Here is a 72,089-nt window from a genome sequence, read left to right as displayed (position 1 = left end):
TTGGGGTTTTCAAAAGCTTCGACACCACAATGTCCACACCTAATTCCTCAGACTCGTAGTTTGAAGACAGGCCCGTCTCAAGCTCGCTAGACCTAACTTCAAAGTCCCCCCTCCTCAACGACGGCCATCTCCAAATGGTATTTAATCAAAGAGCTTCAGATCAAGGGATAGAAGGTAACTAAGACAGGCCTAAAAGCAGCACAACAATGAGGTAAAAACAAGCCTACTTGGGGGCATTTCCCGTCAGTGTTCAAGGAAAACTCCAAGTCTAGCAAAGAAAAAGGAAACATAAGGGGTTTGTTGCCTAAGAGAAACAAAATCAACCATTAATGAAGATTTGGAGTATAGAGAGCTTACCAGGATGGAGTTAAGTGTTTATGAGAGCTTCAAACTTCAGATACAAAGGTTAAAGAAGAAAGAAAAAAGAAGAAACGGATTCTCTAAAAGGAAGAAGCAAGAATCAAGGCGTGGGAAATTCAATAAAATGTCCACACGTGTAGCAAATAGCAAAAGGACACATGGTAATCATCTAACGAGAAAGTCGCATCGCATTATGGTGATTGAACGAGAATCTCAGGAAATGAAGAGGGAGTTAGACTACCAAAACCGTTTTGTATTCCTTTTCTCGTCGAACCCAATAATGACAAAAGGAATAGAGGGGGCAACTGACGAGTAGTGACAAATGGTCGTCCAAACGGGTGACTACATTATGGACGAACATAAAAGTGCATTGATCTTAGAATTAAACCCAGTAATTAATGGTGAATGATGAGCGGATACGAAACCGTTACCGCCATCCTTGTCCATAACGTTGGATGACCGTTACAAACCTTAAATGATAATGATTAAATGGTCATTAATGAGCCATTAAGTCCATCATCTCATGCACAAGGTAAGGTTAAGCCAACAGGCTAAGCATTTAATGGCAAACAGGCTATATAAAGCCAAGAGAAGCAAGTAAGTGCATTACGTTTTACATTACACAAAAATTACTCTACAGATTATTGATCTTAAAAGAGTCTTAAGTAAACTTACGCATAGGAGGGTCCTTGGTAGGCCCCAAAGTCACCATTTACATAGCATTCTCTCTTAAGCAGGAATCCAAACCGTCCATCAGTACAGACAAGGAACATACTGATGAGGCGAAATCTCGTTTTATCCGTTACATTGCCTATTCTTTTGGACCATGGCCCCTATTGAAAACAATTTTTTTAGTACAAATACAAACCCACTTCTACAAATCTAAAATTTCTAACTCTTATACTCAAGAGAGAGGTCATTGCTAGTGATGCAACATTACCCACATTTAATGATGATATCTCAATTTCTGAAAATCTTGAACTAATATTTCATAAAAAAAATTTTGATTAAGAAAGAAGATTTTTCGAGGTAATCTATAATTTTGAACATTAAAATAGAGATTGCAAATAAATTCAATACAAAATCCATAATATATGATTTACTGAGAATTCAAACAACAACGTCAAATTCCATTTTGATAGATAATTTAGTTTAAATTTACTAAGAAACAATTATTTTATGTATTTTTCTTTTATTGATTCTTTTTTTATATTCAATAGATGTAGTTTGGATTCACATGAAAAAAAAAAAAATATATATATATATATATATATATATTCATGTTTGGCACCCCCTAACTTCAAATCCTAGTTCCATCCCTGTTTGGTATCTCTGTAATTATTCTTTCGCAAAATGACTTAATAATACAATTCTCTAAATAGGATATTGCTTTACCTTTATGTGCTTTTTTCCCATTTCATGAACGCTTACATGTGGCTTGAATCCTCTGTTTGTTTATGTTAAACATCCGGTTTCAAATAAGAAAAATGCTAAAGCCACAAACTATTATACAATCTTTTTTACAAACTGTTGATATGATAAGTAATTATTAGTAACTAAAAAAGTAATATTAGTAATTGATCCAGATGAGAATATTAAAAAAGAGATTGCAACTAAATTCAGTACAAAGTCCATAATATATGATTTACTGGGAATTCAAACAACAACGTCAAATTCCATTTTGATAGATAATTTAGTTTAAATTTACTAAGAAAAAAATATTTTATGTATTTTTCTTTTATTGATTCTTTGTTTATATTCAATAGATGTAGTTTGGATTCACATGAAAAAAAATAATAATAATAATAATTTTCATGTTTGGCACCTCCTGACTTCAAATCCTAGTTCCATCCCTGTTTGGTATCTCTGTAATTATTCTTTCGCAAAGTCACTTAATAATACAATTCTCTAAATAGGATATTGCTTTACCTTTATGTGTTTTTTTCCCATTTCATGAACGCTTACATGTGGCTTGAATCCTCTGTTTGTTTATGTTAAACATCCGGTTTCGAATAAGAAAAATGCTAAAGCCACAAACTATTATACAATCTTTTTTACAAACTGTTGATATGATAAGTAATTATTAGTAAGTAAAAAAGTAATATTAGTAATTGATTCAGATGAGAATAAATAAGAATTTATCACATCAATAGTTTGTAAAAATATTATAAAATAGTTTGTGGTCGTAACAGTACTCTTCAAATAATAACACAAAGATACTGTTTGTTTTACAAGATCAATCACGAAGCAAAAACGACAAGTCCTAATAGGTAGTATATATTGCGATTGTGCGAACCAATTCATAGGATGAAAATATTTTTCATATCTTTTGTTATATATATATATATATATATATATATCTAACCATATATGCCACTCTTCCATTATAGGCGTTTCTTCTGGTTTAACTGGGATTATGGTATTAGTCTCCATTGTGACAGTTTCTTGCCTTAGAAGAAAACCATCATCATGTATGGCTATGATAAAGGATAGGAGCATAGAGAACAAACGATCTACCAAAGATTTCACAATGAATCAAGGCTCACTTGCTCCCAAGCAATATAGTTATTCAGAAATAAAGAAAATGACAAATTCATTTAAAGACAAGCTAGGTCAAGGTGGAGATGGAAGTGTATACAAAGGAAAACTATTGAATGGTCATGTAGTAGCAGTGAAAGTCATAAGTGAGCCGAAAAGTAGTGGAGAAGAATTTATTAATGAAGTTTCTAGTATTAGTAGAACTTCTCATGTCAACATAGTCACTCCTTTGGGTTATTGTTATGAGGCAAATAAAAGAGCTCTAGTTTACGAATTCATGCCTAATGGATCTCTAGATAAATTCATATATAATCATGTGTGGGGGCCGGCTAGTCAATAAAGTTATTAAAGTCAAGTTAATTGGGCCTATGATCCATCCGAGGACATAAAGCTGTCCGAGGATGTCCATGTCAGGTTGTAAGGATAACCAAACGAAAGGAAGAGTAGATATCACGTAAGGTGAGTTCAGTATTTGTCCGAGGACAAAATCTTTCTCAGCAATATGAGTCCGAGGATGACCAGAGCGCCACCTTGTTACAAACGTACTTCGGAGCTACGTTACCACTAAAAGCGGGATACGGGACCAAGGGTAAAAAAGAAAAGGCAAAAAAATATCTATAACGACAGTTGCCACCGCATTAATTGCCTCTCAACCAACTCTCTGGCCGCATTAATGTGGAGGTGATGCCTGAACAGTGATGAAGCAGCCTTACAGCTACTAGTTGGAGGTTCTAGAAGGTGTTAGATGAGACAGAAAGAGATCCCTTGAACCCAACTAACACGTGTGTGGTAAAGATGATATGAAGAGGGCAGTATATAACATAAAAGAAAGCATTGAGGAAAGGGATCAGAACAGGAAAAAAAAAAAAAAGAGTACTCAGAAGAAAGCCTTAAGAACAAAAGAACTGAACTTGTTTCAAAAGAAAAACTAATTGTTATATCAGTGCTAATCCATCTATAAACGTGGGATTAAATCATTTTTCTTTTAAAGTTTACCTAGTTCTTGGACACCCATGCTCTACAAATTTTATTATTTGGGCCTTTAACGTATGAACCTAATACCAGTTTGGGATCATCACAAATTGAGTCCTTACATCATGGATTTCCAAAAAAAAATTGTCAATTGGAATGGAAATCTCTTTTCCAAATTGCTATTGGCATTGCACGAGGATTAGAGTACCTGCACCATGGTTGTAGCACAAGGATTTTGCATTTTGACATCAAACCTCAAAATATTCTTTTGGATGAAGATTTTTGTCCTAAAATATCTGATTTTGGTCTGGCAAGACTTTGCCAAAGGAACAATAGCATTTTCTCTTTGTTGGGAACTCGAGGAACTATAGGGTACATTGCACCAGAGGTTTTTAGACTGTTCCAACAGATCGGCCATCTATGACTAAGGTAGTGGATATGTTGGAAGGTAGCCTTCAATTCATAGATATTCCCCCAAAGCCCTTCCTATCATCTCCTACAAGGTCACTTCAAAATGCTTCAACAATATTTTCATCGGAAAAATTGTTAGAAGGCATTTGAATAAATGCAAAGAAGACAAAGAGAAGCCTTGATTTTTTGCTCACTAATAGTTAGAAATAGTTTGTGTTAAAGACTACCTATGCATGTTTAATGGGATAAAATCGTATGTACTTCAGAATCATACTCTGATAGAGCAATCCCAAGTCCTAACGCATGTCTTAAGAAATAATCCTTAAAATCGTATTTTCATTTTTCTTTTCACCTTTTAACTGATAAATACTTACTATTATATAGAATATGTCTATAAAATTCTCTAAATGAATCACAAAGATCATTGTTACATACTTGTTATATCAATTCTCACATGGATGTTTTTGACATAGAATACACTTATATGTGTGAGATAGCAAGCCAAAGAAATTGAGATATTAGCATCCCCTAATATCTTGTCTCATTATGTAGGCTCAACTATGCATGTACTGTAATACCCCACATACTTTTATTTGAGGTTATTATTAAGTTTTCTTTTAAATATAATTGTTGGGCCATAGGTTTTCTTTTTATTAGTAACTGCAGCACGCTACCCTACTAAGTCCACATCTTTAATACAAACTACAGGGTAGAAGAAGAGACAGTCAGGGTTTTCATAGAAAGGGTTTTATCAAAGAGGCTAAGAGGTTTTTCTTTGGAGTTTATAGCACATACAAGTGAAAGGCAATAAGACTGTTCAAGGTATGATTTCTTATCGTTAGAAACAAGAATTAAGGAGTTAGAATTTTTATTATAAAAGAAACTTTATTGTTGTGTAGATTGCTGGTAATTTCTTAGACTATGGTTTTACGTGGTTTCAATTATTCAGAAATCTTGATTGTCACTGTTCGGACCCTTGAGCAAAAGCCGAAATTGTTAAACCCATGTATAAGGCTAGCGTCACTTTTGTAGGGCCATATGAATTTTTGGGCTGCCGTAACTCTAATTCTAACTTGCTGGAAATTTTGCACCTGACCCCACCCTTATGTCACTTGTTATCTCTCATTTTGTCAGGGTCCTATTCTTCTTATTGTAGCTTTAATGGTCTATTGTCTAGGTGTTCAGTAATTCCAATCAAAGTGATACCTTAAGGTCCAACGTCTACTATTCTTTAAAAGGTTAATGACAGGTTTGTTTCTTTTGTCTAAATTGTAATTTCATCCCAAAATATTGTGGTATTAAATCCATTAGGGTCAATGAAATTAAGTCCTTGAGCAAAGTCATAATAGATTTGGCCCACAGTTTTCTTTGGGGTTATATAATTAAATCGTATAGTATTAGCTGCTGCCTATGGGTTTTGATAAATTCAAGGAAACACATTTTTGGGTAGAGATGCTTGGCATTAGTGCTATTATTTAGTTCAGCAAAGTATTTTACTCATGAATCAGTTTGTATAGGTTAGTAAGATTTATATTTTATAGAGGATATTAAGTAATTTCCATGATTTATTTTAGGTCCCATCTAAGAGTATTTTGAGACTATTTGGAGGGTGTTTCAGCTGGACTTTCAGAGTGATTCAAGTGCTGTAAGTAATTATGCATAATATGCACAAGTTTTATTCTTTAGGTTCTTAGAAATTAAAGATTTTCAAAGGATATGCTTTTAAAGCTTACGTTTTCTTAAGTCTATCGAAAGCATTATTTTTACAACGTTTTAAAGAGAAACTTCGAATTTTAAATAATGTTTTGAATGCCCAAATCTCATTTAAAAGATGATTTCTAAACTAAACTATTTTCCAAAAATAATTGAGTTTCGAGGTAAGTTTTCTAAAAAAGTTCTTGTTCTTTAAATTTTGTTAAAACCAAGTGATTTTAGTCATATTCCTATTCTCCAAATGGTATTTAAAATGTTTCTTTTAGCAAATTAAATTTTTAGATTTACTCAAGAATTATAATATATTTATATAAACTCTTCAGTTCTTATTCATTCCCTAAGAGAGTCAAGCATCCTTTGATTTATGTTCTATTCGATATTGTGATATTTGATATGCCTCTGTATTTGAAAAGAAATTGTTAATATCAAGTAAATTATTATATTTTGTATAAACTTTGCCTTGTGATATGTGACTCAAAATAAGTGTTTTTAGAATTGATCAGATATATCAGATATATGTGTAGATCCGCTTACAGGATTGTATGTGAGAATATGTATTGATCCCTCACCAGCAGGGGTTAGATGTTGGTATCCGCTCACATGATTGTATGTGAGAATATGTGATGTGTATATGTGAAACTGTGCTCTGATCAATTTTATGTATGTGATTTCAAATGATTTTAAGATGTGATTACATATGTATTAAATGATTCATTATATGCTTTGTGGAATAATTATTTTTGATATCATTGAATGATTTTGTGAAAAAGTAAAATACTCGTGCTTTGCTTGACTCCATTCCGTTGTGTATTCTGTATAATTACTTACTAGATGTGTGGCTCACTCCATCAATTACTATTTTTCAGATTAAAGTATAGTTGGAAACATAGAACCGTTGGGTCGCTTTGTAAGGTGCAAGGTAGAGCATGGAAGTTGTAGGCGACTTTAGTATGCATTGAAGACTAATAGAATTTTAGTTACCTTATTTTGTAATTCATGTTTTTATGGAGATTACTTCCCACTTGTGGAGTTTAGACTTTTTTTGTAATAGGTTTTTAAGAGTATTATTTCTTTGGAGTATTGATTTATTTTGGATTAATTATGTTTATGGAATTATATAAGTTTAGCAGGTTAGTCATGCATCTAAATTCATGTTCCATGGATTTGGGTCGTGACAGTGTTGGTATCAGAGCTCGAGGTTATGATTCTATAGACAATTAGGACTTCTGATGTTTTTGTATAGGATGTGGAAGAATAGGCTTGAACCATTGGATGATCTATGGGTATTTTGTGGGTTTGATAATTGTTAGAAGCTGTGTGCCTATATGCTTAGGATCATAAGAATAGTAAAAGCTTTCTTTACAAAAGAAAAATGTTCAACAAATGAGAAAAGACTAGCACAATGAGATTCATGTACTCCTATTGAGAATCAATAGTGCTTGGCAGAGACACATTGGCAGAGACACATCGTTAATCACTTCACCATAAGAGATTGGTCTAATCATGATTATAATCAGGACCATCTGCGTGGGTATAGTTTTGAGGTGTTAATGAACCGACAGGCCCAAGAGTCTCATTCGCGGCTTTTGCGCTAGAAAAGAGAAGCCAAAAGAAAATTAAGATTGCCAAGATCATACTGATTAAGACCACTCTTGAGCTTGCCATGTAGCGTTGGTTTGCCGTGACTGGTGAGCAAGTGCCGGGTGCCTGCTGCAGAGGCCAGCGGAGCCGAGCATAGAGGCAATCACAGAGACGAAGCGAGAAAAAGAGTGAAGGAATAGTAAAAGCTTTAGTATCTCTTGTATACTATAATTTTCTTTGAGGTTTATCCAACTCTAAAGTGTTGTTTTTTTGGTTATAGGAAAATGCCACCCCGCAATTCTGCCCCTTCTAGTTCTGAGCCAAAATCTAAGAGCCTTGAGGGTGTTTTAAGCGCTATCAGAAGTCTTGCTGAGGTGGTGAAGCATGTTAGCACTGGGGGAACAGTTAAGCCCAAAGATGCTGAGATTGAAGGATGTATTGTTGAGCAATTCAGGAAATTGGGTCCTTCTTCATTTTTGGGCAACCCCGATCCTATAGAAGCAGAATCTTGGATAATGCAAATGGAGAAATTTTTTGATGTGATTGGTTGTACTGAAGTGCAAAAAGTATCTTTTACTTCCTTTATGCTGAAGGGGGAAGCAGAGCATTGGTGGAGATCCACCAAAAAGACCTTGCCACTTGAGGTAGATGAGATATTGACTTGGAGTATTTTCCTTGAGGCCTTTTACGAAAAGTATTTTCCAGAAAGTGTACGAGATGAGAAAGAAGTGGAGTTTATGGAGCTTATTCAAGGGAATAAAACAGTGTTACAGTATGAGGCTAAATTTACTGAGTTGTCTCAATTTGCCCCTCACATTGTGGCTGATGATGTTAGAAAGGCTAAGAAATTTCAGAGGGGACTACGACCAAGTATCAGGACTAGGATGGCAGCCTTACGATTGAAGTCATATTCAGAGGTTGTGGAGATTGCAAAGGTTGTGGAGATTGCAAAGGTTGTTGAGAAGGAGTGTGAGGACTATCTGAGGATTAGAAGTCAGAATAACAAAAGGCCTAAGACAGAAGGGTTTCATAGAGGGAATGAACACAACAAGCCATTTAAGAAGAAGACTACAACTGAACCAGAGACTAAAATGATGCAGCAGGTAATAGAGGTTTGTCAGAAGTGTGGTAAAAAGCATAAGGGTGTTTGCTATCGTGAAAGTGGGGCTTGTTTTAAGTGTGGTCAAATGGGTCATCGTATCAAAGATTTCCCAGCCATGAAGAGTGAGTTGGTGACTAAGCCAACTAATGTGAAGCAAAGGCCAAAAGTCCAAGGACGTGTGTTTGCTATTACTGAGCAAGATGCTAAGGCATCCAAGTCAGTGGTAACAGGTACCATTCCCATATTTTCTCATACTGCACGAGTTCTTATTGATCCTGGTTCTACTCATTCCTTTGTATCTTGTGCTTATATGAAATATGCTGATTGTGTGCCTGAATTGTTGGACTTTGAACTTTCTGTTTCTACTCCTTTGGGTGAAACTATGGTTGCTGAGTTTATATGTAAGTCTTGTGTGATTAAGATTGGAGGAAATGAGTTGTTGGCTGATTTGATTCTCTTAGAAATTCAAGAATTTGATGTAATATTAGGCATGGATTGGTTAGCAGCTATCATGCTAATGTTGACTGTTACAAGAAGGAAGTGGTGTTTTGTATTCCAGGTCAACCTGAATTTGTATTTCATGGGTCAAAAGAGAGTCTTGTGCCTAATATTATTTCTGCCATTCATGCTAATAAATTACTTAGAAAAGGTTGTGAAGGTTATCTTGCATATGTGGTGAACAACCAGAAGGAAGGGATTAAGATTATTGACATCCCTATTGTGAGGGACTTTGTTGATGTATTTCCTGAGGATCTCCCTGGGTTACCGTCTGATAGGGAGATAGAATTTGCCATTGACTTAGTGCCAGGAACTGCACCTATTTCTATGGCACCATATCGCATGGCACCTGCAGAGTTGAAAGAACTTAAATTGCAATTGCAAGAGCTTCTAGAAAAGGGATTTATTCAACCTAGTGTATCTCCTTGGGGTGCTCCTGTGCTTTTTGTAAAGAAAAATGATGAGTCTATGTGATTATGCATTGACTATAGGCAGTTGAATAAGGTCATTGTGAGGAACAAATATCCTTTACCTAGAATTGATGATTTGTTTGATCAATTACAAGGTGCTAAAGTCTTTTCGAAAATTGACCTTAGATCAGGTTATCATCAACTCAAGGTTAAGTAAGAGGATATACCTAAGACTGCCTTTCGTACTCGTTACGGACACTATGAGTTTTTGGTAATGCCGTTTGGATTGACTAATGCCCCTGCTGCCTTCATGGATTTAATGAACCGTGTGTTCAAGCCTTATTTGGATTGGTTTGTTATTTTTTTATTGATGATATTTTAGTCTATTCTAAACTGAGGAGGAGCATGTAGAGCATTTAAGGATGGTGTTGCAGGTCTTGAGGGAGCAAAAATTATATGCCAAGTTTAAGAAGTGTGAGTTTTGGTTAGATGAAGTAATGTTTTTGGGGCATGTAATATCTAAGGATGGTATTTTTATGGATCCTAAAAAGGTGGAAGCTGTGGTAAATTGGCCTAGACCAACAAATGTATCTAAAGTTCGTAGTTTCGTGGGTCTTGCAGGTTACTATAGGAGGTTTGTTGAAGGTTTTTCACGTATAGCAGGTCCCTTGACTAGGTTGACCCAAAAGAATGCTAAATTCTTGTGGAAAGATGAATGTGAAAAGAGCTTCCAAGAATTGAAAGACCGGTTGGTTTCTGCTCCAGTTTTGACATTGCCAACAGGTTCAGGAGGGTTTGTAATTTACAGTGATGCTTCACATAAAGGTCTTGTTTGTGTGCTTATGCAGCATGGAAAGGTGATAGCATATGCTTCTAGGCAACTAAAAAGGTATGAACAGAATTACCCTACTCATGACTTGGAGTTAGCAGCGGTGGTTTTTGCATTGAAGATATGGAGGCACTACTTATATGGTGAGACGTGTGAGATTTACACTAACCATAAAAGTTTGAAATATTTGTTCTCTCAAAAAGAATTGAACATGCGGCAAAGGAGATGGATTGAGTTGTTGAAAGACTATGATTGTACAATACATTATCACCCAGGCAAAGCAAATGTGGTGGCTAATGCCTTGAGTAGAAAATCCTCTGGTAGGATGGCAAGTATAATTTTAAGGAAAAGACTTTTTTTTGAAGAGTTGAAGGAGATTAATGTGGAGCTCCAATTTAAGGAACCAAGGGTACTTCTTGCTCATTTTCGAGTACAACCTACCTTAGTTGAAAAGGTGAAGATTGCTCAAGGATCTAATCCTAATTTGGTAAAGATTATGGAAGAGGTAAAGGAAGGTAATCGAGCGGAGTTTGGCATTCATGGTGATGGTGTTTTACGATTTAGAAACCGATTATGTGTTCCCAATAATGTTGAATTAAAAAAGGAAATTTTGGAGGAGGCTTATAAATCTGCATACACTGTTCACCCAAGTAGCACCAAAATGTATCGAGATCTCAGAGAAGTATATTGGTGGAATAATATGAAAAGAGAGATTGTAGATTTTGTATCCCGGTGTTTAATTTGTCAGCAAGTTAAAGTTGAACATCAAAAGCCTGCTGGATTACTTCAACCTCTCAGTATTCCGGAATGGAAGTGGGAACATATCTCCATGGACTTTGTGACTGGACTGCCTAAGTCAGTTAAGGGTCATGATGCTATATGGGTAATAGTGGATAGATTGACCAAATCTTCCCATTTTCTACCAATCAAGACTACGTTTTCATTGGATAGATTGGCTCAATTATATGTTATGGAAATAGTGAGATTACATGGAGTTCCTGTCTCTATAGTCTCTGATAGAGACCCTCGTTTCACCTCTAAGTTTTGGAACAGTTTACACAAGGCTATGGGAACCAAGTTAGATTTTAGTACAGCTTTTCATCCTCAAACTGATGGCCAATCAGAAAGAACTATACAGACACTTTAAGACATGCTAAGAGCCTGTGTGTTAGACTTGAAAGGTAGTTGGGAGACTCACTTGCCTTTAATTGAGTTTGCTTATAATAACAGTTACCATTCCAACATAGAGATGGCTCCTTTTGAGGCATTGTATGGCCGGAAGTGTAGGTCACCTATTTGTTGGAATGAAGTGGGTGAAAGGAAGTTGCTTGGTCCAGAACTAGTTCAATTGACTACGGAGAAGATTCAGTTGATTCGTGAAAGACTCCTAGCTGCTCAAAGCAGGCAAAAGAGTTATGCAGATAATAGAAGGCGAGACTTAGAGTTTCAAGTTGGGGATCATGTATTCTTAAAGGTGTCTCCATCTAAGGGTGTGATGAGGTTTGGGAAGAAAGGCAAGTTAAGTTAGAGGTACATTGGCCCTTTTGAGATCTTGGATAGAGTGGGCAATGTATCTTATAGGTTGGCATTGCCACCAGTCTTGTCACATATTCATAATGTATTCCACGTATTAGTGTTACGAAAATACATGCCTGATCCATCACATGTTTTGGAATATAAGCCGATCAATGTTAGAGAGGACTTGTCTTATGAGGAGCAACCAGTGCAAACTATTGATAAGAAGGATCAAGTGCTACGTTCAAGGAATATATCCTTAGTGAAGGTGTTATGGAGTAATCATGCAGTTCAAGAAGCGACATGGGAAAACGAGGAAGACATGAAAGAAAAATATCCCTATCTATTTTCTAATTGAGGTACGTCAAGTTTAGAGGACTAAACTTATTTTAAGAGGGGAAGAGTGTAATACCCCGCATACTTTTATTTGAGGTTATTATTAAGTTTTCTTTTAAATATAATTGTTGGGCCATAGGTTTTCTTTTTATTAGTAACTGTAGCCCGCTACCCCACTAAGCCCACATCTTTAATACAAACTATAGGGTAGAAGAAGAGACAGTCAGGGTTTTCATAGAAAGGGTTTTATCAAAGAGGCTAAGAGGTTTTTCTTTGGAGTTTATAGCACATACAAGTGAAAGGGCAATCAGATTGTTCAAGGTATGATTTCTCATCGTTAGAAACAAGAATTAAGGAGTTATAATTTTTATTATAAAAGAAACTTTAGTGATGTGTAGATTGTTGGTAATTTCTTAGATTATGGTTTTACGTGGTTTCAATTATTCAGAAATCTTGATTGTCACTGTTCGGACCCTTGAGCAAAAGCCGAAATTGCTAAACCCATGTATAAGGCTAGCGTCACTTTTGTAGGGCCATATGAATTTTTGGGCTGCCGTAACTCTAATTCTAACTTGCTGGAAATTTTGCACCTGACCCCACCCTTATGTCACTTGTTATCTCTCATTTTGTCAGGGTCCTATTCTTCTTATTGTAGCTTTAATGGTCTATTGCCTAGGTGTTGACTAATTCCAATCAAAGTGATACCTTAAGGTCCAACGTCTACTATTCTTTTAAAAGGTTAATGACAGGTTTGTTTCTTTTGTCTGAATTGTAATTTCATCCCAAAATATTGTGGTATTAAATCCATTAGGGTCAATGAAATTAAGTCCTTGAGCAAAGTCATAATAGATTTGGCCCATAGTTTTCTTTGGGGTTATATAATTAAATCGTATAGTATTAGCAGCTGCCTATGGGTTTTGATAAATTCAAGGAAACACATTTTTGGGTAGAGACGCTTGGCATTAGTGCTATTATTTAGTTCAGCAAAGTATTTTACTCATGAATCAGTTTGTATAGTTTAGTAAGATTTATATTTTATAGAGGATATTAAGTAATTTCCATGATTTATTTTAGGTCCCATCTAAGAGTATTTTGAGACTATTTGGAGGGTGTTTCAGCTGGACTTTCAGAGTGATTCAAGTGCTGTAAGTAATTATGCATAATATGCACAAATTTTATTCTTTAGGTTCTTAGAAATTAAAGATTTTCAAAGGATATGCTTTTAAAGCTTACGTTTTCTTAAGTCTATCGAAAGCATTATTTTTACAACGTTTTAAAGAGAAACTTCGAATTTTAAATAATGTTTTGAATGCCTAAATCTCATTTAAAAGATGATTTCTAAACTAAACTATTTTCCAAAAATAATTGAGTTTCGAGGTAAGTTTTCTAAAAAAGTTCTTGTTCTTTAAATTTGTTAAAACCAAGTGATTTTAGTCATATTCCTATTCTCCAAATGGTATTTAAAATGTTTCTTTTAGCAAATTAAATTTTTAGATTTACTCAAGAATTGTAATATATTTATATAAACTCTTCAGTTCTTATTCATTCCCTAAGAGAGTCAAGCATCCTTTGATTTATGTTCTATTCGATATTGTGATATTTGATATGCCTCTGTATTTGAAAAGAAATTGTTAATATCAAGTAAATTATTATATTTTGTATAAACTTTGCCTTGTGATATGTGACTCAAAATAAGTGTTTTTAGAATTGATCAGATATATCAGATATATGTGTAGATCCGCTCACAGGATTGTATGTGAGAATATGTGTTGATCCCTCACCAGCAGGGGTTAGATGTTGGTATCCGCTCACAGGATTGTATGTGAGAATATGTGATGTGTATATGTGAAACTGTGCTCTGATCAATTTTATGTATGTGATTTCAAATGATTTTAAGATGTGATTACATATGTATTAAGTGATTCATTATATGCTTTGTGGAATAATTATTTTTGATATCATTGAATGAGTTTGTGAAAAAGTAAAATACTCGTGCTTTGCTTGACTCCATTCCGTTGTGTATTCTGTATAATTACTTACTAGATGTGTGGCTCACCCCATCAATTACTATTTTTCATATTAAAGTATAGTTGGAAACATAGAACCGTTGGGTCACTTTGTAAGGTGCAAGGTAGAGCATGGAAGTTGTAGGCGACTTTAGTATGCATTGAAGACTAATAGAATTTTAGCTACCTTATTTTGTAATTCATGTTTTTATGGAGATTACTTCCCACTTGTGGAGTTTAGACTTTTTTTGTAAGAGGTTTTTAAGAGTATTATTTCTTTGGAGTATTGATTTATTTTGGATTAATTATGTTTATGGAATTATATAAGTTTAGCAGGTTAGTTATGCATCTAAATTCATATTCCATGGATTTGGGTCATGACATGTACTCCCTTCTAGCTTTAGAGATTCAAAATGGAGTCCCCACTACAATTAATATAAAAGCCTACATCCACAATCCTAAAATTGGAGCCTAAGTTATGATATGGGAAGATGTTAGATGTCTCCGCCTAATTCGAGGATTAGACTCCTAGAATCTAATGTCCCAATGATATTTTACCTTGTTACATACAAATTAATACACAAAATCTCCATAAATGAAAAGGAATGTGATGTAGAAGAGACAATACATGCCTTCCTGAAGCAGCAGGGGCCCTGAAAGTCACATTGTAAGATCAAGGGAGGTGCAGTAGAGGCCATTAGGGCAACAGTAACAGAATTGCATGAAATTTTGTAAATTGAAGGGAAACGGCATTCTGATCCAGACTCGAGAAGATTCGAGTGTCGCCTAAATTTAGGCAAATTCCTTCATTAAGGCCCTGAAAACAATGTTTCTGCTATTTATAGTCATATTTGTTTTTCCTTAATAACTTTTAGTTTAAAAGTCAGAATAAGGTCTCGTTTGCTTTGAGATGTCTCTTAGAGACAGTATTTTCAATTTCCGCAATTATCTCAATTTTTTCTATTTTTGGAAAAAATCACTATTTTGCCACCTAATTACGTGATTAGCACAAATTAGGGTTTCTGGGCATTGCCCTAGCTGCCCTATGGCTTCTTTTATTATTTAAATATATTGTAGCCTCCAAGGTAATTTAGTGTTCAGATTTGTAAAAATACAGATTTTGTTTATTTCTTTCTAGTAGATTCCAAGACCTTATCACCTTGTCGATTCAATGTACCCCTCATGGATTCGAGGTTTTTATTTAGAAGATAACGTGTTTAGTTTCTTTTTCCATTCAAAAAGCAATGTGTTTGTTATTTGTAGCTTCCGCAACAATAGAATCAAAACTAGTGTTTGTTATCGTAAAGCAATGTGTTTGTTATCGTAAAAGAGACTAAATTACCAAATAATAATAATAATAATAATAAAATCAAAACTTGAAGTTACAAATATAATCAAAGTTGAATAACCTTACAATAAAAATTCCAATTTTTTTTTTTTTTTCAAGTGATGCATAAACATGATTTTTTATGCACGAAAACTCCCTTTTATTTAGCAGTATTCTTGATGACTTGAATTTCAAGGTTGCACGCTGAAAAGTTAATATTTACATGCAAAACATTTTTTCATGTGTACCCGAACAAGGTTGCCCGTGACCCCTTCAGCACTTCCTTCGATGTCATCCGCAATGACTTCAAGATTGTTCAGCTTCATCGCTACCATTTACAGCTCCCTGCGACTGGCTCTTTTTCATTGTTGCCATTGACAACCTTTTCATTTCATTCATCTCAAAAAACCTTTTCATTTTTTTTTTTTTTTGGGGGTCAATTTAAGCTACAATGTTGGCTATTTTAGAGGAAACTCTAATTTAAATAACTCAGTTTGAATACTCTAATTCCCCACTTTAATTGCTTGGGTGTGTGTGAGATTTCTAATTCCTGGATTTTATTTTATGAGGAAGGATTTGCTGCAAACATGTTTGTAGGAGTTGCTGCAAATAAGATGAGGTGTCAACAGATTCTCAGAAAAAAGAAAAAAAGAAAAGAAAAAGAAGAAGATGAGGTGTCAACTTGTGGAGATAAGATGTGTCCTAGGCCATGTGCATGTCACATGACCATCCCAATTCACTTAACCACAGTTAAAACTTAAACCACCAGCCTCTCCCTCTCTCTATCTCTACCAACCCAACCCAAGTAAAACAAAACCTCTATCATTTCTCTCTTTGCAGGCCTAGCTCCCCTTTCTGTCTCTCAGGCCACCACTGTTCATCACCGCCACTGTTCCTTGGTGGTTGGTCAACTATTCTCAATTAAGCCAAAACACTCATTTCTTCCTCCATTTAGTCTTACTCCTTTACCAAAAAAAAAAAAAAATTTCGGTGTGATTGACCCATGGTTTAATTGGGTGGATATAGCTGTAAATATAAGTATAACATTTGATTTGCTTCAAATTTCTTGTGTAGAATTGTCAAGGTCAAAAGAAAAGAATTATTTTGGGAAGTTTGGCTTCAAATGGGAACTGAGAATATAGAAATCGAATTCAAAAAATTAAAAATCCAAACCCAGATCTACTCATTGAGTAGTTTAACCAAATCTAAAAAGATTCCTCTCTACCAAAAATCCAAAGTTCCTTAAACCCATCATCTTGAGCAACTCAAAGAACGTAAATAGACATGATCTTCCAATAAAATAATGAAAAGAAAAGAAAAGAAAATTTTGTTGTATAATAAGCAAAATTATATTTTATTTTAAAATAATTAAAGAAAAGAAAAAATAACGACGTGGTTTTTTCAATATTTAAATTGCTTAGGCGGCATTAGTGGAATACCAAATAACAAATTTTATTATTATTTTAATGAAGATGTAGGCAGCCTATGTTCCAATTTTGTACTTTGTTTGCCATTAGGACCATTTTTTGTTAGTGAGATAATGGTACAGACCAAAATAGAACGAGTTTTTCATTTTGAAACTAAAAGTGATAAAATAGAAAGGTATAAACCAAAATAGAAATGAAGTCAAAATGTAGCGACCAAAAGTCATTTTAAGATATTGGGAAAAATTTACAAGACTTCATGCTTAAATTGATGTGTTTGCCACTTATAAGCAAAAGTCATTTTAAGATACTGGAAAAAAAATTTATTGCCATTTAGAGAAAACGTTTCTTTTTTATCTTTATTTTAGTCCTTTATTTTATATCTATTAAAGGAGTACAAATTATATGTATTATTTTTTGTGTTCTACTTTATATTCCACCGATCACAACTTGCTATGGTGGGTTCCAGTTAGCTCAATTGGTAAAGTCTTTGATAATTGTATAAGAGATCTGAAATTCAATTCCCACCTATACCAAAAACTGATTGGTGTCTTGGTTTGATGATAAAGAGTGATCATCAAGAGCGAACGCCATAGGTTGAAACTCTCTAAATAAAAAAAATCACAACTTGCTATGTATTTGTTTAACTTTCTTTATAAAATAGCCAAAGTTTAAAATAGAAAAAAATAAGAGTAATGCTAAAGAAACAAACTATTTTACAAAAAAATTTACAAACTGCTAATATGATAGGTGATTATTGGTAAATGAAAAAATGAGGTTAATGGTGGGCCTAAATGAAAATGAGTAAGAAGTTGGTCACAACATTAGTTTATAAAAATGTTGTAAAATAGTTTGCATTTATAGTATTACTCAAAAAATAAACACATAACAAATTGTGATTTATGGAACATAAAGTAGAACACAAAATATGATGCAGAGGATTTGTATTCTTATTAAAGTCCCTATATAAGAAAAAGAACATCCTACACCAACTTTCAATACTTTAAGAGATCTTACATATAAATTTTAGGAAAGTTCTTAATTTATGGTACGTTTGTATAAACTGCTAGAAAACGGTGTTTTAAGTTTAAATTTAAAATCTTTCTAAAAAAAAGGTTTAAATTAAAATAAGTGTTTGTAAAAAAGCTATGGGAAATTGTTGTTGCAAAATAGAGTTTTGTGTTTTCAAAACACTTTTTTAAACTCTCAAAAAGCCTAACCAAATGGACACTTATATTGCACTAATAATTAATGTAAGATTTATATTATAGACTAAAGAAATGTATATAATATAAGATTTACATTAATAGTCCAAAACAAATCTATAAGTGGATTGTAACAAATTTGCAGCCATGTTATCGTAAGTTTCACCCTTCAAGCACCTTCAGCCATGGCAACGACTTTATTTTCCATCCTTTGAGAACGTGTTGGGTTATTTACTTATTTTGTTTTCCTTTTTTGCTTCTTGATATGCCTCAAGCCAATTTTTATGGTAATGACGTGGCTGAATATATTCGCACGGATCCTGTTGGAGAAGACAAGAAAGGCTTTGGATCAGGAACTTCTAATGATTGAAGGCTACCTTCGACTAAAAACTTCCTGTGCAATGTACCTATAGTTTCACTGGCACTCAACATAGATACAATACTCTCCTTTCTCGTGTGTAATCTTGTATGGCCAAATCAGATATTTTCGGACAAAAATCTTCATCCAAAATAATGCTATAACGTTTTATGTCAAAATGTAAAATTCTTGTGCTACAACCATTGTGTAGGTACTCTAATCCTTGAGCAATGTCAACTATAATTTGGAAGAGTGAGTTCCGTTCCAATTGAAGATTTGTTCTCAAAGATCCTTGGTTATATATGAACTTGTCTAAAGATCTATTTGGCATGAATTCATAAACTAGAGCTCTTTTAGTTCTGTCATTACAGTAACCTAAAAAAGTGACTATATTAACATAGGAAATTCCACTAATGGTAACAACTTCATTAATAAATTCTTGTTCCAGACTTCGAGTAGCTTTCAACTCACTCATTACTTTAACTGCTACTAGACAACGATCCAGTAGTATACCTCTGTCTATACTACCATAGCCTCCTTTCAACTCACTTATTACTTTAACTGCTACTAGACGACCATCCAGTAGTAGTAGTACACCTTTGTATATACTACCATAGCCTCCTTGACCTAATTTGTTTCTAAATGAATTGGTGATTTTCTCAATCTCCGAAAAAGTATATTGATTGAGCGCAAGTGAGCCTTGATTTATTAAGAAAGCCTTGACATATTGATTGTCTTGTGTTCTTCTTGATCACTTTTATAATTGGGATTTGTTCTTTTCTAAAGCATGAAACTATATATATATATATATATATATAGTCCCAATGCCAGCCAAAACGCCTATACTAGAAAATTGACATTTAGTCATATCATTAATAACTATTACTTATAAAAAAAAAAAAAACAAACAAAGAGATATTGCTTTCCGTGAGTTCTAGTTAGTTCAACTAGAAAAGTCTTTTATGGTTTGAATAAGAGATCTAGGATTTAATCTCCATCTACACTAAAAATTAATTAGTTTCTTGGTCTAATGATAAAAAATTATTATCAGAAGCGAACGCTATAGATTGAAACTATCTCAAAAAAAAAAAAAATGATATTGCTTTCCATGTACCTGTCAATTCTTCTCAAAATTTGGACAAGAACACAGGAATCATAGAACTCTCACACTTTATGGAAATGAACTTCTATTTATTAAATTTAGTATTCTTTGTTACAAGGATCTTCTCTCAAAATGTTTATGCTCTCTTTCTTTTTGATATATTCTGTATTAGTCTTTTCTCTTTCTTCTTTCTTCTCTTTTCTATGAGCCATCTTCTTCTTTTTCGTTTTTTGTTCTTGTCTACCTGGATAACTTCTGATCTTATCGAGCTCTTCTTTCTTGGTTTTTCATCATGAACGGAGTCTTCTAGGGTTCCTTCTTACTGTTCAAGCGTCCACCTAGACAACTTCTAGTCTTATCGAGCTTTTATTTCTTGGTTTTTCATCATGAATGAAGACTTTTGTGGCTTTTCTTACTATTCAACTTTGTCTTTCAGCATTAAAAGCAGCGGAGGAATAAACCAAATGGAGAGAAAACAGTATTGTGTGTGCATGAACCTCAACTCAATGATTTATGACACTAAGCAAGATATGTGCCTTTTCTTAAGATATGTGCCTTTTGTGGCTTTTCTTACTATTCAAGTTTGTCTTTCAGCATTAAATGCGGTGGAGGAATAAACCAAACGGAGAGAAAACAGTATTGTGTGTGCATGAACCTCAACTCAATGATTTAGGACACTAAGCAAGATATGTGCCACAACCAATTTGTATCATGGGTTAATATTGATCCACAATGGGAAATTTGGACAAGAACACGTGAATCATAGGACTCTCACACTATATGGAAATGAACTTCTATTTATTGAATTTAGTATTCTTTGTTACAAGGATCTTCTCTCAAAATGTTTATGCTACCTTAGAAAAGTGTAACTTCTCTGGGATTTATCTCAGTAGCTCGGATATGCCTCGGATATGGTCTTAACCCTAGGCCTGGAAGGCCATTGGTTCGGACCAATGATCCGGGGACCTTCTTTTATTATCAGAATGGGCTAGCTAATGCTAGGTTTGTTTCCTCCGATTGGGCCAATGCTTAAAATAGGCCCAATGTTTATCCCATTATGATAAGGTCCAATATTCACCCCACTACAAGTATCCTATGTGGAGAACTAAGTAATTAGCTATTAAATTCCACAAAAGAGAATTAAGTCATTAGCTTGGAAACTACATGAAAGAATAGCTAATGAGATACACAATAAAATCTTACAACATTTTTATAATACTTATTTTTAATTGCACAATTTATTATTTTATTTTGACCTATGAGAGAGATTGACACCTTAAATATAGTCTAAAAATTATCCCAAATAACAGTTAAAATAGCCCAAAAAATAATAAAATTATGCCAAATAATAACAAATGAATAACATATTACCACAAAATGCATTCAAAAACAAAAAATAAAAACCCATATTTAGATGATTTTTCAATATTTTTTTTTTCATTTGCTTCAAATAAACTTATATTTATTTTATTAGTAATTGTTTATATTTCAAATATACAAACATTTTATATATATATATATATATATATATATATAAACTTGGTAAACTTACTTTTAATATGCATTTAGTTATACTTATTTGTAAATTGTTTACCATACGTTACAATAACTAGTTCAAGCATAATGTGGAGCACATGTTAGTATATGTAAAGCAAAGCATTCAATATATGTATATGTAGATGTTTGCGTATATTCTAAATGGAGATTAAATTCAAAGCAGTCTTGGTGTAAATGACTATTTTTATACCCTATGACACATCAGATTTTTACACGAAGAAAAATAGAGCATGACACACACTATAAATACTTGGAAATTAAAATCCAACTAAGCTGAAAGGTAAAACCCAATCTCACAATGCAAAGCCGTCGGAGATGGTGCCAACGACATAGCCAAAGTCTGACAAGTGCCACTGGATAGCATCAACGAGCTAAAATGTGTTACAGAGACTCTCTGTGCAATTTTGTTCATAATACCGTATGTTGTAGCCTCAAACACAAAGAAGTCCAAATTTTGAAACAATAAAATGCGTTAGGGTCATATTTTCTATGTTTTGACTTATCCTTTAACAAAACGCACTTCACTTGTAATTGGGTAGATCTAAGTTGGGTTTAATGTATCAAGAAGTGTGTTGCTCAAATATAAAAGTGGTATCATTAAAGACATGAAAGATTGATCCAAGAAACAAGTGAAAAAAAACAATTTCAATAATTCTCGACACTAGGGTCGACACTAACATCTATCAAGAATTAATGGTGAAGCTCGACACAAAGACACAGAGATTCAATTAGAGAACTCAAACACTATGTGAGAAGCTACTGCGTTTATGCACCTTAGGGTTTTGTAATCAAGTGCTTCCAGATCTTCAATGTGCTTTGAAGAACTTTGCAACCAATAACAATCAATCAATTGCTTGGAGTTAGTCACATACTAGGATCTGTGCATGCAAAGAAGTCTTCTACAATAGCAAGTCCAATTGGGGATTGGTGTAAAGGTTCAAATATAGGTTGGTATTTTGGAATAGTCTAAGGTAGTGGTAAGATTCCTTATACTTGTAATCACTTGTTCTCAATTAATGGATTTTTGAAAGTGATGACCTGAAATTCACCTGGTGGGGTTTTTTCCTTGCGAGAGGTTTTTCCCATTCGTTAACAAATCACCGTGTCATTAATTTCCGCTACATATTATTTAAGTTGGTGATTTGTTGGTGCCTCCATGAATTGAAAATAATTTGACATTATTAATCAACTTAGGTAATTGAATTAATCAACTGGGGTCATTCTATAACCCAACAAAATGTTCTATGGTTTGTGTTTGTGATGGCCCTAATGTTATGTTTAGACTGAGGGGGAGGGAGGGAGTGAGAGTCGAGTAGAGCAGAATTAGCCCAAAATTAACCTATTTTCAGTCAACTCTACTCTACTCCCCTCCACTCTCCCCCCTCCCTCCTCAATCCAAATAGGCCCTAAGTTTTGCATCTTCATGTTAACACAAGATCATGGGTTTTGTTAATGATCTTTTCTTTTAGCTCACAGTTTTCATAAAAATATTGATATTGTTTTGTGGGGATTGGATTGTGTTGGTTTTTGTTGAGTAAGGTGAAACTATCGATTTGGGTTTGTTATGTTATGGCTAGTAGGCTACCCATATATTTCGGTTGGTTTTCAGCTTATTTGGATTTTAATTTTTTTTATTATATTACATTAAGTATTTATTAGAATAGAGTTGTGTGTATCATACTCTTTTTTTCTTTTTTTCTTTTTTTTTTTTGCGCAAAAATCGGATGTGTCACATTGTTATTGGAGGGAGTAAAAGTAGACCCTATGATGGGTTTAATTTAATCTCTTGTACATAACCATAAATTCAGCAAATTGAACCACCAGATAGGTTGGAGAACAAAATTGGAAGCCTAAAAGTCTTTGGGTTCATGGTTTGTAAGTCAAGTCTCTTCACATAGTTTTTTGACCACGGTTGCCGTGTTTGTTCAATCCCTTCGGCTGGAAAAAGAACCAGTGAAATAGGACTCTTCACATGGTATATATATATATATATATATATATATATATATATATATATACACACACTATGGGAGCTACACGTTCACATCCAAGTGTTGATGAGTCACGACACCTAATCTGGACCAAATTACGCACAGCGCATTGAATACGCAAAGCTTTTTTAGTCATTATCTGATTAATTAATATAGCCTTTGCCACTTTGTCCGCTATTTTAATTTGATTCACGTTAAAGGTCTGTTTAAAATTCGTTTATTTTATTGAAATTAAAAAATTTTTGTTAAAAGTATTGTAGATGAAGGTAAAAGTTAACTGAAATAGTAAAGTAAAATTCATGAATAGTACTAAAAAGTACAATGAAACCTATAGATAGTAGCAAAAATAAGCAAAATAATAAAATAAGTTAGCAAAATTAATCAATCATGCCAATCGGACACTAAATGAGCACATTTTTGTTGGTCTTCCACTTTCATTTTATATATATATATATATATATATATGTGTGTGTGTGTGTGTGTGTGTCTTAGTTTGAACAATAGTAGAGTTTAGTAGACTGCAACTTGGTAGGGACATGATATTGGATGAGAAGAAAATGTATTTATTTTGTGTAGTGAAAGGCTTTCATGTAAACTCACTTTTATATTAATTAATGGATTTTATTAAAAAATAACTATAAAACCTGAACTATATTATTAGTTAGGTAAGGTTTGAAACATATTTGGTTTCTAACAATTCGAGTTTTCTACACTCGATTTTGCTCAGTGAATTTGCACTTGGAAATCGAGTGTCTGACACTCGATTTCCATACTCACTTAGAAATCAAGTGCCTCACACTCAATTTTCTCATAGCAAAATCGAGTCCTCTAGACTCAATTTGTTAGAAATGAAATTGGTTTCAAACCTTACCTAACTAATAATATAGTTTGGGTTTTATAGTTATTTTTTAATAAAATCCATTAATTAACCATAACTACACATGCAACAAAAATTGGTTGGGGCATGGAGTCTTAAAGAAGTTGTAATTAAGTCAACTAAACGTCCAATGTGATTCCTTCTCTCTCTTTCCACACAAATTTTTTTTGTTTTATTGGTTGGACGTTATGTTCACCTGTTAACACTCACTCAATTATGTTTCGTTTATTTTCCTTAGTACAATAGATTACCCATAATCACTACCTACCTTCTTCTTCTTTTTTTGAGTTTATCTCAGGAAATGAATTCGTGGGTTCTCTCATCGTCTCCTTTTCTTGTTTCTTTATTTTTCATATTCTTCTTTGTCATCAAGATTCCTCTATCTTTATGCGATGAAGATATGTACGAGAGCTGTAGCAATACGTTCAACTGTGGAAAGTTGAAGAAAATTACTTTTCCTTTTTGGGGAGATAACCGACCAAATAGTTGTGGCTATCCTGGACTAAAGCTCAATTGCCAGGGAAGTGTTGCTACCATAAAGATTATGAACGTGACGTACCAAGTGCTAGGTGTCAATCCCGAGACCCAAATACTCAAGATTACGAGAGAGGACTTCTCGGCTGGGATTTGTTCACCAGAGTTAGTGAATTCCACCCTCGATCCTACACTATTGGATTTTGGCATTGGTTTACAGAATCTTACAATAGTCTATGGCTGTGATTTTTCTTGGCTGATACCTTTCCTCGGGCAATTCAATTGCCAAAAAAATGGTTTTTCGCACATCAAATGGGGAGCTTTTGGGCCTGGGGAATGTAAAGTAAGCGTAGTTGTTCCTGTTCCAGTTCAGTCCGGTCTGTTGACAGGAATAGAAATAGAAATAGTTCAGTCAATATTAGAGGAAGCCATTAGAGAAGGATTTGATGTAAAATGGAAGGTGGATACAGCGGCATGTCTTAATTGCACGGCATACAAGGGAGTATGTGGTTATGACCTGAAGCGGAATCAGTCAACGTGCTATTATTATTCCTCACCAGGTACGTATTCCACTTGTGTCAATAATCGATTTGCATCCTCACAATTTATCATCTCAAATGGACAACACAGCACCACTACTTATGTTATTCATCCCATAAGCGATGACCAAATCATTCTATTCATTTTTGTTATCCTCTTAATTAGTCTCAATAGATTGATTTGCAATATAGACAATTTTTTAGGGGAGAACTTTTGGGGTTGGGTCTGATAACTAATACTCTGGAATTTTATAGATTAGAAGTTGTAATAGCATGTCGAAAGTCGAAACACAACATTAAAATCTTAAGCTAGTAGGATAAACCCGGAAATTTTATGTCAGCAGTCACTCTTTTACCTATCATGTTTGAATATTTTGACAAAAACAATAATCCTCTATGCCTCAAAAATATCTTTAATTTGGTCTTCAAATTCCCCCTCCCCCCCCCCCCCCCCCCCCTCCCCTTTTTTTTTGTCTTCGTGGTTAATTGATTATAAGTAAAATGACAGCAGAGGCTAAAATGACAACAAATTAAAAACTATAAAGACTAAAATGAAAGCTATAAAATTTTGAGGACCAAATTAAAAATAAGCTAAAATCCTTGATAATAAACAAGTGAAAGTGGTCAATTGATACAATAGTAAGTAAATTTGAAAAGTTCGTGTGATGTGTTATGCTAATTTCACTATTAGATTGTACTATCTTTGTCTTAGTGTACTATCCATTTATTATTATTACTTCTTTTTTTCATAATATGTAAAACTTTTATTGAACCAGAAAACTATACAACTTAGGAGGAGCCCATATTAGAACCAAAGCAATGCTCCTGTAAGATAACATCAACGAAAGCTTAGGGGCCTGAACCTAAATCAAAGAAACCAAAAGCATATTCTTCAAAGACCACCTAGCCAAACATAAGGAGATTTATTAGCTTCCCTACTAACCCAATTGAAAATACATACACTAAAAGCCTCCGCTAGATTACTAACTATATATCTCCAGCTTATAATCCTCTAGGACAACTCTAACCCAGCCCCTGAAATGCCTCTATGCAAGCTTTGGAATCACTTTCGATAATTATTCTCTCCAACTTCTGGGCTTTGGCTAGCTGCACTGCCCATAGTATTGCTTCCACCCCTACTTAGAGAGGGATAATGGTATCGGCTTCTTTAGATGCAGCCAAAACCATTGTGCCTCTCCAAACTCCAGCGACCACCGCAACAATTGAGAACTCTTAGCCCACTGCACCGTTGCAATTAAATTTCACATGTCCTTTTGGAGGATGAGACCATTTGCTGTGGATTTTTAAGACAGAATTGTTATGTGGGATCTCACCTCTCCAGTCGTGTTCTTTTTTTAGCAAGCATAGATTCCCAACTAGGCTGTCAATCTCAAAAGTCTTCTTTTCAAACAACACCTGGTTCCTATTTTTCCAAATCAATTCTAGTATTACGGCTCCAGACAAAGTAAAAGATTCCTTATGTTCCATATTCAAACCAAATATCATTGATGGATCTAAAATCCATCTATAAGACCTTCCCCAACTTTAAAAGAATATAGCATCAGTTTTAACTTTCCACTCACTTCCAAACCATAATGCCCTTGCGACTTGACAATTCCAAAAAAGATGAATGGGGGATTCAATTTTGTGGTCACATTAAACATAAGAAGTTTCTTCAATGAGACATAGCCTGCTCAATCTATCCCTTGTGGGAGGGGCACCCACTGTAATATGCCAGAGGTGCATTTTTCAACCTGTCATGGAGCTTCGACTTCCAAATTTTCTTTAAGACTGGGTGGTTAGGGGCTACGTTACCATCCATTGTTAATTTTCTATAAACTGATTTGACAGTCAATCTCCTTAACTACTTCTTATCCAGGTCCATCCATCCACTTGGGCACTATTCCATCTAGGTGTGTTCAATATGGCTTTAACAGAGGCTTCATCAAAATAAAATTTCAGCTTTGCCACATCCCAACCTATTTTATCTTGATTCGTTACTTGAGAAACCACTAAGCATTAAGTCTCCCCATGGCCTCTTCGAGGCTTAGGAATGAAATCTGTAACATCTAGGATCCATGGCTCATCCCAAACCCAAATGCTATAACTATTTCCTATTCGTCTGCTTGCACCTTTTGCCATAAGGGGTTTAATAGCTTCCAGGCCTCTCTAAGACCAAGATGCATTTTTTGTTGGACCAGAATTTAGCCAATTATTGTGAACTCTATACTTGGCTCTTAGAATTTTGACACAAAAACTATCTCCATTGGAAAGAACCCACCAACCTAGCTTTGCCATAACGGCCATGTTAAAACTTTCAAAAGACTTAAAGCCCAACTCACTATCATGCAATGTTAACATAACTCATTCCAGGAAATAGGAGTAAAATACCTGACTACTCCAAGCTAATAGACAGACCAGACCATCTACAGTATATTTCCAAGCAGCCCATCAGAGACTCAATCTCAGCTACTTTTGCTGTACAAAATAGCATAACATCATCTGTGCACGTATAGTAATTTGGATATTCTCGGGGTCTTACTGCTAGGGTTGTTCAAGCCACCCGCAAACCAAATCCACCCTCCAAATCCAACCCAACCCGTCACCACCAAATCTGACTGCTCCAGCAGTTGACTGCTAGTCCCAACCTTCAAAAACCAAACAGCGGCGGATCTCCTCCTCCAAAACCCAAGCAACCTTACCCTACTATAAATACATCAAATTTGGCAATTTTAAACCATTTCAATGACCTTTCCGACTAGATGCAACGGAGTTCGACTACCAACATAGCTAGATCCGGTGGAAATCCGTTAGATTTAGTAGGAATTCACTACGAGTTCTTTGCCAAATTTGGTGGAAATCTCTCCAGATTCAACAAGATCTCCACCAGATTTGGCGAGATCTCACAAGATCTTAGACGAGTCTCGCCAGATCTTATGAGATCTTTCCACTCCTCCTACTTTTTCAACGATTTTTGGATTCACCTAAAGCTGACCACCGTCCAAGGATTACCCAATCCATTCGACCCAATACCCTACGGATCAACTACAGGTTTGGAAGTTCTCCACCCGATCTAATTGGGTTAGTTTTGGGTTAGGCACAAACCCAACCTGAACCAACCTGTGGACAACCCTACCTACTACAATCTGAACTCCGCTAATATTACCTCTATCAAATTCTCTATTAATAAGCCTACAAAGAATTTCATGGCATAAGATGAACAAAGAAAGGGAGATGGGGTCTCCTTATCTGATGCCCCTTGATGGAGTAATAACAGGCCCTTTACTTCCATTAAGCAGAAGGATGAATCTAATCATTGCTACACAATGTTGAATTGAGGAAATTAACTTCTGACTGAAACCTAGTTGTGGAGGACAACCTAGATGAATTCTCATTCCAATTTGTCATAAGCTTTATGGAAATCCAATGTAAACCCCATATAAATTGAAACTGTGAACCACTTTTTGAGCTAAGACCACATTCTCTGATATCCACTTGTCAGGCACAAAAACAACTTGGCTAGGATCTATAATCCTAGGTAACAAAGGTCTCAACCTTTTCACTATAATTTTAAAAATTATTTTGTAATAAAAATTACATAAAATAATTGGCCTAAACTAATTGAAATTGCATGCACCTTAGGTCATGGGGATTAAATTAAGGAAGGTATGATTTGATTTCCTTAATATCCAGCCATCCCATTCTATTAGGTCATGGGGGAATGTTAGTTGTTCATAGTGATGGAGGGGTGGATGGGGTTTTGGTAGGTTGGATTTGCTAAAGTATAGAGAGGTTCTTTGGTAAGGACGAAGTCAAGATTTCTATTTGAGGGGTCAAATTAAGAACTATATTATTATTTTTTTATGATGATCCAAATTAGCACCCATTTATTAACAAAATATCAACAAATTAATAAAAAACACAAAATAACTATTTCTTAAAAAATTGCAATGTAATTATCTATCAAAATAAATTTTGATGTTCTTTTAATTCTCGAAAATCGTAAATGATTAATTCCGTAATAGATGTTGCAAAAATTTATATTTCAATGTATAAAATCAAAGAGTGTTTTGATAATATTCATGGTTTGCAAATACTCATTCAATAGTTGTAGTGGAAATTGGAAGATTAAGTATAAGCTCAAATGTATAACCACTCTATTAAAAAATTAGTAGGCTAATTTTGATGTTCTTTTAATTCTCGAAAATCGTAAATGATTAATTCCGTAATAGATGTTGCAAAAATTTATATTTCAATGTATAAAATCAAAGAGTGTTTTGATAATATTCATGGTTTGCAAATACTCATTCAATAGTTGTAGTGGAAATTGGAAGATTAAGTATAAGCTCAAATGTATAACCACTCTATTAAAAAATTAGTAGGCTACTAATTTTATAGTCCTTATTAGCCATTGACAAAATTAAAAAATATTTAACAACTTTTAGAAGCCAAATGTCAAATTACATTATGCTTAAATGGTGAAATCTATTTTCAATAGTAGTTTTGCATGATTTATGAATCTTGTTGCTAAAACTTGTTTAAGCATAAAAAATATCTAATCAAAATAGTGCTCAACTATAAAGTCCACTAGGTGGAACTAGCTAATTGAATAACACCCAAATCTCAAGATTTCAAAAAAATTTAAATAGTCTCAAATAAGCAATCAACCAAAGTGTCGTACCAATATATATATATATATATTTTTTTTTTCCATCAAAGATTTTTTAAGGGATTTTTTTTTATTAGTAAAAAAAATTGAAATTTTTTGAAAGGGACAACAAACCACAAATATGAATTAGATGACCATTTTAATTAATTTTGAGTTTTTTTGGATTAGATGACTATTTTGTTTATTTATTTATTTATTTTGTTTCAATTTTAATGGGCCATATGAATTTTTAACCAAAAAATTCAATAATATTTATAAATATCATATATTAAGTGGGGAAAAAAACATTTAAAAAATCCAAGGGGAGGCCATGGCCCTCGGTGGCCTAAGGGTACCTTTGTGTCTTTGTCCTTGTTCTATGGGTCCATTTTTTTGGTACGTATCAATCATCATAAAACATTTTAGAGCATTTCCAGAGAGCAACAAAATAAACGAAAATTAACATGAGAGCAAGCGCATCAACACACAATCTTTTTCCCTTTTGGGGAGCCTATATAAGCGTTACTAGGCGAAGAACCTTTGCGATCCTATTCTTAATGCGTAAACGTATAGTTGACAAAACTGGTAATTAGTATAGATGGTCATGCGACTTGAGAATTTGTCGGCATGGGATTCCATTCCGCTACATGCGGTACTAATTGTGCTGGATGTGGCCCCGTATTAGGTACATTGATCGGGTTCAATTGAATTTTTTTTTTTTTTTTTTTTTTTAGTCATAAAGCTTTCACCATGTACGTTTCGTTTGGTATACGTCTATCATCTTTTTCCACAATCATTTTTCTTCATCTTCCACTTCATATTCCTAGCGCTTAAAAGTCATCCTTTTATATATGATAATTAGAATTAATGAATGGTCAGTGATTAGATAGGTGGAAAATGCATGGATTAATAGCCATGTTGATAAAGTTAAACTGAAAAGGAAGGGTGGCATTGCTTGTAGTTGTAGTGAAAGGTTTTATGGTTTGCTCACATATATGATAGGGGTAGAGTATCCCAATGACTAATAAATCATATATATTATGATTCAGTTATAATATTGCCTTTGTTTAAGTCCTAAACTCCCCCTATTTGATCAAGTCACTCTTCCATTTCTTATATTTTTCCTCCAACAACCAAATTCACATTAGGTAAAAAGAATCCTTTCTCCTCCACCCTCTTGACTGGAAATGAATTTCGAGCTTCACTCTTCGTTTGCCATTTTATTCTTCTCTATGCCGTGTTGTTGGTTTCGATCAAGATTCATTCAGCATCATTCTACAAGTTGTGGTGTGTATATATATATATATATATATATATATATATATATATATATATATCCGAAGCTAAGAAAATCCAATTAAATTTCTAAATTGGATTTCAAAGCATCTTTAATTTGGTGAAGATATTTACTATTCATTTAGAAAAAAGAAAAAAAAATGTTTGTTCATTTTTATATTAAAGGTAACACCACATTCAAGGATAATTATTATTTTTAAACTATAAAAATTTTACAAAAAGTTCTTAATTTTGGTGAAGTTATTAGCTACTCATTGCAATAAATGAAGAGTTTGTTTATTTTACATTAAAAGTATTCTTAGAGGGTTTTTTTTTTTTTTTTTTTTTTTTTTTTTTTTTTTTTTTTTTTAAGAATCAACAAGATAAAAGATTTAGTGATGATAACTTAGTGAACCAATATTAAGCTGGTGAGATTGTCCCTTTAAGGACACCTAAGTGGTGGGTTCCATAGGTATTAAACTCAGGCTAAACTGGGATTAATAACTTAGTGAACCAATATTAATTCTGTCTAATTATTTAATTGAACCACTTATGCAATTAAACCAATAAAATTCAATGGGTTTTTTTGCAACTCAAACGAGTTGTATTGACCTAGTTGGTGTAATACTAAGCAAAATTGCCTTTATAGATCCTACAGTATTTATTTTTTTATTTTATTTTAATGAAGATAAAAAGCAATACAATTTTCTAAATAATTGAAACAAATGGTTTTATTATGAGGTTGATGCTAGACTTTTCAATGAGATGGTGTGGTGATACAGCCCACAATGGCTTTTGGGCTCATTGGGCCTAGATCCCCAATTAATTTGTATGTTGCTTATAGGGTATAACTTACAATAGGAGATCCCAAGAGAAACCCTTTTTTTTTTAGAAATCCCAAGAGAAACTTGGATAGACAATGGGGGTAATAGACGTTTAAAAATAATTTATGGCTAAAAATCCGACCACTCGAGGAGGATTTCAGGTAGCTAAGGTGCCCCTTAAGTGTCTCGAGTTACGTCACCTTCCCCAGATATCAGCTAGTGTTTTCCTTCCGTTCTCCCATCTTTCTCTCCCAAAAACAACGTTCCAACCCCTTCGTCTAACTCATTCCTTCATTTTTATACCTTTCTATTAGTGAACTCGTAATGATGAGAGAATATCCTGCTGACATATGGGTCCTTCCCCCCGCAGTGCCTGGGTGGTCCATTGAGTCTAGGCTACTGTTCTAATGTTTCTAACCTTATGTTAGGGGTGGGTCCCGTTCTTCTGCTACCGAAATGATTTTCTTGTAACTTGAGCCTAACGACAAATCATATGCTTGGCTAGCGGACTCTCCCAAGGCATTATTTCCCTTCCTTAGGGGGACATAAGAGGATTGTTCAGATACCGTAAAGGATGCAATGGTTTGGGTAATTCTACTCAGTAATTCAGTTTGGGACATGTACGTGCAAGTTAGATTTATGAACTTGTATGAAAAGTGGATAAGCTATCTAACAGTACATTTTGGTGAAAAAGCTCGAAAGTGATAAAAATGAAAGCTTTAACATCATAAAATCAAGAGAAAAAGAAAGCATTGCAAGGAAAGTAAAGAAAACAAAGAATGTAGGTGGAAAACCTTTAAGAAGGGATGAAAACCCACGGGTGAGCAAGGGGGAATTTCCCTTACTCTTTCAAGCTCTCTGTGCAAGATGGAAGTTTTTCTTGTACAATGATGGTGTTCTTCCTAAAAGAGAGGCATTTTCTCTACCTCACTTTCTTACAAACTATCTACTCTTTTCTCTAATATTCTCTCCTGGTTCTTTTGCCCTAATGGTCCTGCAACATGTTCCTCTTATAGTCTGAGGAATGTTGCCAAGTACAAAAGACAGGTGTCAAAACATGATTCCTCCATTTGAATCCTAATACAACTACTGTACTATGTAGTGGCTGAAGGAGAGAGAATGAGCACACCAAAGTCAAGGTAGCGGCATAGAGGGTAACCTTGCCACTACGTGGGGAGCAATCCTTGGACAAGGAAAAGAACATTAGGGGCATTGAGGGTGATGCATGTGTCCTTAACAATGGTCTAGCACAAGCACAGCCAATAAAAAGGGGGAATTTCACAGCCTTTAACCATAGGGGGTCACTATCTCCCTTTTGTGAGTGTTGTGTGTCCATGTCAGGTGCAAACTTCACTCTTCCCCAAGATGATCATGCTGTTAGCACAAACCAAAGATCCTTTACTTTAACCAACATTTCCTCTCCTTTGCTCACAGCCATTCCACATGTAGGGTCTGGATCTAGCCATGTCAATATTCTCACATGCCTTGGCTGGTGTACTATACATTAGCCCCCTGACTATCAATGGCGCTTAGTGGCAAAAGTCTTTAACAATTACATTGTATCAGACTTTAATACTCAAGCAATTATGCCTCGTGACGTTTGAAATTGGACACGTGGCTTCTGCAGGTATTTCTAGCCATTTTGGCATCACTTCGTTTCCCGCGCTTGGCATATAGACATTACTTTTCACAAATGTTGTGTCTTTTCGCTTGACTCCGGTTGGTGATTTAAAAAGGAAAAGATCTTCCTTTATTCTTCATTCCTTTTATATTTTCACACCTTCTTCTTCTTTAGAGAGAAAAATCCCCCATTATCAACGAAATGGCTAGATTTTCTTCTACAAGTTCCAACTCTCCATAGAAAGACTCCACCTCTTTGAGCAGTGACTCGAGTTCTTCAAATATCAACAATGCACTACCACCCAGCCCTAAACCCATTCCCCTTCCTCCTCCCCTCCCTTTTCCAATTTATCCTCTTCCCCCTCAAGTCTTCCTTCCTCAAGAAGTTCAACCTTAGGAAGGGAGTGAAGAAGAAGAAAAGGAGGTCTCAAAAGAGCTTCGGCTGAAAGTCGAAGAAGATGCTAAGGATGAAGCCTACAACGCCTTCATGGGGGCTGCTTCAAGGTGCAGGAGAAGGCGCAGAGCTTTTCAAGCAGACTATGAGTCAAGCACAATAGCCTCCAATGATTCTGATTCTGACTCAGAGGAGTTAGAATCAGAATCATCCTTGCCTCTACCCTTTTTTATTTGAGATTATCAAACAATATAAAATAAAATAAAATAAAAACTGGGTTAAATAGTGTCCATATATATTATATTAACCACTTAATTAGAGTCTCTCCTAAATGTTATCTCCTCAACCAAGGAAGTGGAATAGTCTAGTCAAAAAACTAGGACACTACTTACTTGCGTTTGGGGAGGGGGGGGGGGAGAATATATATGTGTGTGTGTGTGTGTGTGTACATATACATATTAAGTGCCTTGTATTTATTAATCTGTAGGATCACTTTAGTCAGCTATATTTAGATACTATATAATAAATTTTCATACCTATAGGGTTTTAGGGGAGTCCAAATCTTCTATCCCACTCTTCCTACTCCAATATATACTCCACAAATAAATACATGCCACATGTCTATCTAATTTATTAAATGCTAAATTTATGCCTTCTATTATTTCAATTTCCTAAATATGATGGGTTATTTATTTATTTTAAGAAATTGAAATAATAGAAGGCATAAATTTAGTATTTAATAAATTAGATGGATATGTGACATGTTTTTATTTGTGGAGTAGTGGAGGAGGAAGAGTGGGATAAAATATTTGAACTCTTTTTAGGGATAAGAAATTTTTCAACCTACCAATGTCATTTTGATTATTGAATTCTTCTTAAAAGCTACCCAAAATGAGCCATGTATAGTTCTATTAAATATGATATTGTCACTTTTATCACACAAACTTGCAAAGGATCATAAATCAATAATATCAAGTCTATACCTAGTACAACCACGCACCTTTAGTGCGGTGGTCACTCCACAAGAATAAGAGTATATGTGGAGTGTGAGGGGTTAAGTCCGGAGTTCAAGTCTCTAAGAGGAAGTTTCACATAAATATACACTTAGATTAAGTTAGAGTAGAATTTTTACGTTCTATATAAAATAAAATAAAAATAATTAATAATTAAAAAATAATTAAAAAAAAAAAACCTATACCTGGCACAATTTAAGGTATGAAGTATGATGTGCCACAGGCCCACAACTTATAACCTCAAAGTGCTAAGAAAAACACAGCCAGTTGATTTTTGTTTTTCCAAGTTCATTTTCTTTTCCATTAATCAATTTTCCAAGATATTTTATCAATCTACGGAGAATAGACCAATAGTTGTTGGAATTGAATAAACCGATTCTATTCGAATCTTCAATGAAATCAAAATGCAATTGGTCTGTGCTTGTAGTGAAAGCCGGGCTCCTCTTTTGTCACAACATATAGCGTTTCCCTAGGAAGTGACTTAATGTTCAAAGTCTTCGTCTTCAACTGCTCCGTAGAAAAATTTTCCCAAGAAGTGATGTGACTCTTTATGTTTTCCTTATTTTCCCTCAAACTACCAAACTCAAATAGTCCATTTCATCCATCACTTCTCCCCCACCAAAAATGAATTCTCGGTTTTTATTTCGGTATCCCCCTCTTGTTATTTTCTTCATCACAATCTTGGTTTTCGTCCAAATTCCTGTGTTCTTATGTTATGATTTGTATGCGAGTTGTAACAGTAAGTACCACTGCGGGGACATCGCTAACGTTGATTATCCGTTCTGGGGAGAGGACCGAGTGCGTGGTTGTGGCAAACCAGATTTGTTTCTCAATTGTACTCGTGACATCACTTTGATTGAAATGAGGAACGTAACATACCGCGTTTTGAGTGTTAACATGGCCACCAGAAGCCTCAAAATTGCCAGAGAGGACTACTACTCGCGAGGAATTTGTTCACCAAAGTTCGTGGATACCACCCTTGATTCCAATTTTTTTGTTTATAGCTCTGGCTACGCAAATATTACGCTTGTCTATGGCTGTATTCCTTCAACCACGCCCGAATTGTTCAGTTGTCAAGGAATTGGGAGTGGCTATATTGTACCGGAAGTTAATGGTCCTGGTATATGTAAGGGTCCAACTGTTTTCGTTCCAGTTCCTGTAATCCATACAATGAATGGAGATATTGGGGATGTGTCCAAAATGGAAGAAGTACTTAAAGAGGGATTTGAGGTGAATTGGAAAGAGGATATGTCTTGTAGTGACTGTATTCAAACCAATAAGGGAGTTTGTGGTATTGACGCCTATACGAATCAAACTACTTGCTTCTACGCACCAGCCCCCCTAAAGCCTCAAGGTACGTACAAATTCCCTTGCCAGCAAAAATTGGTTCTAATTGATGTTGCATCTTCAGTCTTCACACATATTTTCACAACCAAGACCACCATCATATCATTTCTAAACCATTACCAGACTAGTAACAAGCCAATGACTGAAATCTTTATACATCTAGTCCACCAAATACCAGTAAGCAAATCTTTTTTTGTTTATTTTTTTGTTAAGCAAATCAGTCACAAAATCACCCGCCCAAAATATGAGTCCAAGGACCATAATATGATGTTATCGGTTCTAGTACTGTATGGCTTGACATTTCTGCGGTATTTTTTCTTGTTCAAAGCGATAGGTTTCATTTACATTGAGGAAAAACGACATGACAGTTAGTGAAAATTCTTCAATGGGAGCAATAACTGGGCATTTAAACACTAAAATCAGAACCGTAACTTTTTGGCCGGCCTATATATTGAACAAATATCGTAATGCTTTTTAGTACTGATATTTTTTAATAGAATACTTCTTTATTTATCAAAAAAATAAAAATAAAAAATCAGGGCTCTAACACTAACACCTCTTAATAGTATGCAACACCTCTTTATGCAATAGTTTTACTTACAGTAGAGTCTAGAGACAGATTCAAGTTAAGTGATAGACTTGACTGAAATAGCGTTATTCTCTGGATTTAGAGGGTTTTTTTTTTTTTTTTTTTTTTTTTTTTAATTAATATATTGGATAGTGGAACAATGGAACAACCACTTGCAACTCTTATTCAGGAAAAAAAATTAAAAAAAAAAAAAAAAAAAATAGTCCCAAGTAACAACAAAAAAATTTTGTCCAAACAACAACTCCTTAAATTTATACAATACAAATTCCTAAAGTTGCTCGGTATAGGTTGAGTAAAGTTTATAGTTAATAAACTTATGTTTAATTTATCAACAAAAAAAAAAACTTATGTTTTGTCTTTTGGATTAAAATATTAACAAATACGCTATCTTAGACTTAATTAATTAGTGGCATGCTTAGCAATTTGTTAATAAAATTAAAGGCGCAACATTCACACGGCACAGTACACATTGTTGAACGTCTAATGCAGATAGATGCAATTAGTAAATGTCAAGAACTTCTGATTTTATAATTTGAGGTTGTTGGTGGGTGAGTTGGAATCATTATTTTTCTTAACTTAATTGCTTAAAATTTTCGTTCCTTTTATCTATTTGTCTTATCTATTTCATTGAATGGTCCACTATTGTTTTTGGTCAATTTTGTAATTTGTGTGTTTGTTCATTAAGCACTATGGCATTGTCAATCTTACTAAATAGATTTCCTTTTTTGTCTTGTTTTCTTTTTACTTGGCAATAATACTAAGTCAACCTGTTAGAATTCTAATGGACATATAATGAGATCATAATCATAACTTTAATTTGATTTAAAGGGCTCTTTGATTTGAAAGGGATCATATATGATTTCTAAAACTCAAACGAACGTTGAATTCTATTTTTAATGGATGATTTCATTGCAATATATTAAGAAAAGTTGTTTTAAGTAGTTTCATTTGTTGACGTTTTGTTAATAATAAATGGATATTAGTTTTAATTTTTTTTTTTTAATTCATATTTCAACTCACCCAACTTCCCCCACAATTGAAATCTTGGCTTTGTCCTTGTCTCCAACCCACTACGGGTCAAGGTCCAAACCCCATTCCCCATCTGATTTGCTCTACAGATCAAATAAAACCCGATCCATTCAAGGTTAATCAAGATAGGTAGCTACGGGACAAGCTTATATTGCCATCTGCATATCAATCCAAAATATATTATCTTTTTTTTTTTTTTTTTTTTTATCATAACCCAGATGTATTTTTATTGTATGGGCTAGACCTTGATGACCTGTGCGTGGGCCCAATGCAATTTATTTATGGAGATGAGTATGCAGGCCAACTCTTTGAGCTTCAAAACTATGCAATCTAGATTAAATACAAAGAAATAACAAATCACCTCTATTCTGCTGAGAAAAGAATTGTTAGGTATGATAAAGATTCTTATTTATGTCTCCTCAGGCTGACCGAGGAATGATTTCATACATGCGTTACAACCTACAGACAATATTTCTTTTCTCTAATTTTTCCGATCCCTACCCTTTTTTTTTGGGGAGGGGGGTGGTTCTTCCTCCTTTTATAGCCATCTAGTTCACATCTCAGCCTTCCACTTGGAGGGCTGTTAATCTTTTCTTGGATACTTGTTCCATCACTGTTTTTTTGGTGGTGTTAGAGTAAGATACAAGTTATGAGGGTACTGTTCAAGAGTCATTTTGTCATTAATGCAACAGATTGAGTTGTTGCAGAGCACTTGATGTAAAGGTGATGGTTGCTTTATCTGGAAGTTTTCTTCCCTCTTTTGTCTATACGTCACCATGGTCCTCTTCGGCTTCCAATCTTATAATTCTTGTGGCCCCCTTCTACCCTTTCCAAGGGACAACTATTGCTCGGCCTCCTCAGGCGAGTTGTAACCCTCAGTTCTTCTGATCTGTCGAGTACATAGGTTGTCTTAGCTGGGCTAGACCTAGTTTGATAACTAGTTGGGCTTGATTATTCCTCAGGTCGGTCTTGTAAAGGGTGCCCTCTCTTCGGCACCCACAATTACATTATTGCCAATATATACAACACTTCTACTTATGTTGGTTTTAAATTTTTTTTTTTTTTTTTTAAATTAATACTTGCTACTTAGGTTAGATGTCATGTCCTTTTCAAAATATAATAAATACAAACAAGTGAGCAACTCCTCTCAAGTTGAAAGGGGTAGTAAAACTATTTGTCTCTCTCTCTCTAGACTATAAGTTCCTATTAGAAGCCACAACATTAGTTCTAATTTGATCAATATATTACCAAAGAATAAGTCTGGTGCCACAACTTGTGATACAACTCGCCCATGTGGCGAATTATGGTTGGTGGAGGGGTGATGGTGGATCCATGTGGGGACACCCCTCCACTAACCATAACTCACCACATGGGCGATTTGTGGCACAAGTTGTGGCACCAGAACTACTCATTACCAAAAGTAAAACATTTGGTCAATAAGTGGACTGTCCTGCCGCTAACACGCTGTAATTTAAGTATCACTTAAATCTATTAATGAAAATGTAATAAACGATTGTCCAATTTCTCTTATAAACTGCACATATAACAATACAGTAGGGATTTTAAAATTTATTTTTTAGTATAATTGTGGTGTGCCTTTGTGTTAAAAGTTAGAACCTCTTTCTCTCTCCCTTGTGTATGTTTGTTTCTAAAAATAAAAATAAATAAATAAACAATATAGTAGAGATAATTTCATATAATATTGCTATGGATATGGATATGGTAGAAATAACTCTCAAGAAGTAATGATGGATCAATACTAAGAGGCAAGTGCAAACCCTTTTTCTATTCTTTTCTTTTAAGTTGTGTAGGGTTTTCTAGTATCTTGTAGTGGGTCTCTCATTGTTATATTTTTGCTGCTTTTTTTTTTTTCGTTAGTAATTAAGTGTTTGATACTCTTTGTTCATGGGTCTACTCCTATTTGGTGTGTTAGTTTTTTCTAGCGAGTCGTCTCTTTTTTATCCAAAATTATTCAATATTTTAGGGGTAATGCCCCCTGCTCGTGTGAATGATAGACCTTAACATAAAATAAAGAAGTAAAATCCACTAATATGTGAAATGATGAAACATTGTACCCGAAACTAAAGTTTCTTTTTGATACATATATAGCACAAGAAATGAAAATACATTTACGTTACAACATTGATACACTTTTACTATGTCGCTTTACCACTTTAGGTGTCTCACCTTCCTCAGGGGAGTACCACAATTCTTCTTCTATTATGGAATATAGATTATAAGGTCACCAAGTTGCTTCCAATAAATGCCATAGGTCTTTTATTCTTGGTTTGATTCCTTAAATTTGTGTAAGAAAGAGCACGTAGATCTTAAAAAGGATCAACAAGTGTGTGAGAGAACCATTCCCACCTAAAAAGTAGAGACCAACATATTCTTTTCATACCTGTCCTATAAAAGAATTGATCTAATGTCGATTTGGCATAATTAATTTTGCTAACTTATTTTACTATTTAGTTTATTTTTGCTACTATTTATGAGTCTCACTCCACTTTTTGGTACTATTCATAGGTCTTATTATACTATTTTAATTAACTTTTACTTTTATCTACTGTACTTTCAAAAAATTATTTTCAGTTTCAACAATAAGCAAATTCTAAATAAATCCCTAATTCTTACTCGTCGCTTATATCTTTTGTTTTTTTTTTTTTTCTTTTTTTTCTTTCTGTTGACTTTCTTTCTCTCTCCCTTTTTTTGTTGGGGGGGGGTGTGTTTTGGCTGCCCTTCATATTATTATTATTATTATTATTATTATTATTATTATTATTATTATTTAATATGAATGCTTCTTCCCTTCATATTATTTATTGTTCTCTATATCTTCCAGTTTTTCCATATAGCAAACTCCAAAATCCCTCATATTACTTTGCCATATTCTCCTCCTAGACCTATCAAGCAACACAACCAATTTCATGTTTCCTCTGGAATTAAACCACATTATTAGGAGGATTAAAAAGGAATAAGCATGAAACGCGAGTCATTTGAGTCTAACCTTTTTGACTTTGATCATAGTATGTGTAATATGACGAGGATGTATCTGTTAGACGTGAAAAAATGAAAAAATAAAAAAAATTTAGAGTTTAGGTGAGTTTTTTGTTTTTAAAGGCGGCTGATATTTTTGACTTTGCTTAAAATGGTTACAGCCTACTTGTATATATATATATATATATATAGAGAGAGAGAGATCTGATTGGGTAGGCAATCTATTTTTTTTTTTTTTTTTTATGAATATTGGGTAGGCAATCTAGATGTCGTGCAGGGACCGCTTATAAATATTTAGATCTATCAACATATACTGAATTGACCCGTAGTAGTAAGGTTCCAACCAGAAGCTTCTCTTTGAAATTTTTAACCCTCCCATTTTTCAATGCCCACTAATTCTACCATGATGTTTGATAAGAAATATATATATATATATATATATATATATAATAACATTTCCACCATCTTCTATTTCAACCCAATTGCTCGCAATATCTCTTCAATCCTCTCTCTCTCTCAAGATGCATCTCCATCTCTTTCCAGCCATCACTCTGTCCTTGATGATAATAGCCATAACGTTAATCCATTGTCCAACATCCTTGGGCGCAGAAGATGAGCAATACCTCAACTGCAGCGCACCATTAAATTGTAGCGGCTTGACCGACCTCAGTTATCCTTTTTGGGGATTGAATCGGCCAGAATATTGTGGTCACCCAAGTTTTCAGTTAGATTGCAGCAATGATGCCCCGCGAATCAATATCTCAAACATCAATTACAGAGTCCTTGAGGTCGATAAAATATTGCAGACTCTCAGGGTTGCTAGGACGGATTACTGGGACACGATTTGCCCTTCTGTGCTTGTTAATACCACCATAGATTTCACCCTATTTTCCTATAATACTTCAGATGCGAACCTGACACTCTATTATCAATGCCCTCTCCCTTTAGTTCCTATTACATCTCTGATCCGTACTAGCGTTCTTCAGTTTAACTGCACCATAAACAATACAAATTTTTTCAGTTACTATTCCCCGAACATCTACTCTCCAGATTTATCCTCAATTAGTAACTCAATCGGCGCATGCAACTACTGGGTCAATGTTCCAATTCTGCTATCAACAGCTGTGGCTCTGATTCCAACTCAAGATGCAGTAGCGGCAGCTATTGATGGCGGCTTCATGTTGACTTGGAATGCAAGTAATCCCCAGTGTGATACATGCCTAGGAGCCGGAGGGCTTTGTGGTTCTGACCCAAACACAAGTGCATTTGCTTGCCACTGTCAAAACGGGACTTTTGTATCCGGGTGTGCTGGACCTGTATCATCATCAAGTAAGCATGAATTTTTGCTGTCATTCGTTCTTATTTCATTTTTTTGTCTAGTTTTCTATGCCGTTTAGATGCTCAGTTACTAGCATCTATATTGGTAGCTGCCTTCTGCTCCTCTTTTTTTTTTTCCTTCAGTAGCTAGCCTAAGTGCAGCAACCATAGTTTTCATCAGACTAGAGGCTTAAGATCAAGCGTTTAGGAAAAGCACCGATCTTATTTTCCGACATATATAGCAACCACCCTATACTTGAACATCATACATCATCCAAGTCCATAAACCCTGGCAACATAGAATTTGCTTCCTTCAATTCAAGAATAAGTAACTATTTCCTCAGGTCAACGATGGACTAATTCTATGGTACTCTTCGGGAGAATATGAAATTGATGGATGATTAGGATTTTTTATCTAACTACTTTAGGTGGGATCAAAGCCCACTAGGCACTAGCCAAGTCAAGTTGTGGGATAACATTTCTTAAAGCATTTCATTTTAGACAGCGACCGTCCTCTAGAAGCGTTTTAGTGCTGTAGCACTGTTAGTTATTTTGTGTTAGGCTTAACCTGGGATTGCTAAACTGATTAACCTTTTCTAGTATTAGAATTTTGTAAACGTATATACCTAACCTAACCTTCCTTCACCGCATACCAATCACCAACTCAGTAATTATTTAATGTTTCTAAACTTTTGTTAATAGAATTGTCTATCAATTTTTTTTTTTTTTTTTGGATCATGGTTTTTGAGTAGAGATTGTGGTATGTCTTTATGTGTGAACATCTTTCATTCTCTATGTATGTGTGATTGTTTCTCAAAAAAAAAAAAAAAAAAAAAGGTTATGTTTGGTTGGGTGCAAAATTTTCTCCTATTCGCATTGAAAATCCTAATTAAAGATTTATCTCTAAATTCAACTTCATCAGAGTACTTTTCTGGTTCACATGACAAACACTGGGCTCCTTGGAAAGTCTAACCCGACTGTGCTTTTTTATCCTTTTTTTTATAATTAATCCCTTAGCATGATATTATACTTTCCAATTTCTTGCGTCACGTGTATCATGAAATGTACATATTACTGTATTCCTTAATTAATTAATTGTTAGTAGTATAATATTGGCGGAGCTGCTTGCATGGGTAGCAAGGTCCAATTATATAATATAAGTTTAGAAACATTAAATAATTACTGAGTTTTTTTTTTTAATACTTTTTTTTTAGAAACAAATACACACAAACAAAGGAGATGGAATGAGTTTCTAACGCAGAACATCCCCACTGAAAACAAAAATAAAATGTTAATTAACCTAAAATTCATTTGACAAATAATTACTCATAGTTAATCACAAAATACTCAAGAAAAATTATCAAAAAATATTTATATCCAAATCAAAGAATTTGTAGGAAATATGAAGATAAATAAAATTGAATTTGTTTAGAAGAAAACCAAAAGATGTTATTTTTTCTAATAAAGAGTGGTTATCAAGAAAAATGCTTCATCTTACAATTATTATATTTTATATTAACTATAGTAATATATTGTTTTCTTCAAACAAATGTGGTGAATTTAATTAAAAATATTTCAGCTCTTCTAGATGTAGTATTAAAGTTTTTATGTCTAATGAAACATAACTAAATATAATAGCAAAGAGTTAGTCAAAAGTTCCTGCTTTCATTTTTTTTTTTTTTTTTTAGAGACCACTTCTAACTTCTCTTCTTTGTATTTTAAATGTAGTTTTACATCGTTGGGTTTTAATATAAAATCATTAAAATCTCCTAAAAAATATATAAATCATTAAATTAAACTATAAACCAGACGCTCATTAGCTTCAATTGTGTCAATGATCCATGGGGCTATTAGTGTATCCACCTTTGAGGTAGCTCTGATTCTCCAAAAAAACCAAAAACTTTGTGGTAGCCCTGGTTGGTTTGTGTCTAGGGTTCAATTTTTTACGTCTTTCGCCTGCTTCCTTTTTTTTATTATTTACTTTTATAATGGTTAGAAATATCCTAAATCTACCCCAGACCTGTCCCCTGGGGTCTTGAACAAGAGACCCACATCTCCCTAACTACCTAGGGAGGTGCCATTATTAGACCATTAAGACCATTGATTTTATTTCTTTCTACGTGAAGAGGTAGAATATGAGAAAATAATTGTGTACTCTTAGAATACCATAAATCTATATTAAACCTTATGTAAATACACTTAGTCACTAAAGTTGCCTACAAAAACCTTGCTTAGTACGAACCTTCTTTCCAATCCTGCTAAATTTCTTCAACAATCCATTATTTTACATGGCTCAAGACTCATATTAATCTTCCTTGTCAACAAATAAATCATACATAAATACTATTTCTTGTCCAAACAAGTTGGCCACATTACCCTCAATTATTAAACACTCCACAACATGTCACACGAATCAATCAAACCACTCTCTTTTTCAAGTTAATCAATCAAATTACGTCATAAAGACATAAAAACCCACGTTACCATGTGCCACCAATCATTTTAAAGTTAGTAACTTAGGGTCCGTTTGGATTGAGTTTATTGTTGCTGAAACTAAAAACTGAAATTAAAAACACTGTAGTAAAATAATTTTTAAATGTGTGAATAGTGTCGTGAGACCCATTTTTAATGAAAAAGTTATTAAAAAGTGAAATTTATAGGTACATAAACAGTGCACGAATGCACTGTTCACGGAAGATTGAGTCAAATGTTGCGGCTGAATAAAAATAAAAAAATAAAATAAAATAAATAAAAAAAATGCAAAATGTGAAAGGTAAAACGTACCGCAACTTTCAGTGCTCTCCAAACAGGCACATAGTATTTGAATTGTGTGGCTTAGTGGTTGGCTCACAATTTCCATTACGTTTTAGATTAAAAACTTCCAATCAATATTTTGAAGTTACTTCGAAAGAATTCATTCACGTAATTGGAATTCACAGATCCAAAAAAGTATTCAATTATAAAAAGAGTTTTAGACATCTAGTAATTACCAAAGCTTGTGGGAAGAACCATAGATATTGAAGACGCTTTCATGGGATCCATTGTTTTGTTAATTATCACTATTCATCATTTAGTATTGTCATTTTCTTGCCAATCTTTCAATTTCAAACTATTTTATACATTTTCTCGTACTTTATCACAATCATCCTTATTATACATTGGCTCATGCTAATAAGTACACTGGGAGCAATTGTCAATAAATTATTTTAGAAATATTTTTATAACACTTTTATGGAAAATTGAAAAAACAGTCAAAAAATTAATTTTTTTTCTCCTTTTTATAAAAATTGTCCTAAAAACTTTTCCTAAAATTGTCCATAGACCATTTGTTAACTTTTTTTTCATATACATTTTCACACATTTTTTGTCACAACTGTTTTATATAATAGATTATAATTAACTATTTATTGCTTCCTTATATAAATCCAATATTTTTTTTTTTCCCCACCGTTTAGAATATATCCTTTTTGACACGTTAAAGTGCGTAGTAACATGCTAAGAGCATCTATTATTGTTTATTGATTCAAAAGCTCCTTTATTTCGGTCATTTTGTGCAACTGAGAAATGTGAAAACAAAACGCTAGTCCGAGTCAACGAAAGCCCGCCCTGTTATGAGTCAACCTTCCAGAAGTCCAAACTCCCCAAGCAAGACAACAGCAATACCCAGCAAAGAAAGACTTCATCACCTCATGCCATCTCACTCTTCAGCCCTTCCCACCTCAATCAATGTACCCATTAATCTCCTTCTTCTTCTTCTTCTTCCTCTCCGTCTCCGCCACGACTTCGTTTCCCACCTCAATCAATAAATTCGACGAATGTTATCAATATCAGGCCCCCTTCGACTGTGGGCCCTTCAAGAACCTCTCTCAACCCTTCACCTCCCAAACCCGGCCCGCCAACTGCGCCCAGACCCAAACCGAGTTCCTGCTCACCAAATGCGACGCCACCGACACCGAGTCACCCGAGTTGACCATCCCCCCACTGAGTTACCGGGTCCTCCGACTTAACCAGACCGATAAAACCATGACCCTAGCCAGGTCAGACCTCTGGGAAAACACGTGCCTAACGGGATTCACTAATACCTCTCTGGGTTCCACGATTCTGAATTACACTAGCGACAATGAGGACCTCACTATCTACTACGGTTGCAACGCTAACTTTTCGTTGAAGCCTACTAATCAGTTTAATTGTAGCATTAATGGGAAAGTGAGCGCTTCTTTTTATCTGACCGGTCCGGTTCCGACCGATCCGGTTCTGAATATTACTACATGCCAAGTCGGGGTCAGACTCAAAATCCTTCAAATGGCGGCGATTGAGCTAACAACCAATCGGTCCGCTCTTAAGGAAGCTTTGATGAGTGGTTTTAATGTGACTTATAGTGATTGTGGCACTCAGTCGTGTCCCAACCCAGGTATTAGACGATTTATTTCCAAATCAGTAAGTCTTTTACCAACTAAATTTAAATTATAGGGAAAAATATATGTATATCAAGCTTCCATTTATCTTGTTATTCTTCATTGCTTGAATTAACTTTGTTACGCTGTTCTTTGAATCCTCTGCATTCACCAAACCACATAAAACTTGGAAATTTGTATTCAATTTGCCTCGTGCTGGAACATTTATCAGGAAAACTAACATTTTTTTTATATTGCTCGTTGTTCTGTTTGCCATTTTCGTTCATTCATTTAGTGGTCCCAGTCGTTAATGTGTTCATTGTAACTTGGTGCTTTCTAATGGTTCTTGTCTTGATTCCTTGTTCCCTGCTTGTACTAAGTTGCTAACCCAATGCCCGAAAGCTTAGAGCGTGCTGAGGCGGAACAGAACATATTAATGCACTCCACGTGTGTGTGGTTTACAGAATTGATATCTAATGTAATCCAAGTTTCATCAATTCAATCAGAGAACATCAATCTTGACAAATAATTATTGTTGCTAATACTTAGCTCTAATGTACGTGCACTCCGTACCATTTAGTTGCCACAGGACATGGTTGTGCCAGGATTAAACTATGTCTACCATACATCTATCTTACATATTGATTTTTGGTTCTTGGAAAAATTGAGATTTCTAAATAGTGTGAAAGTGACCAGCCTTAGACTTGCTACCTATATTTTAGAACTATGTAGTAGAATGGTTTCTTCTGTCCTATTTACAGTTGTTCTTCCGATAATTTTCTTGCATCCTGTAGAAGCCATCAAGCTGCTCTGGCTAATAGATAATTCTCTTTTTGTATGCTAATGCGAGTCTCTTTTTCAGTTGGTCACTTGATGATTGGAACATCTTTCACAAAGGACACGTAGTAAGAAAGAACGTTGGATTTTATGATATATATTATTGTTGATAGTGCAAAGAAGCATTGTTAAACCATGCAAATTTATATCCCCTGTTGTTTGATCCTGTTACTGGAACAAAAAATAAAAACTACATTCTGTTCTTTCCTTCCATCTTCTTCCTTTAAGTTACTGCTGTTGACATATGTATCTAAACATGATTAGTTTTGAAAGGGTTGACTTTCTTTGGGAGGATGAAAAGTTTAATTAGGCTTAAGCATTGCAGTTTCTGCAGTTCCTTGCAGCCTGACTTGTATATAAGACCCATTCTACAGTGTATTTATATGCATGCAACACCCCCACACACATAGTACTAATATAGCACATTTTTTCTGAGAATTTTTGTCAATAAAATTTAAAATTTCCCACTAATTATTTTATTAAAAGGACCTTGAAACCTTTCATTGCTATTTATAAGAGCTTAAAAGAAAATGTTATATTACCAAATTTACATGAAGTGGAATTTATCCCAATATCCAATAAACATTGTACAACTAATGACCAGACTGGTAGAGTGACAGGCCTATCTACTTGATATCTATTCTGGTCAATATGAAATGCTATCTCCCATATCCCCTACAATACGACATGGCAAGCTCACCTCATTTATTTAAAATAAAAAATTAACAAGTAATCTTAAGTTTTTGGGTACCCTGCAAATGTGAAAGTTTTTCATATTTTCTTTTTAATTAATTTTTTCCTCTAGATTTTTCATGTGCAGATCCTCCGTCTTCCTCTCTGTGACAGCAGTTCCATAGTCTTTTCTTGTTTACAATCTAAGTTACAGAAAAATATCAGTTTTGAATAATAGTACTTGGATTATCTTTTAAGCTTAAATTAGGTCTTGACTATTTGTGTATGATTATGTTGATTGAATATGTTCCTCTATAATATCAGTCTACTCATTTAGACTGACGTTTCTGCATTTTTTGACTATTGCAGACCAAAAATCTAATGTACCACTCGGAGTAGGTAATATTTTATGGTTTTAAATTATATTGCATGTTTTCAATGAGAGCAGAGGAAATTTAAGCAAACCCTTGTTTCATCTTCAGGCATAGGCATAGCAGGTGCGGCCATTGCTGGCATTTTTCTAGGTTTCTTCATCTTTTCCATCAGGAAACGAAAGAAAAGACGCGCACAAGAATCAAAAAGCAAAGACCTGCCTACACCTCCTTCAAGCACAGGTGGACCTGCTTCTTCTAATTTCGCTCGAAGCATCCCGTCTTATCCCTACTCAAAGTCAGATCTTGAAAAGGGAAGCACCTACTTTGGAGCGCAGATTTTCAGCTATGATGAACTGGAAGAAGCCACTAACAATTTTGACACTTCTAGAGAACTTGGAGATGGGGGATTCGGCACTGTTTACTATGGTAGGATAACTTCTGTTGTATAGTTCACTCACCCATGCCACCGACCTACATTTGTTTTTAATCTCATCCTTTGAATTGTTCTCCTAATCATTTACAGGCAAGCTCCATGATGGGCGTGTAGTTGCAGTGAAGCGCCTATATGAAAATAATTTAAAACGTGTTGAGCAGTTCATGAATGAAGTTGAGATCCTAACTAAGATAAGGCACAAAAACCTTGTGACACTGTATGGGTGCACCTCAAAACGTAGCCGAGAACTTCTCCTTGTTTACGAATACATTCCCAATGGAACTGTGGCTGATCATCTTCATGGAAATCGTTCGAAATCCGGTTTGCTGACTTGGCCAGTTCGGTTGAGCATTGCCATAGAGTCAGCTGAGGCACTGGCATACCTCCATGTATCAGATGTTATACACCGTGATGTCAAAACCAACAACATTCTCCTTGATGAGAAATTCCAAGTTAAAGTGGCTGATTTCGGTTTGTCACGGTTGTTCCCAACAGATGTCACACATGTATCAACTGCTCCACAAGGGACACCTGGGTACGTCGATCCTGAGTATTACCAGTGCTACCAACTCACTGACAAAAGTGACGTTTATAGCTTTGGAGTGGTATTAATTGAACTTATATCATCACTACCAGCTGTGGACACCAATAGGCACCGGCACGATATAAATTTGTCTAACATGGCTGTCAACAAGATTCAAAATCATGCATTACATGAGTTGGTGGATCCATATATTGGGTTTGAAAAGGATTACACTGTAAAGAGGATGACAACGTCAGTGGCAGAATTGGCTTTTCGGTGCTTGCAACAGGAGAGGGATATGAGGCCTAGCATGGACGAAGTACTGGAGATTTTGAGAGGAATCCAAAATGAAGAGATAGGTGCTCAGAAAGCTGAAGTGGTGGATATTAGGGCAGCAGATGATGTTGGGCTTTTGAAGAATATTCCTCCCCCACTTTCTCCAGATTCAGTTGTGAATGATAAATGGGTTAGCAGCTCTACTCCACCTAATTCCTTCTAGCTGTTGAAATTTCCTTTTCTCTATGTTTTTGCTTAAAACTCTAAAGTAGAAGGGTAAAGTAATACACTCATGATTGGATGTCAATGAGTGGGTTAGCATTTCATTATCTTCTGTTTTGATTGCCTTTGTTTTGTGTTAATAGAATATAAATGAGAAAGAATTCATATATTAATGTTGGGCAGTGTACATAGTATATGGAGCAGTCAACAATTAAATTAAATCATATTGGGATGTATTTACACACATGCTATAAGGCTTTGATGCTATATTTGAATCTAAGATTTTGAATTAAGTTGATTTTTATGACTAAAATGAGAATTGTAGTTCACATAATTAATTGATGAATTAGAAATGGTGGTGATATTCAAAGATTAAATTTTTTGATGACAACTCCTAAAAATTCCTCATTTTCTTGTTTTTGCGTTTTCCTTCCTAACAGCAGATGCAAGATTTAAGGAGAACTGCTTGAACCAAGTTGTGCAGGCAAGTATGGACATTCATTCAGTGCTCTGGCAAGTGGGTTCAGGTTTAGCATTAGTGATGTGCATTTGTTTGAATATAGTGGTAAAACCTTGGTCCATTTCAATCTTGTACAAAGTCTCGAGAAATTGCATCATAAAAAATCCCATTGAAGGATCAATAATGGGAACTCCATTGTAGTCTTCAGCCTATAATTCCTTTTAACATTCGTTTGGGATCTACTTATTTTATTGAAACTGATAACTTTTTGTTGAGAGTACAGTAAAAGTTAGCTGAAATATATAGTGTGACTCATAAATAGTACCAAAAAGTGCAATGGAACTTATTAATAGTAGCAAAAATAAACTAAATAGTAAAATAAGTTAGCAAAAATAACTTTTGTTAAACGGACACTTAAGATACATGTTCATCCCACCCATCCCATCCAAAAACTAAAAAAAATTAAAATAAAAGAATAAAAAAAAGTATATACAAATTTATGTTATTTTATACAACTGAGATTGGATGTTGAGCTTTCAATTCCTGTTACGGTGTTGAAAAAAAATTGGTAGGATAGTTGCTTGTGACGGTAATGGTTTTGTTTTTGGGGTTAATTGCATTTTGCTCCCCGCTGTTACTGAATTCTATTCATTTTTTTTTTTTTTTTTTTTTTTTTTTTTTTTTTTACGGAAAGTTTTTTTATTTGAAATTTATGCATTATTTATACTGAAATGTCAATTAAACCCTTAATAAACCCTGAAATGCCAATTTTATCATCAATATCAAATAGGGTAAAGAAAATATATTAAAGGGAACCCGTTGTGAATCATTTGGATCAAATGCAAAATACATTGTCACTCTTGATATAAAAACTAAAAAGTGAGAGTAATAAGAAAAATATGACAACAATCCTAACCATCATAATGGGAAACTAAAAAAATACAATTCATAAAAGGTTCTCAATTCACAACCGGATTATACCCAGAAATCGAACTAATTAACGTATGCTGTGAATCAAATCCCCTAAAAAAAAAAAAAAATTCAAATGCATCCCCAACGCAACCATGCCCGTCTTCAAAATCCTCTATATATATATATATATATATATATATGAAACATTGGTAAGAATTCATCACTAGTTCTTGAACAAGTTCATTCATAGGAGAATCTTTCTTATAAGACAGATTATCAATATCAATTTCAAACTTTGAAGCAAATTTGAATTTTACTTTCTGTCCAAACAGATCAGTAGTAATTCCATCATGTTCAACAAGAAAGGGATACAAAGCATTAATAAATGGCAGACCAAGAATCACTTTATCAGTCATATTTTTGACAAGAACAGAAGGAATCTTAAAACAAACATTATCATGGCACACATGAACATTATTCAATTCATACTTAATTTTCATTTGAGAACCATTAGCAGAAACCAATCTTTCAGTAGATTTCTCGAAATATTTTGAAGGAATTAATCCTTCTTGGATACAGTTCATATCTGCACCAGAATCAATCATAGCAATAACAGTGAAATGATAATCAGGAGAAACAACAATTTTAACTTTTGTAAACCATTTTGGAGGAAGTAATTTATTAACAAAAGCAAGTTGAGGATCAGTGAAAGTATCAGGAGTAACTTTATCAGAAAGAAGAGCCTGTTGACTGGATTCATCTCCATCATTGTGCTCATTTTGTTTATTTTGTTCATTACCGGATTTATTAAGATCTTTATCAATTTTTAACATTATCAATTCTTGTTTGGGATTATTGTTATCAATTTTCATGCTTTTGAATTCATGTTTTAATTCATTTATCTCTTGTTTAACAATATGAATTTCATGTTGGAGATCATTAACAGTTAGTTCTTTAGATTTCTTTTTATTAAATCTTTCCAAAGATTCTTCAAAGCTTATATTAGATTTTGGTTTTTTACCAATTTCATCTCTTATCAAATTTTTCTTAAACCTATCCAAATATTCTTTCTGGAGTTCAGGGTTTTGAATTTGATTTATTAGTTGAATTATTAATTTTTCATCTTCTTCACTCTTGGTGAGAGCATTAATAACATTGCAACAAGAATCTCTACAACCAATTTTAATATTAGGAGAATCAGAAGAATCATCAGCAGATTGATAGCAAGAATCAGATGAAGAAGAAAAATCATCTTCCAAAGAATCAGACGAGTTGTTTGATTCAAGGATTCTAAATAATTCTTCTTGCACATTATCATCAATGTTTAACATGTTGAACTTGTTTTTCAATTTACCAGGTTTTTCTTTACAGTCTTTACTAAAGTGTCCAGGTTTACCACAGTTAAAACATTTACCTTTACTTGATCTCTGTTTAACAAGTTTTTTAGAAACATTTTTCTTCTTAGCATAGAAATCATTAGGTTTAGCAAGGTTATTTCTGTATTTATATTTTTTATGGCTTTTATCATGTTTTTTACCTTTTTGCCTAGAAGGAGCAATAGGAGGCAAACCATATTGTTCACAGAAATTTCCCATTTCATATTTAGCTTTTCTTTTATTTTTTAATTGGTGTTTTAGCAATTTTTCATCATTACACATATTGATACCAAGTTTTTTAATAGTACTGAAAATATCACCATAGATTAAATTATCATAATCAATGGAATCATTTTTACCCATTAATTCTTGTTTTACCTCATGAGCAAAGATAGGAGGCAGACCGTCAATAAACTTTTCTTTCCAATAAGACTTATGACAATCTTTACAGAGCATTACTCTTGAAGTAAAAACATCTTGATACCATCTGTAATCAAACATAGTTGGACAACTCAAATTATTCAAATAATCAGAAATACGAGATGAAATATTGGATGGAGTACCAACAAAATGTTTGAGAATAGTATAGATCAATGTATTAACACCATCAGGAATACCACGACCAATACTTTCATCAAAAATAGGCAAACCTTCATCATTCTTTTTAACAGCATGTTTAATAGACTCTCTAGATTCTTCAGTGATGTATGAGTCCCACCATCCACGAAGAGTACCAGAAAAACCAGTAACAAGTAGATTAACAATTTCAGGTTGATCAAGATCATGGTTATTTTGATAAGCAATACCAACCATAGACATGTGACTCATTTTATTAATAATTTCTTGTTCAGACAAACCATCAATATTCCATTCATAAAGCTTATCAGCAGAGACAGAAAACTGTGTTTGAAAAGATCTCTCTTCAAACTGCATATCAGGAGGAGTAGGTTTTGAATACTAGTTTTTAGTAAAAGACATGGATTTGGAGTTCCCAACAAATCTTTTAATTTCTGGAAAATCATCATCAAAGATTCTTTTTGCAGAAACAGAAGAAACAGTATCCGAATCTGTATTTTCTTCAGGAACAATTTCTTTTTTGGAAATAGTTCGAGCAGCTAAAGTAGAAGTACCCTCAGTTTTAACCTTTAAATCAGAAAGCATTTTTTCAAAAATTTCAAGAGTCTTGGACTGAGAAGTTTTAAACACAACTTTTTCTCTTTAACTGGGTAAATCAATCAAAGGTTTCTCAGTTTTAACAGAAACAGATTTTTCAAAAACAGGTTTTTCAGAAACAAGTTTTTCAACAATTTTTTCTTCAATACAGTCAAGCTGTTGACCAATAATATGCAAAGATTGATTAGTAAAATTGTTTTGTTCAATAAGACTAATAATAGGAGTTTGATCATCAGCAATTTTGAAAGGAGAGGCCTTCACTTCCTCTTTTGTCACTTCATCTTTCTTGGTAGTTATCAAAATTGAGTCAAGAGGAGGATGACTAGACCTAATAATGGTTTTATCAATTTTAACAAAATTTGATTTCTTTATCACATTTAAATGTTGTTTTGAAACCTCATCTTCTGAAACATAATGGTTTTCAAGAAAATCAAAGAACAAAATATGTTTTTTCAATTGATTCATCTTTTCCAACCAGTTTCTTTTAACACGGTCTTTTTCAGACTGAGCAAAATTATTTTGGAAATATTTTCTTTTGGTCATGTTTTTTGCGAGCATAAACTCATTGTACAGAGAATCCCAATCAATTTCAAAATCATCATTTAAAACAGTCAAAACTCTTAATTGATTTTGGTAAACAGGAGGATTTTCAATAGGAGAATCAAAATCAGATGGAGTAACAGAAACAATGTCTTCCTCATCTTCATTAGCAGTTCTACTAAATGGAGAGGAAGTTTCAGGTTTAGTAGAATAGTAAACAGAGCTAACTTGAGATTTATCACTTGAAATACCTTTTAGCTTTAAATCAGATTTTTCCAAATTCTTTTTCAAAAATTCATTGATCTCAAGATCTCTTTTTGAAAGACTTTCAGATCCAGCAAACGAATGTCTTCCTTCGTTGATCTTTAAAGGTGGATTATTTTGAAAACTTATTTTAACAGTACCATCAAGATATTGTTGAATATGGGTGAGATCAAGCTCATCAAAAATGGGTTTAGCAGGAGGGGTTTCTTGTTCTGACACCCAATCATTAGGAAGTTTAACATCTTGCCATTGAATCATTTTTGGAACTTGAATTTTAGCATCAGGAGTTGAACATTGAATTAACATGGTTTTACCCGAAGGTTCTCTAGGAATCATATCACAAGGATTCATTTGAGTACCCATCAGTTTATAATAAATGCGGTAGATCAAAGCAAAAGGCTTACTACCCTCTTCCATGTGATAACCAGATGAAGCAATATTCAATGTCAAAGCTTTAACAATATTAGGATCATCCAAAGTAAGAGTAAGATCAGGATAACAGTTAAAATAAACAGGACCATCATACATAGAAGCAGTGATCATACCAAGAATGCTATCTTTAAAAATCTTAAATCTAGCATCTCTTAAACACATGAGAACAGAAGCATTAATACCCTTTCGGGTAAGTGGTTTAATAGCAACTTGAACCATACCAATATGCAAATAACTGAATTTTTTAGGAGCAAGGAAGTCATTAATATTCTTTTTAGTGAACAAACAACATTTTTCATGAACTATCGAAATAGAGAAAATTTGTTCAACAGTTCTAGCTTTGTAAGCAGAATGAAAAGTACTTTCAACAAAACTAGTTTTATAAATAGTTTTAGTGTATATATATATATATATATATATATATATATACACTGTACAAAGAAAGGATCCACCAACCCATTGTCTCATGGCTCACGGGCCGTGGATCGCATATGGGCCATACCATTGGCCCAACCCATATTGTTCAGCCCAAGAATAACCCGGGAACTATTATAATCTCGGGGTCCAATGGTGCTCAAAACCTGTCTCTAACGTATCTCGATAATGCCTTATGAGAGATCGCCTGCCAAGCACTATCCGGCGTCTGTCGCGAGTTCCAAAACTGACATACCTGTTCCTAAAGTGGGGCCACCTTTTTGTCAAGAATAATCACAAAGGGACCCCACTTGCACGGAAAGCCAATTGATGCAATCATGACAAACCCACTAAGTAAGCCACTAAATAAAGGAAAAGACGAAGGAAAGGAGGTTAGACATTTTCTGAGTAGGATATCAGAAAGAGAAAGAGCTTACTAGGGAATCACTAGAGAATAGGGATGGCAATTTTTGCCTGACCCGTGGGTACCCGGCCCGGCCCGGCCCGATCCTAATGGGCCGGGTTTTACCCAGTCCGATTAGGAATAGGGTCGGGTCCAGGTTTATCAAAAAAACCCGAGACCCGACCCGAAACCCGGCCCGTTTAAAACCCAGTACCCTAAATTACAAAAATACCCTATATATATATATATATATATAAACCTATAATCTAACCCTAAATCCCTAATACAGTAATCCCTTCCCTCATTTCAATTTTCTTTAGCCTCCCTCACTCCGACCGACACACCCTCTCACTCACTCCGATCGATACTCCCTCTCCCTCAGCTCATCTCCATCAAGTTTGTGCTCTCACCAGTCACCATCTTCTTCTTTCATTTTCCTTTTTTTTTTTTTTTTGGTTGTAATGTTGTTGTTGTTGTTGACTGATAGGTCTGACACTCCCTCTCCCTCAGCTCATCTCCATCAAGTTTGTGCTCTCACCAGTCACCGTCTTCTTCTTTCATTTTCCTTCTTTTTTTTTCCTTTTTTTTTGTTGTTGTTGTAATGTTGTTATTGTTGTTGACCGACAGGTCCGACACACCCTCTCCCTCAGCTCATCTCCATCAAGTTTGTGCTCTCACCAGTCATCGTCTTCTTCTTTCATTTTCCTTTTTTTTTTTTTTTTTTTTTTTGTAATGTTGTTGTATTGTTGTTGACCGACAGCTCATTTTGCTGTTTTCTGATCTCCATCAGTTTTGTGCTTTCACCGTCTTCTCTTTCATTTTCCTTTTTTTTTTTTTGGTTGTAATGTTTTGTTGTTGTTGTTGTTGTTGACCGACACTCCCTCTCCCTCAACTCATTTTGCTCTGTTCTGATATCCATCAGGTTTGTGCTCTCACTGTCTTCTTCTTTCATTTTCCTTTTTTTTTTTCTTTTTTTTCTTTTTTGTTGTTGTTGTTGTTGTTTCTGCTTTCTGGGTCTCTTATTTTATGTATGTATGTTACTTGTTACTTGTTACTAAGCTTGTTTGGTTTTAACTAGTATGTCCTGTTACTTGTTACTAAGCTTTTGATTAAAATATGTATAAAAAAAAAATTGACTGGGTTTTGTAGAATGCTGGGTTTTTGTTTAATTGTGATTGTTTTAAAATTTTAATTTCAGAAGTTGAAGCTGTAACACATCCCAATTGATACTTGGCAATAGCAACCAGTGGAGGATTGAATCAACAAAGAACTGGGGTAATTTTCTTGTACAGTATTTTAGTCTTTTAGATGTAAGAAAAAGGGTTGTAAAAATACTTTCAGAAATAGCTGAAAACTTGAACTAGTACTCAACAAAGTTGAAGCGACCCTGCTAACATTTTATAGCATAGGAAGATAAAATGTAATTATTAGAGGAATTCTGGCTTTTTAGCAATCTAATAATGTGTAAACTTAGCAGAATTTAATGAATGAAGATTCGTGATACATATATTATGTTCAGAGCACATCTAAAGGATAACTGCTTTACTATTGACTAGACTTAAGTTGCCTTATTTATATTGCTACTCCAACTACATGCTGATGGAGGCACTATTACAAGGTCAACAACTCTGTTTTTTTTTAAATCCTGATGTCAGCTGCCTGTTACCATTGAAGTCTTAAGGCTTTTCTGTGTAACACTTGAGAGACATGTAGTAATGCTAGAAACTGAATATTAAACATGGAACAGAGTATATAATACCTATTTCTTAATGCATATACCTATTTGATCATTATGCTTGTTTTATGTGATAACTTTGAGGTCTTCTTCATTTCTGCATAGTTTGTTTAATGGAAGAGATTGTTTGTTTTTTGTGTTTGTTGGGAATGCAGATCCTAAAACGGAGATGGAAGACACAAACACAAACACAAAAAAAATCTGGTTCTTCCTCGCCAAGTGGCTCTCCCTTGAGAACCGGACGTTGTCCCTTGCCGACTATGCGGTCTCCTTCGCCATTTTCACGATCACCCTCGCCATTATCGCCTGGCAACTCACCCTCAAGATAACCATTAAACAACGAGTAAGTGTTTGAATTTGTAGTTAATCATGTTTAATTATGATTGCGTTGATAGAATTTGTGAATCTGTGTAATTATAAATTTGTGCCTATTAATCAATGAGTATGTGTAATAATAAATTTGTGATAATTTGTTTTGATTCTAACTCCCAAACTTTTGAACCAATTAGGAATCCGAAATCCCCGACGGTGGACTTAATGGGAGAAGACTTAGAGATAGAGGAACAGAAGGGACAGAGGGAGAGCAACAGCCTACAAATGAGGACTTGGATACAAGTAGAAAAAGAAAGACTACCTCAGATGTTTGATGTCACTTTACAAGGAAGAAAGTTGATGGAAAAGTTAAAGCCCAATGTCATCATTGTAACAAACTTTACTTGGGTGAGTCTAGCCAAGGTACAACTCATTTGCGTAATCATTTAACAAGATGTCCACAGATGAAATTTAAAGATATAAGGGATATGTGACAACAAGTCTTAATTAAACAACCAAATAAGGTGGATGGAACCATGAGTTTGAATACTTACCAATTTGATCAAGTTAGAGTGAGGAATAAGCTTGCTCGTATGGTCATCCTACATGAATATCCCCTTTCAATGGTTGACCATATTGGGTTTAAAGAATTTGTGGTTAATCTTCAACCTATGTTTAAACTTGTCACAAGAAATACTTTGAAGAGTGGCATTCTTAAAATCTATGATAATGAGAGGGAGAAAGCTTTAAAGATGACGGACAAGAATGGAAGTAGGATGGCAATTACAACTGATATGTGAACTTCAAGTAACAAAAAGAGAGGGTTTATGGTCATTACCGCTCATTTTATTGATCATACTTGGACGTTGCAAAGCCAGGTTCTAAGGTAATTTTTTTATCTATAAATTGAATGTTAAAGACTTTACATTTAGAATGTTTATTGAGTTATGTTATAATTATTCATATTATTTTTCTAGATTTGTTTATGTTCCTTCTCCACACAAGAAAGATGTCCTTGCTAAAGTCCTTGTTGATTGTTTTTTAGAATGGAACATTAATAGGAAGTTGTCCACAATAACTGTTGATAATTGTAATACTAATGATGTCATGATAAGACTTCTTTTGAATAAGCTTGATACTAGTTCTCTTATGTTGGGTAGGTCTATGTTGCATATGAGGTGTGCTGCACATATTTTGAATTTGATTGTTCAAGATGTGTTGTCTCTTATTGGTGATGGTATTGAAAAGATTCGTGATAGTGTGATTTATTGGACTGGATCACCAAAAAGGAGGTAGAAATTCGAAGAAAATGCACGTCAATTGCGTGTTCAATGCACCAAAGAGTTAGTCTTAAATTGTAAAACTCATTGGAATTCAACTTACTTAATGCTTTCTACTGCATTGATTTATAAAGATGTTTTCTCACGTTTGGCTAAACGTGAAATATCTTATACTTGTTTATCATATGATTATGATTGGGAGTTAGCCAAAGATATTTGTGGGAGGTTGGAGTTGTTTCATAGTGAGACTGAGTTTTTCTCTGGTCGTAAGTACCCCACAACTAATATGTATTTTAATTTGGTGTGTGAGTTGAAAATTGCATTGAATGAATGAAGTGTGTCTTCAAATGAGATGATAAGTACGATGGCAGAAAGCATGCTTGCTAAATTTAATTCTTATTGGGCTAATGTTAGTGTTATTATGGCTATTGCTGCTATCTTAGATCCAAGATATAGATGAAGTTATTAGAATTTTATTATCCTAACATTTATGGTGATAATTCTGATTTGGAGATTGAAAAAATTAAGAATCTTTGTTATGATTTGCTTGATAAGTATGGAGATATAAATGAGTCATCTATAGATAATGAAGGAAGTTCTCACATTCCTGTAAGTACTTCAAGCCCTGTGGCACAAATGAAATTTAGGTTGAGTGGGGCAATGTCATCTTTTGATTTGTTTGTGAATAATAGTTCAAGTAGTTCAAAGAAACATGAGAGTGCTAGAATGGAATTTGATCATTTCATTGATGAGGGAGTGTTGAAGAGGAGTGAAGATTTTGATTTTGGGATGGTGGAAAAGTAATGGTCTCAAGTATCCTACTTTACAAAGGATTACAAGAGATATTTTAGTCATTCCTGTCACAACTGTTGCTTCAAAATCGGCCTTTAGTACTAGTGGGAGACTTTTAAGTCCACACCGTAGTAGGCTACATCCCAAGACCATAGAGGCAATGATGTGTGCTCAGAATTGGTTATGGAGTGAAATCAACGATTAGTAATTGTCTAATTTCTATTTATAAAATCAAAATTGTATTTTTATATTTGCTAGTTACAATTTGATGAAGTTTATTCTATTCTTTAATTCATTGTTGTTGTAGGTTCTTCAATTATGTCTGGAGATTATACACTTCAATCAATTCTTGATGATGGGGAGCCTAATGAAGAGGATGGGAGTTGTGTCACAATTGTGGATGATTAGACATTTTGTATTAATTTAGTAGCCTTTTCAATTTCTTAAACTTGTTGGACTAATTTGTTGGTTTGTAATTATTCTAAGCCTTTTTAGCCTTTTTAATTTGTTGGTTTGTGGAGGATAAGACATTTTGTAATTTCTTAGCCTTTTTAATTTCTTAGACTTGTGGGATTTGTTTTGTAACTTTTTATTTTTTTAATTTCTTGAACTTGTTGGACTTGTGATACTTAGTTCTTGGACTTATTGGATTTATTTTATTTTTATGTTTAGTTGGTGATTTTAGTTATGATTTATTGATTTATAGATGTATAATTAATAGGTGATTTATTTATTTATGATTAACCTATAATTTGGATTGATTTGGCTGCATATGCCAAAAATCTTAATACAAAAAATGCCAAAAATCTTAATGGGCTTGAATTGGCTGCCCAATAATGCCTTGAATGGGCTTGAATCTGGCAAAAAAATCTTAATGGGTTTAAAGTAAATAAAAAAATTGGTTGGGCCAGATTTGGGCCTAAGCGGTTAAACGGGGCCCGCGGGGCGGGTCTGGGCCCCGGGAAAAAAAACCCGATTAATAATCGGGCCGGGTCCGAGTCGCGGGTCTTGGCCCGCAGGTCCGGTCCGAGTATGTAAAAACCCGGCTCGAACTCGGCCCGTTGCCATCCCTACTAGAGAATCATCAACAAGGTAGAAGAATTACATTTCAAGGAACTTCCCATTGTAGGATATCCATAACCCATACAACAATAAATAGATTGTGAGCATAGCCTGGTAAGCGGCCCATTAACCGAGTTGTACAAGCCATAATTGGCACCGTCTGTGAGAATCTCCTACTCAGCTGAAGGACTAAGTGAAATATACTACCTTTGAACATAGGAGACTGGCATTCGACAAGTTCTATGGGTAGTCATTTTAGGGGCTCATCTCAGGGCTTAAGAAGGCATGAAAGAGAGCAGAAAAGGGACTTTGATCACATGCACAAAAAGCAAGCAGTAAGGCTAGATTTGAGGGAAGGTTTTTGGCAGGGGTATAGATCAGCATCTTACATCCCCAAGCAAGTGATCCTTGAAGGGAGGGATTAAGAGCTGGAGCGCCTACGCAGGCAGGTCAAAGAGTTAGAGTTAGAAGTATGGGAAGATTTCGAATAAGGAGTCGTGATGGATCTCCTGATAATTTTGACAACACGAAAGAAAGCAGGAAAGAGTCCTCTCACCAATGTAGTTTGCGTCGATCAAGAGAAAGATTGAGTGTAATCATCGAACGACACTTGGACTTGCCCAACCGACATGGGCGTCACAACACTGCAATGGACACGATGAGTCGGGCATTATAGAGAGCCACTCGATTACCATTTTCTGACAAAATTGAGCGTACTCAAATGCTGAGGCATTTTAACCGCCCACCGTTCATCTCATATGATGGTAAGGCGGACCCTATCGAACATGTCAACCATTACATCCAGATGATGTCGCTTTATAGTTAGAATGATGCACTCATATGCAAGGTATTTCCTTCTAGTCTCAGACCTACAACTCTAAGGTGGTTTAATAGGTTAAAGAAGGGGTTAATCCATAGCTTCGGGGAGCTGATTCAGGATTTTAAGGCTCAATTCATTACTTGCAGTGGAGTACTCCAGCCCATTGATGCATTACTGTCCATGAAGATGAAGGCGGGAGAAACTCTTCGAAATTATGCCAACCGATATTAGGAGCTGTATAATGAAATTGAAGGAGGTAATGAGAAGGTGATGCCAGTACTTTTAGGTTAGGACCTCCCCAAGATTCTGAGCTAAGAGATTCCTTAACCATGCGACCTCCCCAAGATTCTGAGCTAAGAGATTCCTTAACCATGTGACCCCCCAAAAGTATGCATCAACTTATAAAGCAAATTGAAGTGCACAAAAGGCTGGAAGATGACTGACAGCAAAGTAAGGGTAAGGCTCCTACTACTTCACATTATGCAAAGGATTCATGGCCCAAGGGTTTTCAACCGAGACCGAGGAGAGAAATAAGAATTCAAGAGCCTAATACTCAAACTGGGGAGATCAATGTAACATTCAAAGAACCTGTTCATAAGATTTTGGAATGGATAAAAAAATGAATCATATTTTCGATGGCTAAGTAAGATGGGGGGGTGACCCAGCAAGGAGAAATTAGAATTTATATTGTATATATCACCGAGAAAAGGGGCACACAACCGAGTAGTGTAGGGTATTCAGGGATCATTTGGAACAGCTGGTGAAATCTGGGCATTCGAAGGAGTTCATAGCTGCACCAAAAGGTAGTATAGTAGGGCAGACCTCAAGGAACCAATGGAACATGCTCCCACAACCATTGGGGGTTATAAAGGTTATACATGCGGGTTCAATTGGCACGAATTTAAGCCGACGTAAGGGCATCCTGAGTGTGACTTTGATAAAGGATGCCAAGGATAATGATCAACTAGGAAAGAGGCCGAAATTAAGCAGGGAGTTAATTGAATTCAGAGATGAAGATTTGGAAGGAGCGACCTAACCTTGGTTTGACCACAATCACCGACTAAGTGGAAACCTTATTGACTGATTCAAGGATGGAAATCTCGACCACCAATGAGGTAGAGGTATTAAAATAAACTAAGACCAAGAGCTTGTCCTCGGTTTGTACAAGACCAAGTCTATATGAACCTCGGAGGGAGTCATTCTCAACAATTCACGTGGGACTCGGATTACACTAACTTAAAGTATGAACAATACTTACATAAAAGAGCATAAGAGGAAGGATAAAAGTAGCATGAGGCCAATAAGCAAAGGAAAGGAAAATTAAAATAGTAGAGTATGAACAAAACAACACAAGATTTCATAAATGAAATGGTGTTTAGTCCACCTAAAGGACTCAATAAGTTTACCTAATACATTAAAACTAAACAAGATACCAAATGAAATAAAAATAAGAAAGCGTCAATAAGTTCTTACATAATTTAAAGAAGAGAAATATATAACAAATAAAAGTGAGAATACATAAAAAAAATAATGTTTTAAGTATTTGGATCTTGGGCATGGTCAAGGGGAGTGATAACAATATCTGCGGTCACTAGGGGCCTTGGATTAGGCAAGGAGGCTGGCAGCTCTTAACCCTCAATGGCATCAAGGGTGGTCGAGTTGTCGAGATCGATTATCACAATGTGAGAATCAATTTCCTCAGCCAACTCTCTCATGCTGGGGCTGTCTTCCTCTTTAATCGAGGCCGAGGTCTAGACACGAGGATAAAGGGGAGGTTCGGGTAGAGGTATCTGCTCAGGATCCCTAAAAGGAGAGTTCTTAGGGAGATGAAGAGCATTCACAGCTGCCATTCACCCCTCCCCGAACCCGTAACGCCAGGATTCAAACATAATAGGCTCGTTGGAATTCTCGACATCAGTAAAGCCCATATTGTAGAACTTTTCCTCTCTTTGCGTCACAGCAACCTTCAGATCATCTATTTCCTTGTCCCTAACCAAGATGACGCTCTCAGCTTGAGTGAGCTTGACCTCTGCTTCAACCAATTAACCCTCCAAGTATGCCACTCTCTTCTTAGCAACCACACGAGCTCTCTCAGCCTCTACAGATCGTCGCTCGCAGCGACTAAGTCGTTAGTTTGCTCCCAAAGTGTAGACTTGGACACCTCCTTTGAGGCCCTGTCCTTATTAGCTTCTTCCACGACACCCTTGAGCCGGCCTTCAAGGATATAGGTCATCTAGGTAGCCTGATAAGACAGTAGGGATAAAAGATGAGAGGTTAAGTCAAAGGGAAAAATGAAAAGAATACATAAATAGATTAAAAAAAATCGAGGTTTACCATGATGGTGTGCCATTTCAACCTGAGGGAGATGGCCTCATCACTGCCTTCCAAGAAGTAATGTAGGTCATCAGATAGTAGAAATGCTTGCCCGAGACTATTTGCAATCCAACTCCCCTACCTTTTGGCCCAATTCCGGATAAAGGAATCAGTTGGAAGAGGGCTATCTCCCAACATAAAGACACTCTACCAACCTTGAGAGGGAGGTGCAGATGAAGAAGTAATATTAAAGCAGACCATCTCGATGGGCTTTAATTCAAGGGATGGATCCCAAGCGATTAAAGGTACGGAAGTCGAGACTGGCATTGGACCAGAGGATGGGTCAATAGGTTTCTTAGTTGGATCAGAGGAATCTCGTGGTCTCTTGCGATTAGAGGAACAGGCGAGGGAGTATGATATTGCTATTGCTATTGTTAGGGAGCTGACCATCCATCGAAAGCTTGGCCCTCAGGAATGAAGCGGTCGGTAGTCATCTTTCTCCTTACAACCATCTTGGAGTCCAATTCTTCAAAGTCTGATTCTTCGGCTACAGGTTCTTCGGCAACTAGCTCTTCAACTAGAATGTGCTCGGCTCTGCCGTGGAATACTCTATCAGTAGAACTGTCCTTGGCAGGGAGCAAAGAAGCCTCTCTTATTCGGTGAGGACCTAGTCTCCGAGCTTTACTAAGAGAAAGGCCTTTTGGAAGGAAAACTGGGAGACAAACGTCGATATAAGAAAGCAGGGGGCTACCAACGGTAAAAGCCTGCCCTGGATCCTAGTAGCTAGTGTATGAAGGAAAGGAGCCGAGGATAAGGTGGGACGCTCTTAGTTAACTGTCATAGTGCACAAATATCTTTAAGCACAGTATAAAGTTTAATTCTCGGGAGTGCACGACATTAAGATCAAGCCTAAAACGTTTAGTAACTGCAGGGCAGAAGAAAATACACTTCATTAGAAAGGATTTTTTTTTTTTTTTTTTTTTTTTAAGTCATAGAGTTGTGCAGTAATATAATGAAATTTAAGGGAAGATCCTCGGGCAAAATTAGGAAAGCAATGCCGAGTAGCACAACCCTACAGTTAAAAAATCAAAAGGAAAGGGAATACTGACCAATGTCTCAAGGTGAGGTTGGGCAAATGTGCTCGCCAGCAAGCTAGTTCCCACTCACTTTGATCCACTCTCCAGCCAAATTCCTGTTGGAGTCGAGGAGGCACGATATTAATCGGAAAACGGTGTCTTGAACATTTAGGTAGTAACCCATCCTTAAGCCACCACAAATAATGTACATGAAATTGATGTCATGGTGGTTGAGTCTTAATTCATACAGGCTATTAAGCCGACTCACACAACTCACCACTCTATAGAAATTCGGTGGAAATTGGTCAGGGCAAAAGCCATGGAAACTAAGTGTTCTAAGCAATAAGGGATCCACAGGAAATCTAACCCCCCCCCCCCCTTTCTAAAATTGCCATTAAAGGAAAGAAATACTACCTGAGGACGCCTATCATTCTCTATGTTTCCTTTAGGGCAAAACTCTATATCTACATTTAAAGGGATATCAAACCTAGCCCTAAAGGTTGCTAAGGCAGCCTCAGTTTTAAGAAGATGTGCAAAATCCATTTGTATGTATAACGAAATTGGATGAAAACTTGAAAAAATAGAACAGGGAGTAGGGGACTTACAATAATGCACTAAGGAGAGCAATCCAGGAAGAAGGGAGGTTACTCAGGATGGTGAGGAAATAGAGATTGAGAGAAGGAAACGAAGTAAGGAAATGAGTAAAGAGGGAGAAGACCCCTATTTATAGAGGGGGAATCTTACGCTCTGTTTGTTTCGCTAGAAAACCTTCTGTAAAGATAGTTTTCCACATTTTTCAGTGTTTGGTAGCACAAAAAAACCTGGTCAATGGAAAACTATTTTTGGTCAACGGAAAACTCTAATAAAAATAAGGCTTATTTTCTATAAGCTGTTTTCCATTTTTTTTTTTTTGGAAAACAATCTTTCTCTCATGCGTTGCAACTCCTATAAATATTATCTTCGTCTATAGCCGTAGGAAACATAATTTTTTGGCACCTTCTCTTACTCATGGTAAGTTTTCTCACTTTTTCTCTCTTCCCTTTGCTTTTTCTTTCCTCACACCCTCATCGTCACTAACTCTGGTCACTCCTCTTCCCATAGATCTCTCTCTTTAACTGTCTCTCTTATCTCTTTTCTCCATGTTTCTCTTCCCCTCTGTAACACAATTCTCTAATTAGATTTTTCTTTACTTCACTGATCGATCAATAGCTCCGACTTGCAAAGGAGAACAAATTTTCAGCGGTAATTATTTCATTCCTCTCTACCAAAATCCCAATTCTTTGCTTTGAATTTCAAGCTTGATTTTCTTTTTTCTCTAAGAAATTTTCGATTTGATGGATTCCAGGCAGAAGTTACTTCTTTTTTGTACATAAAGTGCAAAAAAATAAAATAATAGAAGAAGAAGAAGAAGAAAGAATGAAAGAAGTAAAAAATGAAAATTTTAAACATAGTACCTATATTGCTCTAAATTGCTTTTACATGGGACAATCTTTACCGTGGACTAATAATATTGTTATATAATGAATGATAATTGTTTAGGAGAATTGCATTTGTTGGCAAATACATTTTTTGATGGCAGATACTTTGTAGTAATGATATATTATGTAGTACATTATGTAAATACATAATTTAGAGTAATATTGAAGATTTGTGGTTGACCATAGTAGACAAAATGGTTGATATGTGTGTGTGTGTACGTACGTTACTTTCTATATATATGAGCAAGATGAGTGGTAGAGATCATGAAATTTGACAACTAATTAATTTTGATTGTATCTATTGTCAAAATTTTAGATTAATTAGTATGAAAACCAAATTCATTCTTGGTTTTTTATTTATAATGATTACATTAGTTAGTTTACATAATATACATGTTTTAAATTATACAAGAAATATTTTTAAAAAAAATTGCATACCAAACACTAGAAAACATTCTCAAGTGTATTTTCAAGGTCGTTACCAAATACTGGAAAATAAGACAGTTTTCTAGAAAATGTTTTTTGGAAAATGAACCATTTTCCAGAAAACATTAATGCTGAAACAAACAGAGCGTTAAGGAGCATTGATTGAATTTTTGGAGGGAAAATCATTAATTCCTCTTCTGTAACCATTACACACGTGGCCTCGGTATATGAGCCGTCAGGTAATGGTGGTTGTTTGATATGATAGCCTGTTGCTCTGCGCACCAAAGACGCGGGTTATCTTGTCTACAATTAATGGTTGACGATTGATATGATTGAAAAAATAGCCGATCATTAAATTTGAAATCTTGATTCCATCCCCAAGATACAGGAAAGGAATTGAAGGGGGCTATTATACGGAGAACGGATCCACCAACCTATTGTCTTAAGGCCCACTGGTCGTGGATCGAATGTAGGTTGTACCATTGGCCCAACCCATCTTTTCAGCCTAGGGATAACCCTGGAACTATTATAATCTCAGGGTCCAATGTTGCTCAGAGTCTGTCTCTAACGTATCTCGGTAATGCCTTAGGGGAGATCACTTACCAAGCACTATCCAGCGTTAGTCGCGAGTTCCAAAACTAATGTACCCATTCCGAAAGTAGGACCACCTTTTTGTCAGGAATAATCACAAAGGGGACCTACTTGCATGAAAAGCCACTCTATGCAAGTATGACAAACCCACTAAACAAGCCTATAAATAGAGGAAAAGAGGAAGGAGAGGAGGATGGACATTTTCTAAGTGGGATATCAGAAGGAGAGAGAAAACTAAGAAAGAGAAAGAGCTTACTTGGGAATCACTAGGGAATCGTCAACAAGGTAGAAGAATTGCGTTTCAAGGAACTTCCCATTGTAGGATATCCATAACCCAAACAACAACAAATAGATTGTGAGCACAGCCTGGTAAACGGCCCATTAACCGAGCTGTACATGCCCCCCACACACACACATGCCTCTAAGCACATGCATTATGCATGTTTAGAGACTCTTCTATTTTTTGAGGTAAAGATTATTAATTTTCATCTTTTATAATTTAGAATTTTTTTTTTCTAAACAAATAAAATTGATAAACTTTAGAGGTGAACGTAAAGGGAAAGAAGGCTAAATTTTCAGAGTTCTATTATTTTTTTATTTTATTTTTTAAAAAAATTGGGGGTGTTTTACTTTTATTCGAATGAAAAGGGGAATAAAAAAGGCTAAATTTTAGGGAGTAAAAAGATGAACGTGAGGGGAAAATCCTAAATTTTTAGGAGTTCTCCTTTTGAATTTAAAATGAAATTTTTTATTTCATATTTATGATCTTATTTCTAAGAGAAGTTACCCTTTATCTATCTATCTATCTATCTATATATATATATATATATATATATATATAGTTTAGAAAATCTATTTGATATTTATGTCTTAAAAATGTGGATTTTTTTATGGGTTGTGTTGGGTGTGTGTAGGGTTGTGTTTGTGGATTTTATTTTAGAATTAAAAATGTGAATAGAAAGGATATAATACTTAATAATTGAAATAGTGATTTAGTATTGAGGTTAATGTATGTATATGAAAAAATAAATAAATAGCTAAACTAGAAGAAAAAAAAAAGTTTTTTGGGTTAGTTTGGCTAGATAAAATTAATTTTTTTGGGGTTAGTTTGGCTACAAATGTGTAGAGGCTGGATTGAATGCTCTAAATTTGTTAAAATAACAAAAGTAAGACTTTTAGATGAAACTTGATTAAATCTATATTAAGCCTTGTTTAGATGCTCTTAGCCACAAAAGTTGCCTAGAAAAACCTTACTTAATATGAACTTTCTTTCCATACCCACTAAATTTCTTTTTAGGGAAAATGTTAACAAGAAATGCTAGAGACACACACTTTTGTACAACTTTGTGTCACAACTCCCCACGTAGCGAGTTGTGGTTGGTTAGAGTGTGTCCCCACATGGCCCACTACACAAAATTGTGCAAAAGTGTATGTCTCCAACATTTCTCAATGTTAACAAGCACCATAGTTAAGATGCTTGTTAAAAGATGATTTTTTGTGGGATTAGTATAAATTGATAAGATGATTGAAAATATTACTGAAATGATAGGTGAAACTCAAAAAGTTAGCTATTACTTAATCAGCTTTTAGATCACCCATGGTTTCAAATTTCTTCTACAATCCATTGTTTTACACGACTCAAGAGTCAAGACTCGTATTAATCTTCCTAGTCAACAAATAAATCATACATAGGTGTGGTTTGGATTGAGATTATTCCTGTGTCTGCGTTTGCGTTTTTGATTTTTTTTTTTTTTTTTAAACCAAAAGCACGTGAACACAACTGCCAGTGTGCACGGGACCCACACCACTTTCAACGTCCACACATTGCCCTGCTATGGCACTGTCAGTGTGTCCCATGTACTGTTTACGGGACCCGTAAATCTCACTTTTCAGCAACATTTTCATTAAAAATGAGTCTCACAATACTATTCACACATTTAAAAATTATTTTGCTACAGTGTTTTCAGTTTCAGCAATAATAAGTTCAATCCAAATAGACCCATAGACTATTTCTTGTGCAAACAAGTTGACAACAATACCCTCAATTATTGAACAATACAGTGTCACACTAATCAATCAAACCACTCTTTATCGTTTTCAAGTTCATCGATCAAAATTACGCTATAAAGATATAAAAACCCACGTTACCATGTGCCACCATTAATATTAAAGTTAGCATTCGTATTGATTGTCTTAGTGGTTGGCTCACGATGTCCATAAGGTTTTGGATTAAAAACTTCTAACCAATATTTTGGAATCACTTCAAAAGAATCCTTTCATATAATTCTTTCATGTAATTAATATTGTCTGTAAAACGAGGAACTTCACACATCTAAAGAAGTATCAATTATAAAAAGAGTATTAGACATCTAGTAATTACCAAAGGTTGTGAGAAAGAACTATAGATAATGAATATGCTTTCATGGGATCCACTGATTTGCTAATAATCACCATTTATAATTTAGTATTGTCATTTTCTAACCAACCTTTCAATTTCAAAAGCTAATAATTCTAGTACCATATATTTTCACACATATTTTACTAAAATTATTTTATATAACAGACTCTCATATAAACTTACTATTTTTTCCTTTACTATTTACTCAAAACAGTCGCATGGAACATGCTAATAGCATTATTGTTTCAAAAGTTCCTTCATTTCATTTCGTACTTTTTGCGCAACTGAGAAATGAGAAAATAGTCCAAGTCAACCAAAGCCACCCCTCAAAAAAAAAAAAAAAAAAAAAAAAAAAAAAAAAAAAAAAAAGTCAACCAAAGCCCGCCCTTGTTATCATAAAGGATAATATATATATATATATATATATATATATATTGTTTATATAATGGAATTTAGCTAAAGCTAGAGGCTTAATATTTTACACAAAATTTCATAAGTGACAAATTAAAATTAAAAAAAAAAAATCATTTACAATGTAAATAAGAAAACTTATAATGATTGTCGCTTAAATATTATTATGAAATTTATGTAAAAATATTATATTAATAATTGTGCAACTTTAATTTAATTTTTATTTCTATACATTGTCTTACATGACAGCTGACACACGTAAACACTTCCCTTTTTTTTTTTCCTTCCCTTTTTTTTTTTCCTTCTCTTTTTTCTCATCCACTCATTTCATTTCCAAGTCCTCTGTCAAACTCTTCCCCTCCTTTTTTTATTTTCCACAGCGCGTTGTCTTCTTCTTCTTCTTCTTTGCCCTCTCTCTTTCTTTCTCCATGTAACCCCAAAGCGGCTTTAGATCCAGTAACTGAGGTCTACGGCTATTTGATACAAACACCTCTCTCTCTCTATCCGTAGACCCAAAACCAAATCCAAAATCCCTTTCGATCGGTAACCCAAAAACCAATTTTAATTCCTAAACCTTACATAAGCCAGATCATTTTATCTCCGGAGGATTTTTTGTAAGTATTTTGTGGTTAGATTATTGTAATTTTCTTATCTCAATATGATTTTCTGGTAAGTATTTTGTTGTTGGTATTTTTTGGTTTAAAAAACTATTCCATATCCCCTACAAGCTAGGAATTTATTTGGGCATCTCTGGAACTTCCTCCCTCTTTATTTTTCACTTGCTTATCCCCGCCCCGCATTGCCTTTTTCTTTGTTGGAGCTGTTCCATTGCCTTTTTTTGTATATAATCTGAGTTACAGAAAAGCATGTCTTAACAAACATGATCATGTTGATCGAATATGGTTCGCCTAGAATACCAGTTCATGATCATTTTGACTGACATTTCTACATCTTTTGACTGTTGTAGGTAAATTGGGAATGAATAACCTCCAATTAGGTAATATTTTGTGGACAAACTTTTACTCCAACCCATTGCATGTGATTCAAAAAAACCATCCGCATGTTAAATCTCATTACTTATTATTCATCAAATCATTTAAGTCACATCAGTACTAAATAGGTGAATAAAAGTACATATTGATTATGTGTTGAATTTTCTCTAATTCATTGCATGATAATTCATAAGGCTATCTATAAGTATTAAATTACATGAATTTAATAATATTTTTCCATCTTCAGGCCTTTTCATAACAGGTGCAGTTATTGCTGGCATTCTTCTAGGTATCTGGTTCTATTCCATCAATCAACGGAGGAAGAGACGTGCTGAACAATCTAAAAGCAATGAACTTCCTACAACTCTTTCAAGCAAAAGTGTACCTGCTTCTTCAACTAATATCTCTCGAAACAACCCATCTCATCCCTACCCAAATTCGGATCTTCAAAAAGGAAGCACCTACTTTGGAGCGCACGTCTTCAGCTATGAGGAACTGGAAGAAGCCACTAACAACTTTG

General features: G+C 34.7%; 4 protein-coding genes across 10 annotated transcripts in view; all 4 read left to right on the top strand.

Annotated features, from left to right (window-relative positions):
• The first annotated feature begins 7,859 nt into the window (after nucleotides 1-7,859).
• LOC115965707 lies at nucleotides 7,860-9,159 on the top strand. Its single transcript, XM_031085009.1, has 2 exons — nucleotides 7,860-9,062; nucleotides 9,139-9,159. The coding sequence occupies exons 1-2, from the start codon at nucleotides 7,860-7,862 to the stop codon at nucleotides 9,157-9,159; spliced, it is 1,224 nt and encodes a 407-aa protein (XP_030940869.1).
• A 15,159-nt stretch (nucleotides 9,160-24,318) lies between these two features.
• LOC115975757 (LEAF RUST 10 DISEASE-RESISTANCE LOCUS RECEPTOR-LIKE PROTEIN KINASE-like 1.3) lies at nucleotides 24,319-50,644 on the top strand. 6 transcript variants are annotated; one of them, XM_031096708.1, is made up of 5 exons: nucleotides 41,328-42,190; nucleotides 48,451-48,480; nucleotides 48,564-48,881; nucleotides 48,979-49,877; nucleotides 50,350-50,644. In XM_031096708.1, the coding sequence occupies exons 1-5, from the start codon at nucleotides 41,383-41,385 to the stop codon at nucleotides 50,377-50,379; spliced, it is 2,085 nt and encodes a 694-aa protein (XP_030952568.1). In that variant the 5' UTR covers nucleotides 41,328-41,382; the 3' UTR covers nucleotides 50,380-50,644. The 6 variants fall into 6 exon arrangements, with proteins under 6 accessions (XP_030952569.1, XP_030952571.1, XP_030952568.1 ...); XM_031096713.1 differs by lacking the exon at nucleotides 41,328-42,190 and adding an exon at nucleotides 45,711-46,589; XM_031096709.1 differs by lacking the exons at nucleotides 41,328-42,190; nucleotides 50,350-50,644 and adding an exon at nucleotides 24,319-25,146 and having other exon boundaries at nucleotides 48,979-50,207.
• A 7,822-nt stretch (nucleotides 50,645-58,466) lies between these two features.
• On the top strand, nucleotides 58,467-59,226 carry LOC115965692 (zinc finger BED domain-containing protein RICESLEEPER 2-like). The gene is made up of 2 exons (XM_031084984.1): nucleotides 58,467-58,726; nucleotides 58,908-59,226. Exons 1-2 carry the CDS (start codon nucleotides 58,467-58,469, stop codon nucleotides 59,224-59,226), a joined length of 579 nt encoding a protein of 192 aa, XP_030940844.1.
• An 11,698-nt stretch (nucleotides 59,227-70,924) lies between these two features.
• Nucleotides 70,925-72,089, top strand: part of LOC115975758 (LEAF RUST 10 DISEASE-RESISTANCE LOCUS RECEPTOR-LIKE PROTEIN KINASE-like 1.4) — a 2,478-nt gene continuing 1,313 nt past the window's right edge. The window contains exons 1-3 of one of the 2 annotated variants that reach the window (XM_031096715.1): nucleotides 70,925-71,191; nucleotides 71,545-71,574; nucleotides 71,859-72,089. The exon at nucleotides 71,859-72,089 is cut by the window's right edge and continues 48 nt beyond it. In XM_031096715.1, coding sequence (XP_030952575.1) covers nucleotides 71,556-71,574; nucleotides 71,859-72,089 — 250 coding nt within the window. In that variant the 5' untranslated portion in view covers nucleotides 70,925-71,191; nucleotides 71,545-71,555. Of the gene's footprint in view, nucleotides 71,192-71,544; nucleotides 71,575-71,816 lie in introns of both variants that reach the window. The other variant, XM_031096714.1, reaches the window with a different exon arrangement.

Source organism: Quercus lobata, chromosome 2 (genome assembly GCF_001633185.2).
Source record: "Quercus lobata isolate SW786 chromosome 2, ValleyOak3.0 Primary Assembly, whole genome shotgun sequence".
NCBI classification, from domain to species: domain Eukaryota; kingdom Viridiplantae; phylum Streptophyta; class Magnoliopsida; order Fagales; family Fagaceae; genus Quercus; species Quercus lobata.
Note: the sequence above shows the minus strand (reverse complement) of the source record. Positions and strands in the feature narration are given on the sequence as shown.

Excerpts from the sequence above, each read along its gene's own strand:
- LOC115965692 (XM_031084984.1), top strand. The coding sequence starts at position 58,467 with ATGAGTTTGAATACTTACCAATTTGATCAAGTTAGAGTGAGGAATAAG. Across the intron at positions 58,727-58,907 it reads ATGGCAATTACAACTGATAT|ATTTGTTTATGTTCCTTCTC; the intron begins GTGAACTTCAAG and ends TTATTTTTCTAG.
- LOC115975757 (XM_031096707.1), top strand. The coding sequence starts at position 41,383 with ATGCATCTCCATCTCTTTCCAGCCATCACTCTGTCCTTGATGATAATA. Across the intron at positions 42,191-48,450 it reads TGGACCTGTATCATCATCAA|ACCAAAAATCTAATGTACCA; the intron begins GTAAGCATGAAT and ends TGACTATTGCAG. Across the intron at positions 48,481-48,563 it reads TAATGTACCACTCGGAGTAG|GCATAGGCATAGCAGGTGCG; the intron begins GTAATATTTTAT and ends TTTCATCTTCAG.
- LOC115965707 (XM_031085009.1), top strand. The coding sequence starts at position 7,860 with ATGCCACCCCGCAATTCTGCCCCTTCTAGTTCTGAGCCAAAATCTAAG. Across the intron at positions 9,063-9,138 it reads CTCCTTTGGGTGAAACTATG|AAATTCAAGAATTTGATGTA; the intron begins GTTGCTGAGTTT and ends TGATTCTCTTAG.